This window comes from Nomascus leucogenys, chromosome 12 (genome assembly GCF_006542625.1).
Source record: "Nomascus leucogenys isolate Asia chromosome 12, Asia_NLE_v1, whole genome shotgun sequence".
NCBI classification, from domain to species: domain Eukaryota; kingdom Metazoa; phylum Chordata; class Mammalia; order Primates; family Hylobatidae; genus Nomascus; species Nomascus leucogenys.
Window position 1 is genome coordinate 87,710,022 of NC_044392.1, and position 72,089 is coordinate 87,782,110.

The 72,089-nt window shown below is 38.4% G+C and overlaps 1 protein-coding gene and 2 pseudogenes across 3 annotated transcripts; 1 reads left to right on the plus strand and 2 right to left on the minus strand.

Moving 5' to 3' along the window:
• Positions 1-10,042: 10,042 nt before the first annotated feature.
• On the minus strand, positions 10,043-44,664 carry CLCA4 (chloride channel accessory 4). 2 transcript variants are annotated; one of them, XM_003260016.2, is made up of 14 exons: positions 44,464-44,664; positions 30,879-31,019; positions 30,593-30,740; positions 27,158-27,266; positions 25,476-25,653; positions 24,905-25,123; positions 23,269-23,496; positions 19,563-19,740; positions 18,097-18,203; positions 16,041-16,256; positions 15,195-15,462; positions 12,734-12,904; positions 11,209-11,442; positions 10,043-10,850 (listed from the first exon to the last, which is right to left on the minus strand). In XM_003260016.2, the coding sequence occupies exons 1-14, from the start codon at positions 44,620-44,622 to the stop codon at positions 10,447-10,449; spliced, it is 2,760 nt and encodes a 919-aa protein (XP_003260064.2). In that variant the 5' UTR covers positions 44,623-44,664; the 3' UTR covers positions 10,043-10,446. The 2 variants fall into 2 exon arrangements, with proteins under 2 accessions (XP_003260064.2, XP_004090059.2); XM_004090011.2 differs by lacking the exons at positions 27,158-27,266; positions 30,593-30,740 and having other exon boundaries at positions 44,464-44,527.
• LOC105738410 lies at positions 36,981-37,678 on the minus strand (annotated as a pseudogene). Its single transcript, XR_001114220.2, has one exon. The product of XR_001114220.2 is annotated as a 60S ribosomal protein L10a pseudogene (transcript).
• Positions 38,316-39,039, plus strand: LOC100605404 (annotated as a pseudogene).
• Positions 44,665-72,089: the final 27,425 nt, after the last annotated feature.

Here is a 72,089-nt window from a genome sequence, read left to right on the forward strand (position 1 = left end):
ATGTTCTAGGAAAACATTCTAATAATTCCACAGTCTCATTTCCTGGTCTCAAGCTCCAAAGCCTTCCTCATTTTTTATTTGTCCCACCAGTCTGTCTCCTTCACTGATGTTTCCTGACACCTCCTTCCTTTTCCTACTTCTATTAGAGGTCTTTTTTTTCACAGTTCTCTGTTAGAAGGTCTTCCTTTTCACGGTATTAGAAAATATGGGGACAAAAATGCTTGCATCGTCCTTTGGATGAGCTAAATCAAAAGGGCAAAGTGACACATTTGAGTCAGATTGCTCTCTAATCCGTACTTTATTTTCTAAGTTAAAGAAAATGAATAATAAAGTTTTTGATCACAGAATGTATTCTGTATATATGTAAACACTTGAAGCTTTTCTAATAATTATGTATACAAGATCTAATTTAATCTCAAGAATTAACGTCAGATTCAGAACAGAATTTTAAAACATTGCTAATCCATTTTAAAGTCTGAATGGATTAGTCATTAGCAGAATGCAAATTAGAATCACAAGATGCCGCTACACATTCATTAAGAAACTTCAGTAAAATGGACAATTCTCTAGGCAAACACAAATTATCAAAATGGAACCAGTCATTGGAAACCTGAATAGATCAAGGATTAACTTTTGCTCAACCAATCAATAAAAAAGATGAATACTCCACTTAAAAGATGAATCAGACATAAATGGTTATTCATAAAATAAACAAAGACAGCCAATAAACATATGGAAGACCACACATTCATTAGTAAGTAAAGAAGTTAAAATAAAAAGATCAATAAAATATCATATTTTAAATTATCAAGTGACACAAATTTTAAAAGGACAGTAATATCCACATTTGCTGAAGAAATTTAGGGGGCAAATACTGGCACATACAGTTGATAATGAATTGTTAATACTTTCATGTTAATAAGCTGTCAATATGAATTTAAAAACTTGAAAAAAGTTTTTTGCTGTAAGAATGTTCATCATAGAGAACATTATTTTAAAAGAGTAAAGAATTGAAGTGAATCTAAATTTCCTTATATAAATTTTGTTATATATGTGAGTATTAAAAATGAATTTGTTTTAATATGTTAATGAGTGTTGAACTTTAAAAGTTGTAAACTACTGTAATGAGAATCAACAAAATGCCACTACACACAGCAATGTGGATGAATCTCACATACATATTTGAGTAAACAAAGCCAATCACCAATGAATATGCACTATATGATTCCACCTCTCTAAAGTGTGTACACAGGCAAAAACAATCTCTGCCGTTAGAAGCCAAGATAACTTGACTTTAACTTGCGATTATCTCTTATGGGAGGTGATAACTGGAAGACAGCAGAAAGGGAGCATCTGGGATACTGGTAATGTTCTTTTCTTGAGATCAACTTTGGTTACATGGTTGTGTTTGGTTTGTGGAAATTCATCTAGCAAATGACAGAAGCCAAGGTTTGCATGTATGAAGCTCTAGAGAAAAGGTAGAAAATGATATAAACAAGCTAATATATAACAAATAATTTAAATAACTCTCCTTGGCCTGATTGTATGTCTCCATATAAGACAGCATGGATAAAATCTTCAGTTCATTCTTCCATTGTCTTTTCATTCATTCAACAGTTGTTAACTGCAAATTTATTCTAGCCTGGTCTAGTTCTAGTTCATGAAGTGAGCAAAACTAACAGGTCACTGCTCTTATGGAACCCATATTCCAGTGGGAAAGATAAACAGTAAACATTCTAACATTCCATTAAAACTTAAAATATCAGCTAGCGTTAAATGCTGTACAGAGAATTTGATTTTTAAAAATATGGTGGTGACTGAGTTGTTGCTTAAGATTAGGTTGACAGAGAAGGTCTCTCTGAAGAGATAAATGAATATCTGAAAAAAAAGAGTCAGCAATTAATAATTAAGTGGAGGGAGCATCGATTTCAAAGAAAAGATGACTTCTGGGTTTGAATGCAGGCACCTGGTAGATCAGTGCTGATGTTTAGGTAGGAGTATAGGAAGGGTGACTGGCTGATATAGTCGGATAGGAAAAGGCTGCATTTCTCAAGTATGAACTAAGTTTTTAGGTGCATTTGGATGAGTCTGACCTTGATATCTTTGAAACTGATTTGAAAGACTAATGTCCTTGACAGATATAATCAGGGTCATTGGAGGAATTGGTACTGAAGGAACCTATTAGGCAGAAGAAAATTCATGTAAAATTTGAATTGACCTAAATAGAGGCTAAAGGCTGATTGGGAGATTAAGAGGAAATGTGAAACCAAAGTTAGTTATTGCAGTAACCATGAGGATATAGTTCAAGATACTTTTGCCTTAATTTAAGTGGAATGACCCAGCATTCCTGTCTATAGGTATAATGTTTTCTGCTTAAGCTCATACAGTAAAGTTGTTAGTGGTTCCTTTTTGTGGTCCTTTTGTCAGGTCTGTGATTGATTCATTAAAACTGATGCTTGGGAAAACAAGATTCCATTTTTTAATTTAATAAGCATTTGTTGAGCTTGGTAATGGGCATTGGGGAGATAATGATGAGTAAGAGCTTGTCTCCCGCCCTCAAGCATCTCACCCTGTGGAGGGAAAAAAGATCAAGTAAATAGGCAGTTACGTGACACAGAGTTAATGTGAAACTCAAGGGTGAGAATTAGGGAAGGTAAGACGAGCTTAACCCTCTGGGGCAAGAGGTTGGAGGAATTAGGGGATGCTTCCCAGAAGGAGTGACTCCAAAGACCTGAGAATGAGCATGAGTTATTCAGTGACTGCAGGATGTGGAAGTGGAGGGATAGTGGAGAAGAGGGCATTTTTAGAGAATGAAAAGCACCTCACAGCCTTGGAATGACAGATCCTGTAATGTATTCGAAGAACTAGAAGTGGTCCATGGTGGATGGAGCCCAGTATGTAATGTGAGAAGTTGTGAGACATGAAACTGGAGAAGTAAGCTGAATGTGGAAGATGAAAAGCATCATTAATCATACCACAGGGTTTGGACCTCACTGGAATCAAGCAATGGTTTTGTTGCCTGATGCTCATAGAAGCTAATACTGTGGCACTGGCTTTTGAGAAAAGTAAAAAAAAAGTCTTATTGAGAATCAACTGGTAAGGAGACAGGAGGCAAGTTCAAATCCATCTCCCTAAGTGGGGGTCTGGGGGCAGGTTTTATAGCCTGAGACTAACAATGGGAAGGGCAGGAAAATGGTACTTAGGTTCCACCTGTGGTTGGCTTTTTTATTCTGCTGGCTCTGGGATCTCGAATCAGACATACTTGGTTCATCTGGACCTGTTCATGTTACATGATATGCAACCTGGGGGTCCACTGCACTGCAAAGCAAATCGTCCTTTTGTTACTAAAAAAGTTAAACCACACTGAATTGAGTCTGTGATTACATCACCTTGAGTGCGAAGGAAAGTCATTAGAAGGTTTTAAATAGGAGTGTGACAGGATCATATTTGCACTTTAGAAAGACTTCGGCTGCAAAGTGAATAGTGGTTGGAAACAGGCTTGCATTACTAGCATATATGTCTTGTGTGAATTAGAAAAACAACTTGTGAATTAGGAAAACAACTTTAAATTAGAAAAACGTCCCACCTCTGGGCAGACTAATGATCAGGTAGTGCCCCTGCAGCCCTGATTCTGGGAGCTGAGTTTGGACTATATTTCAGGCCTCACTCGCTCCTGCCCTCCATGGCTGAGTGTCTTCAGGCAGGGCTCAACCTTCTCAATGGTTCATAATGGCTGTTTGGAAAAGGGTTTTGTAGGAAATATAAGTAAGAGATGCTGGGGGCATGAACTAGGGATAGAGACAGGTGGAAGGTTTTTTGAGATATTAAGAAATGACAAGACTTGGTGACTAGATATAGAGAGTAAAGAAGCAAGAATAGGGATGTCTCTGTATTTGTATGTGTATGTGTGTATTAGAATATTCAGCACTCCATCCTTCCTCTTCTCTCTTTTTTACTCTGTCTCCCCAGAATGTAGTCCCATTTTCCAAAGTGTTCACTGTATAATTGAGAGGGATTAGGAGTTAGGGCTCGTGTCAGATAGTAAACAAATAACTGCATTTGGGTGTCAGAATTCTGTATGAAGAATGGGACACAAATGGGGGAGTGTTCTATTCTGTCTGAGTGTGAGGGAGGAAACCAGAAGAGGCAGTGGAAATGGGATTTTGAAAAAGGGGAATGTGGTTAGGGGGCAGAAAGGGAGGCTGAAGAAGGTGTAAAGAAGTAAAGAAGGAATGGTAAAGTATGGCATTTCTGACAAAGGCCCAGAAATATAAAACTGTGTGCACTTCTGGGGAAACTGAAAGTCTTTGACTGATTACATCTGGGAGATCAGTGGGGATGGTGTACTAAGAGATGTGGAAGTGGAAGCTAGTGCCAAATGATGATGAGCCTTGCAGTCATTCATTTGACAAATATTTGCCATCATGCAAGGTGCCTGGCAAGAAGTGATGAATAAAGCAGGCAAAGTATCTGTCTTTGTGGCATTTATACCTTATTTTGAAAGCAGTGTGGGAACTATTGTGTTTTTGTTCAAATTAATCTGTGGGGAACATGGGTTGGGAAGGATTGACGGAAAAGAGAGACCTATTAGGGACCACCTTTTTCAGAAGAAGATGATAGAGACTGACTGAGGCAGTCACTGAACAGGAGTGGGGAAGAGTTAAGGGTTATGCAGATTTCACAAACAAGACTCATTCACTGATTTGACATAAACGGTGAAGAAATTGGAGAGCAAGAGATGGCCTCCTGATCTCTGGTTTGAATAACTGGATGGCAAGATACTTTTCTTTCACTGAGATAGGACATTTTGGAAGAAAGTATAGGTGAAGAGAATGAATTTAGTTTTATAGAATTATACTGTTTCCCGACCCAAATTGACAAACCTATACCCAAACAGTACTCTGAACCACCTACATTTCCCTGCTTGGCTCAAACTGTGTGTATGTGTGTGTGTGTGTGTGTGTGTGTGTGTGAGAGAGAGAGACAGAGAGAGAGACAGAGAGAGAGAGACAGAGAGAGAGACACAGAGAGAGAGACACACAGAGAGAGAGACAGAGAGAGAAAGAGACAGAGAGAGAGAGAGACAGAGAGAGAGAGAGAGAAAGACAGAGACAGAGAGAGAGAGAAGTTTCATGCTGGTGGAGCAGAAGTTGAAGGAGCAATAGATAGTCAACAGTGGGCTTTCTTCCTCTCCTCAGATAGCATTATCTCCTGACACTGAGCTCTCTGGGATCTGGAGAGTTCTGGTTTGCTCTATGAAGGAAGCCTGATTAAGGTTCTAAATACATCTGAGAGGCTGTGCATAGATGCATGTTTGCAGAAAAGCAAAAGGTTTTGATTATTTTTAGTTCCAAGCCCAGATAGAACTTCAAATGATAAAGTAAGTGATGGTTCTACTTTCACGTCATCAAACTCCTACTGTTCAGTCTTTTCCATATGCCTCTAAAACAACTTCCTATTTCCTAAACACCATATGATGACAGACAGCAGGACATAAAATATGTAGCACTTTGCTTACATTCCTCATGGGATCAAATGCATCAGGAACTAATTTGCTGACCATCACATAGATTATTAAAGAAAACAGGGCATTGGGATGATAAATCAATTAATTAGCAACAAATATGATCTGAACAGGTATATTTACTAAAATGCTATTACAGATGCTAAGGCTTTAAAATAACTTCCTGTTTCATGGAACAATATAGAATCATTTACGAAGAATACTTATTTTTTCATGTGTCAGCTCTAAGAGTAGGACTATGATATGAGAATGCAGAGACTGTGCTTTGTGAAACTCCAGGGACACCATTCATAGAAGGTATGATTTTCACGGATCCCTTTTAGAGTTCTGTAATATGGTAGCCCTAGATAATATTCATGGTCATGTGAAGGGAAAAGACAGAACTATAGGGAAATCAGGCTTATCTAAGGCACCAGTGGTCAAGCAATGCTGGGCACCAGAAAAGTAGAGGGTGATGGTAAGAGGAACAGGATTGGAGAGGAAGATAAGGACTTGCCAAGAAGTTCAGCATAGGAAATGACTAGACATTTGCTGGAAGGAGGGAGAATGAATGAAGGTAAGGTGAACAAAAGTGTTCACTACAAGAGGGAAGGAAGTGGAAAGACAAATTAGGAATTTGGTGCCTAGAGAGTAGGTCTGTATAGCAGTGGGTTTGTCACTGTTTGTTGTTTTTCAAAAACTTATGAAGTTTTTGCAGTGATGATATTGAGTATAATTGCTGTGAAAGCAGTTTATTGAACAGTCTCAATTCACTAGGATATAAACATGAAAAAACAATTTTTTGAGCCACTGCAACAAACTGTGTTCTATTGAGTTCCTCTATTTCACTGGGTAGCAATTACTAATATCAGAGCCCAATTCCATTAGTATTGTCATTGTCAATTTGTAAAAATCACAGTATCTGTGAAGCACAATAAAGTGAAATCCAATAAAACATGGTATGTCTGTATATGTATACATTGTGGAATGGATAAATCAAGCTATTTAATTAATGCATTAGCTCATAAAATTTTTTTTGGGTTAGATCAGTTAAAATCTATTCTTTTTGTGAGTTTCAATTATAGAGCATATTGTTATTAACTATAATCACCATGACGTACAGTAGATCTCTCAAACTTATTTTTTCCTCCCACCCCAGCCTCTGGTAACCACCATTCTACTCTCTTCTTCTATGTGTACAATGTTTTTAGATTTCACATATAAATGAGAACATATGGTATTTGTCTTTTTGTGTCTGGCTTATTTCACTTAATATAATAGTGGCTTTGCTGAGGCAAGTTGGATAAATTGGAACTACATCTCCCAGAAACCACATGATTCTGGGTTAGAGTTGGTCAAAAATAATTTGCACAAAATGTGGAAGGCAGAAGTGAAACAGCAGCCATAACTGCCTGCAGGAGAAGTGATAAGAGGCAGTGGGAAACAGGTGCAGATGGGCCGGCATCCTTGCTCCTCTCTACTCCATTTCTGACTCTTCTTTCTGAATGCTGACATTGCTGACTGACAGTGATCCTAGGTCCATCACGAGACTCTTGGCAACAAACCCACAGAGGTTTTTTTATGCACAGGTAACAGTCTTCCACAGACTTCTACAGTGGCCCCCTTCATGATCCCATTCCAGTTCCTGGACATGCCTGGATACTGTCATTAAACACCCAACACAAACTTCAGCACTGCAGATAGGCTTGTTAGATTTTTTTCTGATCTCCTATTTCCTTTCTTCAGTGCTTTACTTCCTCATCCTAATTCTTATAATAAATAAATTCCCTACTCTGTAATACTCATGGTGGTCTGTTTGCCTGATGGAACACTGACCAGTACAGTTATTGGTTATTTTGGTAATCTAGCACTGTGGACCAAACCATCCCAAAATGTAGTGGCTCAAAACATGAATCATTTTCTTTTTTCTATGATTCTATTGGTTGTCTGGGCTTAAATGGGAGGTTCTTTTGCTGGTTAGGTTTAGAGTCTGGTCACTGCAAATGGAATCATCTAGAGGCTGGGAAACAGGGAGAGTTAATTAGTCCTCTGTTTATTCTGCATGTATTCTTGGAACCTCTCCAGTGGTCTCTCAATTAGCATAGCTGTATTTTAACATGGTAGGTCAGGGTTCCCAAGAACACTAAAATGGAAACATTTATTATTTTTCTATATTATGTTAATTAAGGCACACCATTCACCCAGCTGAGATTCAATGTGAGAAAGAACTACATAAGGCTACGAATACTTGGAATTGTGGATCTTTGGAAACATTTTTGGGGATTAGCTACCATACTTTTCTGTTTGGCTGCAATAGGCCTGGATCACTTCAGTGTTGCTTTGAGTTGAACTCCTCTTAGTCCTATTTTATGCTGGTGTGAATGTTCATCAGGCACTGTGGTCTGGGTCCCCACACTTACACATGCTGTACTGGGGCACTCTGGCCTGTGACAGCAGCCATCTCAGTGGCATGAACAGAAGCATGGAAAGGTAGTTCTCTCAGTCCTAGCTGAGCAGCTGTGACTGTGAATGCATACCATCTCTCTGTGCTAGAGCTTGGGCAGACCTAGCTTGTGACACTGTAGACTTCCCACCCCAAGGATTAACACTGACTTGGATAGCTAGTGATACAGGTTTTTTTTCTATTCAGGAACCCTGTAGACATTCGAGTCTCTGAGGTCCATAGAGGGTTTGTCCTCTCCCATACAGGGCTGCCTCTCTTCCTTAATGGAATATCTTAGATGTATTTTCTGTTGCCAGATTCCCTGCAAGGGGCGATGAGCCCTGCAAGGGGCGATTACCTTCCCAAATGTGGTAGTTTTTTCATGATTAACTAAATCAACTACTAGACCATGAATGCTGCTAGGTGGTTGCAACGGACAGCCCACACAGAGACTTCATACTGTAGGTACAATCGCTAGTTTATCCTGGACTACAGCCAGGGCTGGTTTTGTGGACATACCATCTGTGCAGTTGCTTGGAGCTCTGCTTAGAAGGGCCCTGAACTTGGTTTAATGTTTAGCTGTTGGTGTCTTGAAATTCTTACTAATTTTAAAGCAAAGGCCTCTTATTTTCATTTTGCAGTGAGCAGCATAAATTATGTAGCCTGTATTGACTACAACGGTGGTAACGATTTAGTTATCTTTCTGATTCTTAAGAATTCACAAATAACTACTTGATGCAGACCTGGGAATAGAATGAAATCAGAGCTTGACCTGGGAGGGGAGAGCCCACTACTGGGACCCACTAAGCCTAGCTATTGCACTAGAACCTCAGAGAGGGAAGTAACCAGGCTGGGAGGCTTTGCCTTCAGAGTAATGGGGTGAATGGGAGGAAAGGACATAAAGAAAATCTGACTGTTATATGATATTTCTGGTGTCAACATAGAATTTCAGGCCTTCATTCCCCTCTTGGTAAAGGCCAGGTGCTCTACAATTAATGCTTTTCCTGCATTTTCTCCTGTACATCCCTAGCCATTAGCACTGGCCAAACAGGTGCCAGTCTGCTAGAGGAGCTAACAGTGCCAAGAGACCTTTTGCCTCAACAGCTTAGTCTCCAAATGCCCTAGTGTGCAGCTCATTTTCCTCTGCACATTTTCTTCTGCATGCTTTGAGAGGAAGTCAAACCCTTCTAGAGTCAGGAGTCTCCCACTTACTTCCTCTTCCTTTGCTCCTTTACTACTTCCAACTTAAACTACAAGGCCTTTTTTGTCAGCCCTTCTAATCACACCAAATTCTTTATGCCAGGTCAAGATCTATGTTTGAAGATTGTTAAAAGTAACCCCTGGACTCAGCTTATATGGCTTTCATTTTCATTTACTTCCAAAGAGCAAAGAATTCCTGACAATGCTATCTGAGATAAGAATGCAAATGAGTGGATGCTGTTCTTCAGGTCTTCTCTAGTTCCTCAGGATGCTGAGTTATAGTAATAAAACTTCTTGTGCAAAATGAGAAAACCACCCGTTGGAAGAACAAGGAAACCGTGTGCTTGTAAACTTGGACTCAAAGTCTACCTACTCCTATGAGGGGAAGTTCTTTCTGCACCATCTTACACCATTGTTACATGCTCTGTGTTCCATTTTGTTTACATCATTAGGGCCTCTGGCTGACCGGCTATGGTCTGCCATATAAAACTGCTCCTTTCAAAGCACATTTTCTCCTTAAGTGATCTCATTAGTCAATACGGTTGTGACCCTGAGAGATGAATGAAAATATTATGTTTTAAAAGTATTTAGCTTTCTTTATCTGAAAACAAGGGCAATAGATAGTAGTTTCAGTAATTCTTTCCTATGATAAAACAAAAAGTATGCAGATAGGTATGGCTTTTTAAATGAAAAGAGATAGATATATGTTTATATCGAATTAAAATCAGGAAAAATTATAGTTTGACAGGTGGTAATTGATTTTGATTTTTTTTCTAGTATGCTCCATATCCATGAACTGTAGTAAACATAACCTTGGCAATTGTAGGGTACATTTGGAGGCTTTGGATGAATATGAGATCATCAATTTATACTTAATAATACCAACATCAAATTCATTTTTTCCAAATGTTGTTTATTTGCTCTCCTTTACTTGTATTTTGACTACTCAAATAGATGATTTTAATTTCTTGATGAAATTTGAAGTATCATTTCAGAAAACTGTTGCATCAAATAATATACAACCAAGTATCAATATGAAAAAGGATCTTTGTTCGTCACAATTTCTTACAAATAAAATAACAAATAAATAAAACCATTAAATTTTAATCTTGACAGTTTTTTACATATCCATGAGTGTTTTTATTTAATCAAAGTATCCTTTTCAGACATCTTAAAATTATTTTTATGAGTTTATGATCACACATGGGATGAATTTTAAGATTCAGAAATATCCTTTACTTGTTTTGTTTTTTAAAACTCTCTTCTAGGTCTACTTGAAGATTTTTTTCTTCATTAAGGTTCAAATGGTGGTACTTAAAATAAAGTTAACAATTACAACAGACCCAATCACAGACAATACCAGGGTAGAAATATTAACTCCAGAACTATGACTTTTATCAGGAGTAGGAGTAGGAGTAGGAGTAGGAGTAGGATCAATGTCATCAGGATTTGCTTGAGGGATAAACAAAGTTACTTGTGCAATGTTGGATACTTTTGATGTCAAATTGCTTTTATCTATACTTTTAATGGCAATAAATATGTGGGTTGCATTTTCTTCTGAGATATTTTCTGGTTTAAATGCAAAGATTTCCTTGGAGTTGGCCTCCTTTGGTGACAGATCAGTAGTATTTACTTGAAGAGCATCATTAAAACTGTCTCTTAGATCAAGAATACTTCCACTCATTCTTATGATATAATGTTGAACTGAGAAAAAAAAGTTACATGTAGTTTAGAGACTGGAGCATAGCATATTCATTCCTTTTTATTTATCCTCAAAAATGTCTAGTTATGCAAAGCAGATACTCAGATCAAAAGCCTTACTCATTTTTTAATAAAAGCTGAATTCTGATCTTAAGCTCTGCAAATTGCTACCTTCTTTGTATGAAAAGTACAACCATGTTAAAATGTGTCATTTGATTGATTAAAAAATATCAGATTATAAAATTAACACTTTGCTAGGCTGTCAATATAAAACCATTCTCCCCTCACCCACCCTTACACACCTGTTTTTGCAATTAGCACCTTTCACGTAAGTCAAAATCACATGACACTTCGTCCTTACCTTTTCCAGCATCAAAATTATCTCCTGGTGCTGTCCATGTAAGAATAATCTCATCCTCAAGAACTGTGGCATCAAGGTCTGTGATTTGACTTGGTGGGTATAGGTCAGGCAAGGGAAGGCTTGGGACTTGTGATACCACAAATGCACCTCCGGATGCTGTTCGGCTGAAATCCTCCAAGGGGGTCTGAGTATCCTCATCAATTTCAGGTCTTGGTGGGTTTGCTTCAATTTCCCCTGCATTAAACATTTCCTGGTTTATAATGGGCAAAACTACTGGTATTTTTTATAATTCAGTGAATCACCTTCTTCACTCCACTTGTCTTTTCCTTTTAAAAAAATATGTACAGTCACATTTTTACTAAGTTTTGTGACAATTGTAAGCACCCAACTGGTGAGAGAATTCTTTCTTTGGTAGGATATTGTAGGACAGAATCAGAAAACAAATTGCTTTAGAATTAAGCCTACGCTGGATGAGAGAAATATTATATAATTCAATATGTGCCTTTTTAAAAAAGGAATTGCTTTACCTCTTGAATTATCTGCACTCTGGGAATATACCTGGGGAAATCATTGCCAGTTCTCCTCCACCCACTTGTGCTAGGTCCCTCACTCCATGCTGCAAGCGCTAAGGAATAATTCTTCTGATTGTATTCCAATTGCTAGTAGAAAGCCCCTAAAAGTCACGAGGGACCAGATGAAAGAAAGCTAGCAAAGAATGCATTCTTAATTCTTACATCACTTTACTGCACACACTGTTTGTTTTTCTTTTTGACTTATTAAAATTCCAAATAAATGTTTACTCTTACAGCATATGTAATCTGAAAGATAAATTCTGCACTGGCTTGTGCTTAGGTTCATAAATTGGCCTGTTTCCTTCATCTTGATCTGAAAGTTGGGCATATTATTGCGATATACATAAGATGTTCAAACTAACATAATAATAACCGATGTTTTTGAGTGAGATCATGTCTTTTGCAGGAACATGGATGGAGCTGGAGGCCATTATCCTCAGCAAACTAATGCAGGAACAGAAAACCAAAACACTGCGTGTTCTCACTTATAAGTGGGAGCTAAATGATGAGAATTCGTGGACACAAAGAGGGTAACAACAGGCACTAGGGCCTACTTGAGGGTGGAGGTTGGGAGGAGGAAGAGGAGCAGAAAAAGTAACTATTGGATACTAGGTTTAGTACCTGCGTAACGAAATAATCTGTACAACAAACCGCCATGACACGAGTTTACTTATATAACAAACCTGCACATGTACCCTCAAACCTAAACTGAAAGTTTTAAAAAAAAGTAGTAATTGACCTTTTTTGAGTGCTTGAATGCTTACTCGGTGCCAGACATTGTACCAAAGCTTGGATTAATTTAGAGGCAAATCCTAGTATAACTGAGAACTTTATTCCATAAATGGGAAAAGCTATATTTTGAGTTTTGATCAACCTGTTTGAAGCCTTAATTATATCAAATCACCAGTGTTATTCAAACTAACACTGGATTATCAATATCATGAATTACTCACCGTTCACTACCCAGCCTGGTATGTACGCGGCTCTATTCAGTGGAGGCTGTAATCTTAGGCTGGCAGTGTTTGCTCCTCCATGAGCCCGTACTTTTAAGCTGTATCTGCCGTTTTCTGTATATGCTGTAAAATACCTGGAGTAGACTCCATCATTCTTGAAAGAATCAGCGCCTTGTTATAGAAATGAAGGAATAAAGTATTGTAAAGAGAAAATTTGCATTTTCTAAGACAGACAATTGGCCTCTACAAGCATATCCTCTAGATTAGGCTTAATATTTTTAGATTGATCCTTTGGAGAATATTTCCATTATATTCTGCCAAAGCAATATATTGTAGAATTGACACCCTTGAGCTATTTTGACATCTATTATTTCTATATAACATACATACATACACATTGATATTTATGTATGCATAATGAATGCCTAAATACTTCACCTTTCTGTCCTTATCAATTCATATACAGAATATTACACATAGTACTCTTACAATTTCTCCACCACTTGGTTGCTTTCAGCTTGCTTTCTCTAAACACACTAATTATATCATCTCTCTGTTTAAATCAAAAGGGTCCCTACTAAGGAAAAATCCTTTCTTTGTGTAGGATTTAATTCTCACAACAGTCAACTAAAATTACTAAATTTGGAGATTTTTAGAGATATACATTTCCCAGACTTCCTAGGGAAAGGTCCCAACATTCTGTGTTCTTACAAGCCCTCGAGATGATTCCTTTGTACACTAAAGTTTGTCTGCAGACTAAAGACATTTGCAGACAAAAGAATGTCTGCTCTATGTCATTGTTAATCACCAATACCATCTCAGGTAAAGGCATTCCAAATTGGCAAATTTCCCCAATTACCTAAATGGTCATCTAGCAGGGTGTTGAGAAGGGAAACATGGTGCATATACGTTTTAATGTAGTATAGATTTGCAGAAAGGGGAAAAAGAGGCAAGGGGTAGTTGTGGAAATATTGATATATCTGAAGAAGACATTGAGGTACACAAAAGAACAATTTCACCTTCTCAGTTTTTCTCAGGGGCAACTCTAGTTGAAGATATGATTATAAAATGATTGAATAAGTTACATTGCAAAATATACTGATAGAAAATTTTGTTAATTTGGATGCCTATAAATGTAGTTATTTCCTTGCTCATTAACCTCTTAACAGAAGCTTCTGTTCCTAGAACAATCCAGAATCTAGGGAAACGGTCTTTAGGCATCACCCATCTGTGCAGACCAGGGAGACAGAGAATGGCCAACATTACATCTTGATTCCTACCAGCCAGACCTGGTATCCAATGCCTCAGTGGTGAATCTTCCTCTCTTGTGGCAGTGCTAGCTGCCCCTGGGCCCCAGTTCTCAGGACTATATTTATACTTTGTTCCAGCTGTTGAGGATTACTCCTGCTTTCTTTTCCTGCCAGAGATCCAAGTTCTATCACTTAATCACGTTTAGTTTGCTTGTGCTTCACCCTCTCTCTAGCCAGACTTTCTTGATGCTGTCCTCAGCCTCCTGAATGAGACCTTTCTAATTGGTGACAGACATTGGTTGCCTGGATGATAAACAATAATGATGACAAAAAATTACATGTATGGCCAGTCATGGTGGCTCACTCCTGTAATCCCAGCACTTTGGGAGGCTGGGGTGGGAGGGTGGCTTAAGCCTAGGAGTTTGAGACCAGCTGGGGCAATATAGTGAGACCTTTTCTCTTTTGTTGACCTTTTCTCTACAAATTTTAAAGATTAGCTGAGCATGGTGGCACACACCTGTATCCCAGCTACTTGGGATGCTGAGATAGGAGGACTGCTTGAGCCTGGGAGGCAGAGGCTTCAGTGAGCTGAAATGGTGCTACTGAACTCCACCCAGCCTGTGCGACAGAGTGAGACCTCATCTCAAAAAAGCAAAAAACAAACAAAAAAATTCAACAACCAAAAAAGTTTTTATTTTTATTTATTTATTGGGTATTTTTGTTGTTGTTGAGATGGAGTCTTTCTCTGTTGCCCAGGCTGGAATGTGGTGTTATGGTCTTGGCTCACTGCAACCTCCACCTCCCAGGTTCAAGCTATCCTCTGGCCTCATCCTCCCAAGTAGCTGGGATTACAAGTGTGTGACACCACACCTGGCTAATTTTTTGTACTTTTAGTAGAAAAGGGGTTTCACCATGTTTGACAGGCTGGTCTTGAACTCCTGACCTCAAGTGATCTGCCCACCTTGGCCTCCCAAAGTGCAGGATTACATAAGTGAGCCACAGCGCCCAGCCCAAAAACATTGATTGAGTGCTTACCACATGCAAGACATTTGCTAAGCACTCTGTAGGTTTTACCTGGATAAAATTTCCTGCTGTTCCTCCTTAATCTGCATCAATTCTGTTGCCTATCTTACTGCCACACAATGTCACAGGGACTCACAACATGCTGAATTAGGAAAATATTGGCTTATTCATAAAAACCTATGAATTACCTGCACCATTATCCAAAAGTTCCAAAACTTCTGTATGTCCATTCTGTGATTCAATGAAAGCAGTCACATTGGCTCCAAGAACAGGTACATATCCTTGTAGAATTTCTGCGTAAACAATCATTGGGCTGGGGAAACTGTTTACATCCTTATTCATTTTAGCATTCACTGTGATTGGAGGCACAGAAGAATTTGCTGCTCGAGAAGTTACTGTAATAGTTAATGTTTCTGGGTTTGCTTTGGCTTGAAGATTGTATGCCCAAGTGCCCACCTAAAAGTTTCAACAGAAATATAGTTAAGTATCCAAAGTCAAGCTACTTTCTATATTTCCATTATGTAATTCTAAAATAAATTATATAATGGGGAGAGAATAAAGAGGTTTTTAAGGATGTTGAGGGTAAATGGGTAAGGGCTGAGGCAGTTCAGACAGGGCATGCCAAGTGGTACCATTCGTGATGTGTACAGTTTGCTACAACTCAATTGGAAAAAATAAGTTTTAGAAGGTTTGCCTTGGTTTTGGCCTTAGAGTCCACAGATTCATCAATCCTGGTAGGGTGAATAAGGAAGGACCCTGTAGCTTTCTACCCACCAATTTGCATAGACTCTTCCTACATTTCCTTCCTAAAGTTCTTCTCAGACAGTCTTGACTACCTTTTCTTCCTTCTTCTTAATACATAAGTTCTTTTTTCCTACCACCATAATTTTAAGGACACAGGCATAGAAAGTACATACTATTTTATCTTAATTTTAAAGTTGATACAGCCTTTGGTACTGACATTTATGACATTAAACAGTTTATGTTCAGTTTTTTAAAAATGTTGACAGGAAGTCTAAAAGCTGATTGCTTACCTTTGCAGTTCCTGGAATACTGAGATAGGCCATTTTGGAAGTTGCATCCACTGTGAAATTTTCCATTATTGTTCCACTGGGATCCCAGAGAGAAATACTGGGAGGCAGACTGTTCCATGTGATGAGAAAGAACGTGTCCTTTCCCACTGTACTATCAATTATGACAGTGTCGTTCATCCAGGGATTACTATTCAGTGTTAATCCCTTACTTTCGAGCTGTTTAAATAGATTTCAAAATTAATAACTGCAGAAGACAGTAATTTTATTCTTTTTTCAAGATGGTTTTTAGTTTCCAGCCTGAGAACAAGCTTGTAAATGGCAAACCACCTTAGACTTGTGATCTCTCTGCAAGCTGGTGATGATATGACAGTTATCAATTAAAAAGTGAGGAAGTAAGAGACTTAGAGCAGAAGCATGTAGAGCAGAAGCATGGGTTTTACAGTCATGAGTATGACCTTACTGTTTCTTTCCCAGTTGTCTTGGCAAGCATTCATGGATGTTTTCCTGATATGGAATTTTGAAATAATTTTTTCACACAGATAGAGGGAGTAGCACTGGACAGTAAATATATTCAACAAGAGGGCAAACTGATACATAAAGGTTGGAATTCTGAGAAGAGAGGAAATTGAAGATAGAACCTTTCTTTGAGAAGAGCTTTAAAGAAAGTATTTCAACTTTTTGTTGATAGCTGTTAGTCCAGAAGAGCCAACCATTTTTGTTTAGTTACTCATTTTTTAAAGTGACAAAGAAATATGCACATATTGTGGAATGGCTAAATCAAGTGGATTAACATAGGCATTGCCTCACATACATATTTTTGTGGTGAGAATGCATAAAATCCACTTAGTGATTTTCAAATATACAATACATTGTTGTTAACTACAGTTGCTATATTGTATAGCGGGTTTCTTGGCATTCCTACCATCCATTTAAAATAAACAGAACACAAAATAGTATCTTCAGAATCAGTTCTCTCTCCTTACTTCTCAATTTCAGTCACTATAATCATCATTTTCTCAGTCAACGATGATGGCAACCTCAGAAATAACCTTTATTATCCTTCAGCTTATTCTCCAAACACTAGCAGGCTATATCTCACACTAATTTTTAACTTGTTTGCGGGGTATATCTGCAGACCAGATGTGCAAACCAATCTGCACGTACTCTAAGCTCACATCCTATAACTTCTGTTGTTTTCATTGTTGAGAAGTAGAGGAAAATAGGTTTGTTTAGGGATCAGAGCAAATTTTAATATAGGCAGTGAGCTGATGAGCTGGAAAACACAAGACAGAAATCTTGGCATAAAGTGACATGACATAGACATGTAGGAACGAAAAGAAGAGAAATATTTTTGTAAAATATATTTTGAGAGAAACTGGCTATGTTCACATGGGACATGAAGAAAGAAGAATCAAAGTTTACTCAAAGCTTTTGAATCTAAGTAACAGAAAATGGTGGTGCTATCAAGACCCAGATGAGCAAAAGTGTTAAGTTCAGAAGACAGGTGAATAAAACAAAAAGCCACTGAAAAAAGTGGTTGAAGAGGTGATAGAAGCCCTATGTTTGTAGATAGACAATGATTATTCACCCCTTCTTTCTCCTGCTTAATTTATTTCCAAGATACACTCCTTCCATTTCCCAACCAGGTTCTTGAGTTCATGTGTCTAAATCTATTTTATAGAAGTTAAGCATGGGGAAAGCTTGGAAGCATGAGCTTTTAAAATGCATTCATTGAAAAATGAGTGCTTTATTTTGGAAAAGGTCCATTTTTGGTGAAAAATTTGACATTATAACATTGTAATATCATTTCTTAACCAAACCTGTGGCAATAGGAAAAGAAACAGTATGTCTGCTGTTTCACCATTTATTTTACTCTTATTTCACCAATTAATTTGGCTATAGCTAAAGGGTAATTTCTATTTAAGATTAAAGTTTAGATTTTAATTAAAAATTTACTTTGAGAAAAATATGGAACTCAAAACTTATAACCACCAAATTGTTTTTTCTTTGTTACGGCAAAAGTGAACATGAAAACCCAAGGAATGAGAAATCTGACCTGAAGGGACTTCTGGGAGAGATCAGTATTTCCCGATGTAAGAGCCCCAAAAGCATCAATGAGGCCATTGTTCTGGGCTTCATCTGAAGCATAAAAATGACTTCCTCCTAAAATGTAAATGCATTAATTAGACTGCTTTCTAGAAAATAAGTACCTATATTTTAGTGATTATTAAGGTAATAGTTAAAACAAAATCATAGTTTCAGTATGTGTTATTAAAATAGACCAAAAGCACGTAGTTGTACAGGTTAATTCTGAAATGCTCATTTTAAAATGTCATAACTAGGGAATGAAGGCTACCATAATAACTCATTATCAAAATCTTAGCTAGCTAAAATGCATGATAATTATAGAATATGAAAGATGTTACAATTCCATGTATTAAAGCTCACAAACTTTACACAGCCCTTTTAGAGAATCTTTTATTTCTAACAAAATAGACTTTCAGATATTTCAGCCAGTGTAGATTTGTGAAATCTTTTGTTAAAAGATTGTTAATCTTTTATTTTAGTTCTAACAAAGTTGATTTTCAGATATTTCAGCCAGCGTAGACCAAAATCAGAAAATTAGAAAGATGAAAGAGCTGCTATATTTAGGTATCCTCTCAATAACTGGCAATGAGCAGATAGAAAATTGGAAAGCAAGAGAGATAAATCCAAAAAAGTACAACTTTTAAGGAGCTACTTGGAATAGAAATAAATTTTACAATGGCCATGAAAGGACTTTGAAATGATGCGATTTTGTATAACTAAACATTAAAAAGCAAGCATATATTTAGTACCATTAGAAGCCAATTCAACATAATTTATACTCATGTCATAAATTATATATTCTCTACTATGTTTAAGAAGGTATTGGAAACACATAATCCATTTTCATCACATCTGTGTGTCTGAAATAACAGCTACCATAGTTAATGTTTATATAAAAACTTCATTGTTATTTAGATCTTTTCAGTTGGAGCTTCTGTTAATCACATACACCCACCCCACAGCTTATGCTCTGGTGTCACGGAGTTTTCACCATTCCCTCCATGTGCCTTGCACTGTCACCCCAACATGATGTTTTTTGCTCACGACTTGATCATCTTTTCTTACCCCCTTTTCCTTCCCAGAGAAATTCACCACCTGTTCAAAGCCCAGCTCAGAATTCAGCTAGTTTCGAATGCCTCCTTTCCCTGGCTCTATACAACTCTAGCAAAACTAATGGCTTCCTCTGCTCACATAGAACTTTATTTTTCTATATTCCTCCTGTTATGAAGGAATGCTATCTGATTATGTTATTTCATTAACAGTTTTATTTGTCTCTCCAGCCAAATGGACTCCAAGTGCCATGAGAACAGAGATTGGGTCTGGTCCCCAGCTTCAGTGCCTCCAGGGCAAAAACTCAAGAGACGTTGTTGAACTGGCAGACTATACATTTATGCATTGCTATTGAAGGCCTGGAATAAATGGATCACGTTTTACCTGTTATATTGCTCATCTCTATTACTGCTTCATCAGCAGCACTTCCCAAAGCAATAAAATGAACAATGGCCCCACTTTGTTTCACTTCATCAATACAAGAACTTGCAGTGTTATCCTCCCCATCAGTCAGCAGCACTACTTCAGATCCATCGAGTTGGGAATGTAGCTCTCCAATCACCTGCAAACACAATTCAGAGCACAGTTACCAACAGGCATTCCTAGATCAAATAGACAAATGGGAATGTAGCTCTCCAATCACCTGCAAACACAATTCAGAGCACAGTTACCAACAGGCATTCCTAGATCAAATAGACAAATGGGAAATGAGAAAAAATTTACAGAGAAAATAAACACAAGTTATGCAGAATAGAAGAGATAGCCTCTATTTTAAAATAAAGAATTTTCAATCAACAATCCTTGGGGGAAGTTAAACATGAATTTTTTTTAACTCCCAGCTGCAGGGAATATTTATTTAAAGGAATTCGGTGGGACCAGGCTTTGGAAAATCCTGTCTAGACTAAATGACAATAACATCTCAACCTGGGAAACTCAGGTCAACCAGATACCAAAAGTATAATCACAGTATGTGACATTAAATAGTGTTCTGTTTTCTTTGACTGGACTACCTTCTGACAGACAAGCCTTCAGTTTATAAAGTCTCTTGCATTTAAAGCTAGATGCATTAAGAATCCACTTCAACATTTTAAAAAGTCAGTGATTACAAATTAGTAAACCCTCAGTATGCTTATAAAGAAAAAATATGGAAAGTTCTAAGCATGTGGTTAGGGACCTTGTTATGCAACTTTCATTTACTTCTAATAATAACTGGCACAGAAGTAAGCATATTGGGGATGCTCAAAGAATACATTAAAATTATATTTATTAAGTTCAATTTGTAGCTTGAATCCTTTTCCTAAATGCCAAACAGTTTGAAACTCAAAGTTTTGAATCTAGGTGCCTGTAAAAGAGGATAAAGAGAACTTAGCCCAGGATGACAACTATATTTCGTTTTCTTTGACAGTTTTAATTGGCGGTGGCATCTTGGAGCACCATTTTGAGACCTTGATTCCAGGCCAAGAGGTGAAAAATGACGGATTGTCAGTGGCTTTCTTTGGCTTGGAGTGAAGGTGTGTGTGTAGATTTGCAGAAGAGGGTTTGGAATGTAGAAATCCCTAAGAAAGCTGGTATCAGGGAACAAATTGACCACCCTTATTACAATTTTTGCATGTTTTGAAGCAAAGAGTGACTAATATATGTATTGCAATATATGGGAAATATTCTCCGACATGCCTTGAAACCAAACGGAAAGATAGGAAAATGCTTTTATACATTTATGGCATTTGTAGCATCTCCATCACACTTCTCCCACACATTTAAGTACAAAATGAAGATCCGAAGATGAAGCAGAGTTCTCTCTTTTACCTATCCTTTTGTTGCATGAGTTTATTTACAAAGCATTTACAATGTGCCAGTCACTGTGCTGGGGATTCAGTAGGAACTACATTCCTACATTCATATATTAATAAAGAATTGGGTTCAATTTAACAACATTTACGGAGCTTTGTGTCAGAGACTGTGGAGATCTAGAGATAAACAACGAAGACAAAACTAATATGTATTTACTACAGAATATTCTATAGTTAAGAGAAATAACAGTGTAGTGTTACAGTTTACTGAACATTCGCTATGTATTAACTGTCTTTTATACATTGTATAATTTAATCCAACTCCAAGCTCCCCAAATGTCTTCCTATTACCACTTTTACTGCCTACAATTTATTTTATTCAGGGCAATTGGAATCAACTTCCTGGAACATAAATTGATTATCAAACTCCGATACTTTAAACCCTTCAAGAGCTTTTTGTTGTGCTTGAAACAAAATACAAGCCTCATATTTTTTGAAGTTTTTAAAGATCTAGTCATTGTCTACCTCTCCAACCACATTTCATACCCCCTCATTTGCCAAACTCCACTGCCACTAGCTTCTATAATTTCTTAGAATAATCTAGTTTTTTCTCACCTTTTTCCTTAGGGAACTTTTGCATTTCTTTTCTGTCTGAACCACTGGCTTCTTCTCATCCTTCAAATCAGAGCTTAAATGTTACTTTTTAGAGAAGGCTCATTGGCCTCTCTACCCAAAGTAATTCTCCTTTCCCTGTTACTCTGTCACATAGCCCTGTTTCGTTTATTCACAACACTACCTACATAATCTGCAATTCTCGTATTTATCTGTCTATTTATTATCTGTTCCCCACTTATATACATGTACCATAAGAGTGAAAAAGCTTTGCTTGGTGAATAAATTAAAACGTGTTCATATTTTGAATAAATTAAAACATGAGCAACCCTATGTGCTAAGCTTTAATCATCCTATTTTACTGATGAGGTAATTGAGGACTAGAGAGGATAAGAATCATGTTTAGGGTCACAAAGCTGATAAGTGACAATCGTGATTTGAATGCAGGACTTCATGTTACAAACCTAAACTAAAATGTCATGCAGTCCATGGAAGAGACAGGTTCGATTGGGTTGGGAGTAAAAGGGAAGCTACATGAAGGAGAAAGGATTTTGAAGGATTGGTAGAATTTTAACATGCAGAGATGGGAGAAAAGGAAGCATTTTAAGTAGAGGAACTTGCACGTGCAAAGGTTTGGAGGCTGTTAGTACACAGTGGACTTGGAGAACAATGTGTGTAGTAAGTTGGTTGGAGGATAGAGCATCAAGAGGGGAGAATGGAGTAAATAAGGCAGGAAAGATAAGTGAGGGCAATTTTACTGGGTGGGGGAGACTTTTTAGTCATATCAGACAGAGAAATTGAGACAATTTTGTAGGCTGTGAAGAGACAGTGAAGATTTCTAAACAGTAAAATGACATAATTTATATAAATTGTGGGCTCAAGATGAGCATTTGGCTAAAAATAATGTTCATAATAATTATACATATATTTACTAATTATTATAAATATATACTTATAATAAATTATTATATACTTTATATATAGTATATGAAGTAGATTTTTACTATGTAATATAGTAAATATTGTTCTAAGTATGTAAATGTATCATTTCATGTAGTCCTCATAATTACTCTATGAGGTAGGCATTCCTATTTCCTATATTGTATAGGTAAGGCACTGAGAGTCCAAAGAGACTGAAAGGTTAGCCTAAGATTACATGGTTAGTAAGTAGCACATACAGTACTCTAATGTCAAAGTTCAGGCTCTAACTCATATGGCTTACCCTAAATATGACTCACAGTCTTGCTACATCTGCTTTAAGAGGTATAATAAATAGTTTGCCCTAGCTGAATGTTACAGAAACTCAAATGAGAACTAGCTTAAAGTAGAATCATACTATATCACCTGTGTCATTGCCCCACAAGTTGATGGCTTTAGCATCCAAGCACACTTATTTAACTAACATTTATCGAGGACTGACTACTGCACGCTAACAAGACAGCAAAGTCCATGACTTCCTTGGGCTTGTAAGTGAGTGGCAAATTGATAGTCATTTATTCACCCATGGGTTGTTCATTGATTCACTGATCCATTAGAACATCAAGAGGACTTTTTTCTATATGCTTAGTCCTGTGCTTCTTAGGATTAATTATGTTAAAATTAGGCAGCAAGTATGTGCAGTAGCACTTAACATGAAAATGTCCTGAAAAGAGACAAAACCCAAAATATATTTGCAGTACGATTTTCACCTGAAATGCATATTTAATTCCAGAGCAGATGGAAGTTCCTCCCAGAGCGTATGTAGGTAATCCTGCCATGAGTGTGTTTCTTTCATCACTGCCTTTTATTTGGATTAGCTTATTTACAATAGTGGCAGTAGTATCAAAGTGAACCATCCCCACCCAGGATCCATTTTCAACAGTCTGCAGCAGGAAATGTTTTGCTGCTTGATTCATTCGATTTAGGCGGTCATAACCCTAGATCAAAAAGACAAGAAAAACAAGTAAGTGATTTTGACTGGAAAATAATAGAAGATAACATAAAATGAATGGACAGAATTTATCGGTAACATTTTCTATGAACGGTAGTTGATGTTGTTAAAGGAAGCAATTATCAAATTTTTAATTGATAAAATTTAAAAAATGGTGGTGTGTATTATGGGACACATATTGTATAGTAAGGAGCACAGGTTTTTATTTACAATTGATTCTTGACTGCTAAGTATCCAAGTAAGAGGTGGAAGTTAGGGTGGGGATTGCATTGAAATTGGGGTGAGGATACACATCTTAGAGACTGTCTAATTACTCTTGGGAGCTCCTGTGCTTGTTGTCTTCAGATAAAACCATACCCCCAAGCCTATAAATCAAATCAGACTATTGCAGACTCCAACCAGAGACTGGAATCACTCCATCCACTGGAAACTAGACTGCCCAAAAGGTAATACTTACCCAAGCTTCATTTTAAGTTTGGAGAGGCCAAGGCCCTATCTTCCCACTTTCTCCTTCTGTTCCTAACCTCTCCCTGCCCCCTTTCCACCAATGGGTTAATTGAATTGGCTCTTTGGTAACCCTGAGGACCCAGCCCTCTTTCAGAGGGGATTGTCTAAGGTGTAAGCTTCTTCATGCATTTGTCTTCTCCAGTCCTTATCACCATAGTGATCTGTTTTACTCCCCGCCAATTTATGCCCAAATTTCCTTCTGAACTCCCTGAACCAAATCACAATGAGAAACTTCTACATCTTCATTTTACATAGTGTCTCCACTACCTGCATTGTTGTGGCTCAATTCCTTCAGCTCTATCATTCTCTGCCCTTTTTAATACCTCCCTCATTTGCTGAAGACCTTCTTCCTGTTCTTCAGCATGCTTTGCTATGCGTTAAATGTGCCATCCTTCTGGTTTCTTATCACATTGCACCCACTTGTTTGCTGTCCATTCATTTCAACAATTATTTATTGATTACCCCATGTGATTAACTTTATTCTAGGAAATGGGGATAAAGATGAATAAGACATGGTTCCAAGTCCTAGATGATCTCCTAGGCTAGTGGAAGAGAAATGTGTAACATAAATATAATATACAGTTAACAGAGGTATGCGCAGGACATTGTTGGGAAACAGTAGAAGGGCTTTAACCAGCCTAGAAGCCCAGTCCATTTTCTGGAGGAATCCAAGGAGGAAGTGACCCTTGGATTAGGTACTTTTAATTATATTGGCATCTTTCTTTTACTATGGTATTTTGCTCCAGTATCTTGAAGTCATGATCATGGGCAGTGATGGTACTTTATGCTACCGTGCAATTTAGAACAGTCTAGGTGCAGACAGAGTTCAGTGTGTTCTCGGATCTTCAAATATCCCACATCCCTATATCCAGAAAAACTGAACCTACCCCCATGCTTCCAGACTTATCAAGAACTAAGCACACAATTCTTTGACTGATCTTCAGCAATGAGAAGACAGGTGGAGGAGGTGGTGTCACCATGGGTATGGTGTTTTTAAAATCCTCAGAATTGCTAATCACCTCCCATGTACTTCTAAAATTGCACTTTATGTTTTGTAGGCTTGGAGCTTCTTGATTATGGGTTTTTTCATTACAAAATTCAACAACCTAAAAGGTTAATAAAATAAAAAATAATTTTAATATACCATGCATTTAAAAATCAAAGTACAAACCTGAAAAATTTAAAATGTCTTCTGCAGATATGTTGTTTGTTGAATGAAATATCATTTACTGAGCATCAATATTACAATAAGGTAGATTTACCATAATAAGAATAATGGTAACAGTAATAATAGATAACACTAGATAGCACTAGTTCAGCACATACTATGTGTTAGCCAGTGTTCAAAGAACTCTATATCAATATATGTAATCCTCAGGTCACCTGAACAGACACTTTAAAAACATGACAATATGTCATTTGATTATAAATTCTGGAAGCAATTATCAGCATACTTACAGAATCAATACTTTGCATAAACATTATGGATGCTTTTTCTGTTTGCACTTTATCAGGAAAGAATTGACAATCTTTTTCATACAGTTTTGTTGTAGAATCAATTCTGCATGCTCTACTAAGACAGCTGCCTCCTTGACACTTATAAACTCTATTTCTACCGGAGATACCTGCGGAACACCTGAAAATATATGACAGTTAATCTTTGAGGCAACTGAATCATTAACACTTAACAGAAATCTTAAGTGGTTCTATTCATGATGACCTTTATATCAAGATGTTTATTCTTCTATGGTACCATGTACTTCCTATCCTGGCTGTAGAGTTTAAGGGTTCCAGTCAAAGTAATTATCTATTTTTTAAGAAATTCTAGAGGGAAATTTTAAGTGGGGCCTCCAGATAAACACAATGGTTGAGTTCTCTCCTCTGATGAGTTCTCTCCTTGTATTAAAGCTTAGACATCTCTCCCGCTGGACTTTTGGTGGTAAATATGCTACAGGGACCTGGATAAGAGAACTTTTGAGACAATTTACTCTGAGTACCACTTTAGCTTGAAGTTCTTTGTAGATTTCCTCCCAAAGAAGATATTCCCAAAAAACAGTACATGGGATAGACACAAATGTTCTTATTACTCAAAGAGCATTTTTATCCAAAGGGAAATGTGATTGGAAGCAAAGATGAGGTGCTGCCAAGAATCCCATGGTAGAATAAAAAATGATGGAGACAGTTCAGACATGTGTTTTATGGCATGTTATTGACCACAGGTGGCAGTGATTACAACAAATATGCTGAGATGTGAACATATTTTGTCTTTTCAATAGGCTTTCAGTTCAAATTCAGGAAATGATGAATAGCTTTTATTCAGCTATTTAGAGAGTCTCATAAATATGTCGATGCTTCTATTGCTCCCAAACTAGGTGGACATGATGAAACTATCTATGTGGAAAATCATGATGAATATTCTGCAGCAGCAGTTATACATCTAAGGGGAATACGACATAAACAAATGCAATAAATGTAATACTCTCTAAAAGATGTGCCTGAAAATTGGTGCAATGGGGCAGAGGAAGGACCGTGATTGAAATCATATACCTTTCAGTTCTCACATTAGTGTCAAGTCCCAAGCCCCAGCAGGACATCTACATTGATGAGGTGATAGCACCAATTTTAATTTTAAACTGATTCTTCCCAACTATTTTGCTCTTTTGATCACAGAATCAAAAGGAGAGTCTATTATTAACTGTGATGCTAGATGGCATTATAAAATAACCTTTATAAATCTCCAAGAAGTTCCTGCTTTGCTCCTTGAAGCTGCTTGATTTCTTACTCAGTCCACATTTAGCACTACTTAACCATGTTTGTGCATTCTCGTGTAATGTAAATAACTTTGATCTTATCCCAGCATATTGTATATCCATTTACACGCCCAACTTCAACGCAAGTGAGTTCTGGAAGCTATGGTAGAGAGGTATAAAATATGTTAAATTGTCAACTGAATGCTTGCCATTGAAATTATGTATGTTTTAAATAGCAATTAACCACTTAAAGATACACTTTCTAAAAAAAAAAAAGCATTGTTTTGTGACATATTGTCTGCATTAAGAATGATTTTGGAAGAAATCAAAGTAGGAAAATAAGAACGGACAAAAGCCTGAAGTCAGTTTAGAAAATTTAAATAGCCATGCCTTGTTGCTTCGATTTTTTTTGACTTAGCACGGTAGAAAGGCTGATCTTCATTGTACTCATCAAACACTCCCCACCGGAGATGAGCCCACTCATGGACAAACAGTTTGCCTGTGGGAAAGCATTTCAAATACATGATCATAATCCAAGTGACACATTTTGTATCATAATATTTTAAGAAGCTTCTCTTTCAATTATAAAATACATTTAGATTTCGGTTTTCAACAACTACCAACATTTATATTTCGGTGTATAAAAAAGCCTATTGTATTAAATTACATTATATTATACTATATTATGTAATATATTATCTTCTTATTCCACAACATGTTAAATCAATGAAACAATAAGGGAAGATATGCTATGGGCCGAGTGGACTGGGATTTGTGTTTTGGTTCTTGGTGGTAAAAAGTCTTAGTACAATGGTTTATGGTTCTCCAAATTATAGCCATGAGGATGTTAAAATGAAGGAATTCATTTATGGTACGTAGACACATAAGCATTAATTATATGAAACAATTATTAATTATATGTATATTCAATGCAATACTAGGTATTAAAAAACATAAAGATGTGTGAGATTTAGTCCTTCCCTTGGGGAAATTTTGAGAGCGGGAGTTCAAATAAAAAATTTTTTTAATAAGAATTTCACAATAAATGGAGGAATAAAAGTAAATCCACAGCTTGAGATGCTGAAAGAAGGAAAGTAGAACTTTCATTTTAGCAATGTTGGGAAAAACTTCAGAGGAAACAGAGATGGAGAAGGAAAGATTGGAAATAAAGTCTCTTCTGCTGCAAGGCGTGTTTCTGTAGCTCAAACGACCTCATATGAATCTGAAAATGGGAGGAAAATACACCACAGTAGGAAGAAGTCATGTTTCTTTTCTTTTTCTTTTTCTTTTTTTTCTTTTAAGATGGAGTCTTGCACTGTCGCCTGGGCTGGAGTGTGCAATGGCACGATCTCAGCTCACTGTAACCTCCGCCTCCTGGGTTCAAGTGATTCTCTTGCCTCAGCCTCCTGAGTGGCTGAGATTACAGGCACCTGCCACCACGCTCGGCTATTTTTTTGTATTTTTAGTAGACATGGGGTTTCACCACGTTGGCCAGGCTGGTGTCGAACTCCCGACCTCGTGATCCGCCCACCTCAATGTCCTAAAGTGCTGAGATTACAGACGTCAGCCACCGTGCCCAGCTGTCTTGTTTCTTTTTAAAGTCTTTGCTATTCAAACTGTGGTTCTGGACCATATCTATCAGCATCACCTGGGAGCTAGTTACAAATGCAGAATCTTCAGGCCACCCTTTGCTTACAGAATCAGAAGCTGCATATTAACAAGGTCCCTAAGTTACTCTTCTACATAATGCACTTTAAAAACACTGGTTTCAGGTTTCCTAGGCAAATGGAACCAGGTTTGTGGGAGCAGAATTAGAACCTTCAGTAGGAAAGGAAAAAGCCCTCATATCAGCTATTGCAGTAGGAATTTGGTGCGTGTTAAGAAAAATTTAAAACTCCCTGTACCTGGCTGCCTTCTCAGAGTCCACTCAGACTTGATTCCTTCTCATGTTTCCCTGCCTCCCATGCCCACCTTAAAAGCAGCCCTTTTGACTTAGAATTCCATTCCTGTCTACATCATTGTCTTATTTCCAGCTATCTCTGTTTCTATTTCTAGTAACATTTCTCTCTCCCCCTCCTTGCACCATGTGTATATGTGTTGTGTGTGTGTGTACTTTTAATATGTGCTATGGCAGCCTCTAGCCATACTGCATTGCTTGCCTGGGTGATCTAAATGATCTATTGTTTGTTGGTGCTGTTATCATGATTATTACAAAATTGCATAGATTTTGAGAGCTCTCTTACTAATCTTATTTATCCAAAAACCTTATTGTTTTTTAGGATATTGAGGAATGTGAGTTTTTTACACAAATGCGTATATCACATTATGCATTTGTGAAAAGGAAGAAAGTTCTGTCTAAGAAGAAGGGGTGACCTGTCAGTAATAGAGTAGCGTTGAGGTGTGGGATATGGGAAAAATCAATAACAGATAATGGGGACATTGAGCTTAGAAATTGGAGATGCCTTTCTGTTCTAAGAAAGGTGCAGGTAGAGAAGGTGTAGGTGGTAATAAGTTTGGAAATAGAGAGGAAGAATGTAGAGACCTCTGTTTTATCAATCAGGACATTAATTGATGGGATTGAGAAGAGTGCCTGGAGATCTTGAGAAAAATGGTAGAAGTTTTAGAACAGCTGCTATAGGAATTGAGAAAGAGAGTTGGGAAGAGCTGAGTAAAAATATTGTTGAGTAGGTTTGAGTGCTTCACTGAGCTTGGAAAGTGTGTTTTTATAATCATGTCACTTAGTTTTATAATTTTCTTCAACATTCTTCAAAACATAACAGGAGCTAAGAACAAAGAAGATGGAAAATTCAGAAGATTTAGTAAATTGAATGAAACATAAGGATAAGAGTGTTGAGAGAATTGAGCTATTTATACTTGTAGTTGAAATGACTGACTTTGCTGGACATGCCAGGTGAAAAGAAAGTATAACTAAAAGGGCACAAAGGATTAGAGGTGCCAAGGAAAACAAACGTGGTCAGGATAATGACGGGGAAGAGGTAAGATTGGGACATGAGATGATGGAACTTTCAAGACTGGAGAGGGGAACTGGTCCAGATAATGAATAGGACCAGATCTAGCTGAATGTTTGGCAGACAAAAGACTTAACGGGTGTTCAATGAACAGGAATAGAAGGGGGTGATTCTGGGGCATGGGGATTCAGGAAGGTTCCCATTTAATAGTGACACATGTGTAGAGCCCTCCTTTAACAATGATTTGCATTTTTCTCTGTAAAGTGCACTTTTGTTGTTTTGACAAATTATTTTAACATTTAGATTGAACTAGATGACATTGCCATTTTTATAGGTCAAAATGATCAATTACTGACAATGTCATCTGTTTCAATGAAATAGATTGATATTATCAGCAACCGATAGCCTAGGAGTGTTTTCTCTTGACCAGTAACTGGCAACATGACTCTTTCCAGCTTACTATACATCTGGCTTTCATGTAGCTTACCGGTTATTTGTTAATATCCAGCTATGGAGAAGTGGAAAAATTAAAATCTAAAAAGCATGCCTTAAGAAAAACATTTATTATTGTTTTTCTGTTTATATTTTTGTAGACACTGTACTGAGTACATTTATCTGGATTCTCTAGTTTAATGTAGAACAAATATTTTACAAGGTAGAAACTCCTCTTTTTGCCATTTTGTAAGGAATAACCACAGAGACAGTAGGTCACTTGTTTAAGGTCACATACAGCTAGTAAGTAGGGGAGCCAGGATTTGATTCTAGGGACTTTGGCCCCATGACCTGCACACTTAACCTGCATAAAAAGTTGTATGCTGCAATCACTGCAAAATTATTTTTTAACCAAAATTTCTACCTGGTGGTCCATATTCATTTTGTTTTTTTCCAAGTAGAAGGTCAGGGGTGAAGTGAATGTATTCGCCTTTCTCTCCACATTCTGTGAACTGCTTGGTGTATGGTTCATCTCTACCTGGGAGCATAGGTGGTGCAACTATAACATCAGCCTGAGAATGTTGAAAAAGATTGTTAAACATCAAAAATAAAAAAGATAATATTCAGTTAGAAAGACTCTTAAATAATTTGTGGCAAAAATGGGTAATATCAGAAAATATAATTTTTTAAGAGAATATTTTGACACTTACATGTTTATAGTTTTCATGTTTTGGCCTTTTGTACTGAGGATTTTCCTTCCAATTCTCAGGAATTAATATAGATACATTTTTGAAAAAAAATCTTTTTTCTGTGGCTTCAAAGAGGTACGTAGAAGCTGTAGTCACCATATCCTGTCATTGAAGGAAAAACTATGTGAGGATGGTGAAGTTAGAGTGAACTAAATTAGCAGGGTTTTGTGACAGGCATTTCCCAACTTGAGAGTGGACAGAAAAGCAACAGACTGATGAGCAGGGTCTCTGCCTCATTATTCTAACTCTGCCACCTGTCAACCCCAAACCATCACTTAATCCTGCACGTTGAAAGCCTCCTCAGTCTTCTATAGTCCTGCCTTAAAAGGCAAATGCTTGTATTTGGCATTAAGAGGAACTGATTAGTAGGAATATGTACACGGACTTTGGAGTCATTTACGTGATTCTAATACTAATGTTAGTATCTTCTGGGTGACAGATCTTGGTTGATTTATGCAATGCTCCAAATCTCAGTTTCCTCATCCTTCAGTGGACTATTACTATCTATCAGTATGGTTGGCATAGAGATGGAATCAGATATAAAGTCCTCTACAAACAGGCAATCTTAAAACTGTTTGATATCATTACTATTTATAAGAAATCTTAGTAGAAAACAGGCTTAGTTCATGCAAACTGAGGAGGACACTCTATAGAAATGGGTCATTGAAGAGGTTTCTCATCCCAACCTTAGCAGAAGCAGCTAGGTTGGGAGCCTGTGTGGGTGGGAGGTGTGATGAAAAAAAATCCATAATAGAGGCAAAACTTTAATTACACAACTGTTGCTCTACCACCTATATGAAAATAATATCACCTTATATTCAGAACTATAAACTCACATACAAGGACAAATAAGAAAAATAGTTCCTCCCAGGAGAAAGCAAACTACTTGGAAAGCATATTTCAGCATATCATCTATGAAAACTTCCCCAACCTTGCTAGGAGGGCAACAGTCAAATTTAGGAAATATAGAGAATTCCTGCAAGACTTTACACAGGAAGATCATCCCCAAGACACAATCATCAGATTTTCCAAGGTTGAAATGAAAAAGAAAAAAGAGTGCTAAAGGCAGCTAGAGAGAAAAGGGCAGATCACCTACAAAGGGAACCCCATCAGGCTAACAGTGGACCTCTGAGCTGAAACCCTACAAGCCAGAAGAGATTGGAAGCTGATATGGTTTGGCTGTGTCCCCATCCAAATCTCATCTTGAATTGTAGTTCCCATAATCCCCAGGTGTTGTGGAAGGGACAAGGTGGAGATAATTGAATCATGGGGGTGGTTTTCCCCATCCTGTTCTCATGATGTAAGTTCTCACACGATCTGATGGTTTCATAAGGGGCTTCCCCCTTAGCTCAGCTCTCATACTTCTCCTTCCTGCTGCCATGTGAAGAAGGACATGTTTGCTTCCTCTTCTGCCATGATTGTAAGTTTCCTGAGGCCTCCCTGCCATGCTGAATTGTGAGTTAATTAAACCTTTTCCTTTATAAATTACCCAGTCTCAGGCATGTCTTTATTAGCAGCATAAGAATGGACTAATACTGGGGCCTTTATTCAGCATTCTTAAATAAAATAATCTTCAACCAAGAATTTCATATCCAGCCAAACTAAGTTTCCTTGTCAAAGGAAATTCATTACCACCAGACCTGCCTTACAAGAGATCTTGAAAGAAGCACTAACTATAGAAGGGAAAGACTGCTACCAGCTAATACAAAAACAGACTTAGACGCACAGACCAGTGTCACTATAAAGCCAGACACACAGACCAGTGTCACTCAAACAAGTCAACATAATATCTAGCCAACAAAACAATGACAAGATCAAATCCACACATATCTATATTAACTTTCAATATAAATGGGCTAAATGCCCCACTTAAAAGGCACAGAGTGGCAAGCTGAATAAAAAAGCAAGACCCAATGGTATGTTATCTTTAAGAGAATCATCTCATAAAGGCATAATGACACCCATAGGCTCAAAATAAAAAGATGGAGAAAACCTACCAAGCAAATGCAAAATAGAAAAAAGCAGGGGTTGTAATCCTAGTTTCAGACAAAACAGACTTCAAACCAACAAAGATAAAAAAAAAGACAAAGAAAGGCATTACATAATGGTAAAGGGTTCATTTTAACAAGAAGCTCTAACTATTGTAAATATATATATGCCCAACAAAGGAGCACCCAAATTCATAAAGCAAGTTCTTAGAGATGTAAAAAGAGACATAGACTCCCACTCAATAATAGTGGGAAACTTCATTGAGGCAGAAAATTAACAAAGATATTCAGGACCTGAACTCAACATTGGACCAAATGGATCCAATAGACCTATACAGAACTCTCCACCCCATAACAACAGAATACACATTCTTCTCATCACCACATGGCACATACTCTAAACTCAACCACATAATTGGACACAAAATAATTCTCAGCAAATGCAAAAGAACCGAAATCATACTGAACACATTCACAAACCACAGCACAATAAAAATAGAATTCAAGAATAAGAACATCACTAAAAACCATGCAATTACATGGAAATTAAACAACATGCTCCTGAATGACTTTTGTTTTGGTAGATAATAAAATTGAAGCAGAAATCAAGATGTTCTTCGAAACTAATGAGAACAAATATACAACATATCAGAATCCCTGGGACACAGCTAAGACAGTTTTAAGAGGGAAATTTATAGCATTAAATACCCACATCAAAAAGTTAGAAAGATCTGAAATTAACAACCTAACATTACAACTGAAGGACTTAGAGGAGCAACAACAAATCAACCCCAAAGCTAGCAGAAGACAAGAAATAATCAAAATCAGACCTGAACTGAAGGAAATTGAGACACAAAAAACCATTCAAAAGATCAACAAATCCAGGATCTGATTTTTTGAAAAACTTTATAAGCTATATATGCCACCAGCTACCAGCTAGACTAATAAGAAAAGAGAGAAGGTCCAAATAAACAGAATTGGAAATAATGAAGGGAATGTTAATGCTGACCCCTCAGAAATAAAAATAACTGCTATGAACACCTCTAAGCACACAAACTAGAAAACCTAGAAGAGATGGATAAATTCCTGGACCCATACATCTCCCAAGACTGAACCAGGAAGAAATTGATTCCCTGAACAGACCAATAACAAGTTCCTAAATTGAATTAGTAATAAACAGCCTACAAACAAAAAACAAACAAAGCCCAGGATCTTATGGATTCACAGCCAAATTCTACCAGATGTACAAAGAAGAACTCATACCATTCCTACTGAAACTATTCCAAAAATTTGAGGAGGAGGGATCCTCTCCAACTCATTCTGTGAGGCCAGTATCAACCTGATATGAAAACCTGACACAGACCCAACAAAAAAAGAAAACTTCAGGCCAATATCCTTTATGAACATTGATGCAAAAATTCTCAACAAAATACTGGCAAACCGAATCCAGCAGCTCATCAAAAAGCAAATCCACCGTGATCAAGTAAGCATCATCCCCAGGACGCAAGATTGGTTCAACATACACAAATCAATAAAGTGATTCATCACATAAACAGGACTAAAGACAAAAACCACATGATTATCTCAGGAGGTAGAGAAAAGGTTTTCAATATAATTCAACACCACAATAAAATAGGTTTTGAAGAAAAATACCTCAAAATAATGACAGCCATCTATAACAAACCCACAGCCAACATTATACTGAATGGGCAAAAGCTGGAAGCATTCTCTTTGAAAACTGGCACAAGACAAGGATGCTGTCTCTCACCACTCCTATTCAACTTAATATTGGAAGTCCTGGCCAGAACAATCAGGAAAGAGAAATAAATAAAGGGCATCCAAATAGGAAGAGAGGGAGTCAAACTATCCCTGTTTGATTATGACATAATTCTGTATCTAGAAAACCCCATACTCTCAGCCCAAAAGCTCCCTCAGCTGATAAATAGCTTCAGCAAAGTTTCAGGGTACAAAATCAATGTACAAAAATCACTAGCCTTCCTATACACCAATGACAGCCAAGTCCAGAGCTGAATCAAATAGGCAATACCATTCACAATTGCCACTAAAAGAATAAAATACCTAGGAATACAGCTAACCAGGGAGGTGAAACATTCCTATAATGAGAATTACAAAACACTGCTCAAAGAAATTGTGTCAGAGAAGACACAAACTAATGGAAAACATCCCATGCTCATCGATAGGAAGAATCAATATCACTAAAATGGTCATATTGCCCAAAGCAATTTATAGATTCATTGCTATTCCTATCAAACTACCAACAACATTTTTCACAGCACTAGAAAAAAACTATTTTAAAATTCATATGGAACAAAAAAGAGCCTGAACAGACAAGGCAGTCTTAAGCAAAAAGAACAAAACTGGAGGCATCATGTTACCTGACTTCAAACTATACTACAGGGATGCAGTAACCCAAAGAGCATGGTACTAGTATAAAAACAGGCCTAGACCAACAGAACACAATAGAGAGCCCAGAAATAAGGCTGCACATCCACCACCATCTAATCTTCAACAAAGCTGACAAAAAAAAGCAATGGGGAAAAGATTCCCTATTAAATCAATGGTGCTGGGATAACTGGCTAGCCATATGCAGAAGATTGAAGCTAGATCCCTTCCTTACACCATATATAAAAATCAACTCAAGATTAAGATTAAAGACTTAAATGTAAAACTGAAAACTATAAAAACTCTAGAAGACAGCCTAGGCAATACATCCTGGACATAGGCAAAGATTTTATAACAAAGATGCCTAAAACAATTGCAACAAAAGCAAAAATTGACAAGTGGAATCTAATTAAACTTAAGAGCTTGTGCACAGCAAAAGAAACTATCAACAGAGTAAACAGACAACCTACAGAATAGAAGAAAATATTTGCAAATGATGAGTCTGACACAGGTCTAATATCTAGCATTTATAAGGAATGTAAACAAATTTACAAGAGAAAAACAAACAACTGCATTAAAAAGTGGGCAAAGGACATGAACAGATGCATTTCAAAAGAAGATAGACATGTGGCCAACAAGCATGTGAAAAAAAGCTCAGTATCACTGATCATTAAAGAAACACAAAAAAAGTCCACCATGAGACATCATCTCATACCAGTTAGAATGGCTATTACTAAAAAGTAAAAAAAAAAAAAAAAAACAGATGCTTGAGAGGTTGAGGAGAAAAGGGAACACTTATACATTGTTGATGGGACTGTAAATTAGTTCAACCACTGTGGAAAGCAGTATGGTGATTCCTCAAAGAGCTAAAAGCAGAACTACCATTCAACCCAGCAATCCCATTACTGGATATACACTCAGAGGAATATAAATCATTCTACCAGAAAGACACACATGCACTTGAATGTTTGTTGCAGCACTATTCACAATAGCAAAGACATGGAATCAACCTAAATGCTCATCAATAACAGATTGGATTAAAAAGTGTGGTACAGGGCCAGGCATGGTGGCTCACACCTGTAATCCCAGCACCTTGGAAGGCCAAGGTGGGCAGATCACTTTGGGTCAGGAGTTCGAGACCAGCCTGTGCAACATGGTGAAACCCCATCTCTACTAAAAATACAAAAATTAGCTGGGCATGGTGACAGACAGAGACTCTGTCTCAAAACAAACAAACAAACGAACAAAAACTGTGGTACATATACACCATGGAATACTACACAGCCATAAAAAAGAATGAGATCATGTCTTTTGCGGGAACATGGGTGGAGCTGTAGGCTATTATCCTTAGCAAACTAACATGGGAATAGAAACCCAAATACTACATGTTCTCACTTATAATGGGAGGTAAATGATGAGAACTCATGAACACAAAGAAGAGAACAACAGACACTGGGGTCTACTTGAGAGTGGGGGTGGAGGTTGGGAGGAAGGAGAGGAACAGAAAGATAATATTGGGTACTAGGCTTAATACCTGGGTGATGAAGTAATCTGTACAACAAACCCCCATGGCATGAGTTTACCTATGCAACAAACCTTCACATGTACCCCTGAACCCAAAATAAAAGTTAAAAAGAAAAGAAGACACTATGGGTCATACATAGACACAAACTTTTTTTTTTTTAACTGTTAATAGAATTTATTCAAATGTGCCTTAATATAGGCGCTGGGGCTTGCCCATGGCGCTCTTGATATATAAGGCCCGGACACTCTGCCAGTTTTTCTTGAGCAATGACACCAAGAAGTTGACAGCCAGGTGAATGTTATACACAAGCTCATCGTCTGTCATCTTCATGTGAACAACAGCTACAGCCAGACATAACACCTTCTTCATTTGGAACTTGATTGTGGACTTCACCTCATCCACTTTGGCCACCATGTTTTCGTTGTGTGTGAGCAGGGAAGGGAACTTTCCTGCCTTATTTAGACCTGGGCCGAGGATTCGTGGAATCTGCTTGATCAGAGACTCTGAGGCCAAAAAGGCATCATACTTCTTGGCCATCTTCTTGACCAGTTTTTTATTCTTGTTGAGTTTTTTCAGCACTTCGATGTCCATGTGGGGGATATCCACGGCCTTAGCCTCGTCACAGTGCTGCTGGTCCCCCAGGACACACACAGAGAACTTGGGGCGGGGAGTGGACTTATGCCTGACGGTGCCCGAGAAGCGCTTGTCCTTCTGGGGGTCGTAGTTCTTCAAGCTGATCTGCAACTCCACCGTCTCCAGGAACTTGCGGCGCTTGCGCTGGTTCCCGTGCAGGCCTTCCGGCACCGCCTCGTACAGGGTGTCGCGAGAGACTTTGCTGCTCATGGCTTCTCCCTCCACACTAACCGGAAAAGAGCAACTTTTTTTTTTTTTTTGACAGTCTTGCTCTGTCTCTCACAGGCTGGAGTTCAATGGTTCAATCTTGGCCTACTGCAACCTCCGCCTCCCTGGTTCAAGCGATTCTCCTGCCTCGACCTCTCGAGTAGCTGGAATTACAGGCGCCTGCCACTGGGCCCAGCTAATTTTTGCATTTTTTAGTAGAGGCAGGGTTTCGCCATGTTGGCCAGGCTGGTCTCGAACTCCTGACCTCAAGTGATCCACCCGCCTCAGCCTCCCAAAGTGCTGGGATTACAGACGTCAGTCACCACGCCCGGCCGACACACAAACTTTTTATGGGAAGTGAAACTATGACTAGTTTCCTAAGCAGAGTTGATTGTTTTAAAAGGGTAAAGGCCCCGCGCTGGCGGGCGCTCCTCCTCAGCGGCGGGAAGCGGGCGGCAGCGGCAGTGGCGTCGGCTGAGCAGAGGACCCGGCGGGCGGCCTCGCGGGTCAGACAGGATCGTCGTGACAAAGGCTTCGACAGCTTGCTGGAATAGAGGATCTCTACTGCCTCTCTTCTTCTGTGGCCTTCGTGTGGGATGCACGAGACGGCAGGACCCAGATAACAGTTCTCTCAAAGACACAATGTTTGCACGAGGACTGAAGGGGAAATGTCTTGGCCACCAGGAAGATGTGGAGGGAGCCCTGGCAGGCTTGAAGACCGGTGTCCTCGTACAGCCTGCAGCGGCAGTCCCTCCTGGACATGTCCCTGGCGAAGCTGCAGCTTTGCCACATGCTTGTGGAGCCCAACCTGTGCCGCTCAATCCTCATTGCCAACATGGTCTGGCAGATCCAAGAGGAGATGACGCAGGATGGGACATGGCGCACACCCCAGGCTGCAGGGTGGGCGCCGCTGGACCGCTTGGTCTTCATGGAGATTCTGTGCCGCGCGGCGTGGGAGCAGGAGGGGGCACGTCCTGCCTCTGGCTTGGGAGACGGCCACGCACAGGGCCCAGTTTCTGAACTTTGCCCAGTCACCTCAGCACAGATGCCGAGGCACCCGCAGAGGGAGGAGCGTCTGGGAGATGGATGGCGCTCAAGAAAACAGAGGAAGCTTTAGCAAATCACTCGATCAGATATATGAAACGCTGGAGACTAAAATCCCCCGCTACATGGAAGAGCCGTTTTCAGGCGTGGACAGCCCCTACTACAACCTGGACACAGTACTGACAGGCATGATGGGGGTGCCGGGCCGGGCCCCTGTGAAGGGCTCGAGGGCTTGGCTCCGGTCACCCCAGGCCCCAGCTCCAGCTGCAAGTCCGATCTGGGCGAGCTGGACCACGTTGTGGAGATCCTGGTGGAGACCTGAGCCGGAGCCCTGAGCGCTCGCAGCTGTGTCTGACGCGTGGCAGCTGTGTCTGACGCGTGGCAGCTGTGTCTAACGCGTGAGCACTGGCTCCCGTAGAGGGCGCGCCTGCCGCCAGCAGCCCAGCCTTGCTGCTCTGTCTGCTGATTCTGAGAAATCCCAGAACAGACCATCACCAGCGGGGTCTGCAACCCCAGGCCCGTCCCACTCACTTTCCCCGCTGTGGGGGGCCAGGCAGAGATGGCTGTTCTCATGGAAGACTTCTCCTCTCTGGGCCGGTCCTGACGTCCTTACAGCCCTGGGCCCCTCATCTCTCTTTGTGTCCCCCACTGTAGAGGACGGCGAGCCACAGCTGCATCAACCTCCTTTACATTTAGACAGGTAATTTTTTTACAATTCAGTTTTAAGTGTTTTGGGCAATATTTTTTCTTAAGATATATATTTTTAAACTTTTTATACCTTATGTCTTTAGATTTTTTCAGCTATTTTTTTTTTTTTTTTTTTTTTTTTTTTTTTTTTTTTTTAGCTATTTTCTTAAAAGTATATTTTTTCTATAAATATCCTTTGCTGCGACATTAGAACTTTTATAGCCTAAACAATTGTAGTTGGTGTGTTTCATTTTTTTCAGGTTTAAATAAGAGGTTGTTTTTTGCAGTGAGCATCACTACGGTCCTTGTCAACAGTGTGAATGTGTCATGTTTTACTTTAAATGTGCGTGCGATACTTCTGCATTATGTTCTGTGCTACCGTGAGACCTGGGTGAAAATCAAGAACCGCACACAGCTACTACACTTTTTTTTGTCATTAGAAAATCTACTGTGGGAGCCACATCTTCCTAGCCTTGATAAATTATGGAGGATTTTATTTATGTATATTTATATGTAAATGTCATTGAGGGCAAAGGTCAAATATTTGTCTGTTTGGAAATCACGGGCACCAGTTGGTCTTCAGGGACCTCAGAGACCCTCCGTGGTGCCTTCTGACAGGCGGTGTTCCTGAAGGTCTCCCATCAGCCCAGGCACGTGCCCTGGGTGAGGAAATAGCGCTGCTACTGGATTAGAAATGCCTGTGCTGCTCTGTTAGATTGGTGCTGGAACAAAAGGTTAAGGTTAGGCTGAAGTCTAGAACGAAAGAAATCTGAATCCCTGTCATTCATGGCCCCCAATCTGTAGGGTCATAGGTGCTGCCGCAGGGAGTGAGCTGGGGTGCCTGCAACCTTCCTCTCCTGCCCCGCCTCACCCCACTTGTGTTTCCTGTTTCGCATGCTTTTTCTAACTTCCTCACCCCTTAGCCAAAAAGGTTTGTTTTCTTTTGTGGATATAGCCATTCTTAAATATCAGTGATGTAAACCTCACTTTATTAAAAAATTATCCAGCAAAACAAAACAAAACAAAAAAAGGTAAAGAGACAAGGCATAAGGATTTTTAAAGTTTTGGGTTTTTTAAAAGCAAGAATTGAAATAAAAATAACATAATGAACGAATATAACAATGATTAGCTAAACTATTAATATTTGGTACACAAACTCATTTTGGATAAAAACTGCATTTTCTTAAACATTAAAAAAAAAGGCCGGGTGCGGTGGCTCATGACTGTAATCCCAGCACTTTGGGAGGCTGAGGCGGGCGGATCACGAGGTCAGGAGATTGAGACCATCCTGGCTAACACGGTGAAACCCCGTCTTTACTAAAAATACAAAAAAATTAGCCGGGTGTGGTGGTAGGCGCCTGTAATCCCAGCTACTCGGGAGGCTGAGGCAGGAGAATGACGTGAACCCGGGAGGCTGAGCTTGCAGTGAGCCAAGATCGCACCACTGCACTCCAGCCTGGGGGACAGAGCGAGACTCTGTCTCAAAAAAAAAAAAAAGAAATAAATAGTCCCTCCCTAGACCTTATTATCTCATGAGGAAATATAAGGATGAAAGGCACTTTATTTTATTTTAATTTTTTTGAGACAGAGTCTTGCTCTGTCACCCAGGCTGGAATGCAGTGGCATGATCTTGGCTCACTGCAACCTCTGCCTCCTCGGTTGAAACGATTCTTACCTCTGACTGTGATACTTAATATGGTCTTAGAAAAATCATTTATTTTTTCAGACCCCTAGTTTTTTCTTCTGTAAAATGTGGATTGTAGTATTTCACAGGGTTTCTTGAAGATATTAAATGTGAAGATTTTGTGAAGGGCTGGGAGAAATGTCAGGAAACATTGTAAAATCTGGGCATGTCTGTAAACAATTGAATTTCTGCTTGTACTTATAGAGGACCATGTTTACAAAATTTTTGCCCATCCAAGTAATTCTTTCAAATAGTGATTTCTGAGTAAAGAATAGTTTGATACTGATTTACTGTCCTCTGGACACTAAAAACCTATCATTCAGAATTAGCTGCATTAACTGCTCTTTAAACATCTTTAGTAAAATGAATTTTTATCTTCTCATGAAATTTAAAACGTACCTTTAAGCAAATATCTCTGTGATGTAACAGAGTTTATAGAGAGTGAATGACAAATGGCAGCCACAAAATCACTTGATTACAACTTAGTTCATGCCTATCACCTTCTGCTGGGTAATTAAAACATGCAGAAGGGTCCAACCATGAGCAGCAGAACACAGTAGTGGAGAAATTAAATATAAGGAATTAGTATATGTTGGTATCAGGGAGAGGGAAAATAATTTACGTGGCTACACCACCAAACTCTATATTACATAGAATGTTATATTTGAAAGAAACAGAAATCAGGGTCCTTGGTTTAGTCCTGGAGCCTTTCTCTCCTCCATCTGTATTTGCCTAGTTATCTACACCCAAATTTTCATTCTTCATCATGAATTCAAATTCCTGCCTCCATCTACATGGATGTTTTCAGAAGTAACATAAATTCCAAAAGCCCCAACCAACTAACTCTTGATTTTCCAAATGCCAAATTTTCTCCACTTACAGTCTTCCCCTTCTCAGTTGATGATAGTTTCATCCAAGTGTTCAAGCAAAACTCTTGAATTCTTCCTTCACTCTTATTATATTTCCTTCCTACCCTCACCTATCCCCTATACATCTTAACCATCATGTGACTTTAACAATCTTTACCACAACCTCCCTGTTCCTAGTCACCATCACTGCCCACCTGCAAGAGTTTCCTACCTGGGGTCCTTCTACACCAGTAAGCTGCCACAGAGTTTATAGAGGATAGGTGACAAGTGGAAATTCTTTACAGTCCTCAATATTGCAGTCAGAGTGATTCTTGAACATGCATGAGAACACACCCATCTCTGCTCAGAATCCTCCTATGGATTTTCATCACAGAGCCAAAGTCAAAGTCTTTCCAGTGGTCTAGGCCCTGCTCCCTCTCTAACTTCAGCTCACCCTATGCTTCCTCCTGCTCGTTCATAGCTGTTGCCTTGGTTACATCAAACGAATTCTCATCTCCATGCTGTTTTTCTCCCCTAGTTTTCAATGGGCTCTTTTCTCGCTCATCTCAGGTCTCTGCTGACACATCATCAGTGAGGCCTTCTCTGAGTTCCCTACATGAAATAGCAACCCACATTCTCCCCCAGTCCAGTCCCACCTAACACTCCATTTCCCCCTTCCTGATTTGTTTTACTCCACAGCAACCTACTACCATCTGACCTGTGATCCATTTACTTATTAACTGTATCTCTGAAAAGAAGATAAACTGCATGGTGCCAGAGGCTTTAAAAAATTTTTACTGCTCTTCAGCATGTCATAAACATTCAATAAAGAATTCTTTAAAGAACAAATGAGTCCAACTGCTAACTTACAGATCAAGGAACTCAGTGTCAGGGAGCCCTGTGCCTTGTCTTCTGTCTTGTGGTGAGACAGTGTAGAACCCTGTCTAAAACCTTCATCTCCCTCTGCCCATTACCGTATTGTCCTCACTGCACCACACTGCTTTTAACTTCCTGAAGGACTCAGAAGCTTCCATAATAATTATTAACTATTAACTTTGTTTTCTTCTCCATAATTCAAACAGAAGACATCCCAATTCTTTTTTTTTTTTTTTTTTTTTTTTCAGAGAGGGAGTCTTGCTCTGTTGCCCAGGCTGGAGTGCAATGGCATGATCTCGGCTCACTGCAACCTCTGCCTCCCGGGTTCAAGCAATTCTCCTGCCTCAGCCTCCTGAGCAGCTGGGATTACAGGCATGTGCCACTACACCCAGCTAATTTTTTGTATTTTTAGTAAAGACGGAGTTTCAACATGTTGGCCAGCCTGGTCTCGAAATCCTGACCTCATAATCTGCCCTCCTCAGCCTCCCAAAGTGTTGGGATTAAAGGCATGAGAGCCACCGTGCCTAGCCGACATCCCAATTCTTGGGAAAAATATTTGCAAACTATTCATCCAACAATGGATTATTATCCAGAATATACAAGAAACTCAAAAACCTCAAAGACAAAGTAATAATAATAATAATATTTTAAAATGGGCATATGATCTGAATAGACATTTCTCAAAAGAAGACAAACAAATGTCCAACAAGTATATGAAAAAGTGGTCAACATCACTAATCATCAGGGAAATGCAAATCAAAACCAGAATGAGACACCATCTCAGCCCAGTGGGAATGGTTATTATCAAAAAGACAAAACAAAGTGCTGACAAGGATGTGCAGAAAGAGACCTATTACATACCATTGGTGGAAATGTAAATTAATACAGCCATTATGGAACACAGTATGGAGGTTCTTTAAAAATCTAAAAATAGAATGACCACATGATTCAGCAATTCCACTAGTGGGTATATACCCAAGGGAAAAGACATCAGTCTGCACTTCCATGTTTACTGTAGCACTATTCATGATGGCCAAGACGTGAAGTCAACCCAAGTGTCCATCAACAGACGAATGGATAAAGCGTGGTATATAAACACAAATGAATACTATTTAGTCACTGAAAAAAATGAAATTGCTTCATTTGTGGCGGCATGGATGAGCATGGAGGACATTATGTTAAGTGAAATAAGCCAGGCACAGAGAGATAAATACCACATGTTCTTATGCATATGTAGGAACTAAACCAGGGTATCTTATGGAGATAGAGAGTAGAATGATACTTATCAGAGGCTGCAAAGGATAGGGGAGAGAAGGGAAATGAAGCGAAGTTTGTTAATGTGTACAAAAGCACAGTTATGTAGACAGAATAAGTCCTAGTATTTGATAGTACAATAGGAAAATTAAAGTTACTGATAATCTTTTGTGTATTTCAAAATAGCTAGAAAAGAATAATTATAATGTTCCCAACACAATGCAAAGATAAATGTTTGAGTTGCTGAATATGCTAATTACCCTGATTTGATCTTTACAAATTGTATACATGTATAGAAATATTACTTTGTATGCCATAAATATGTACAATTATATGTAAATTAAAAATAATAGTAAAAAAATAAAAATTAATGAAAGATATTCCATTTTGTTCTTACCTCTATTTGTTCAATTATTTTTTCATCTTCTGGCACACTAGGATCTATAACAATGATAATATCTTCAAAGCCATTATTATTCAGCCTAATGAAGGAAGTATTTGACTGGTGCAGCAGGCACAGAACTAAGAGGAAAACAAAACCTCTGAAAAACCCCATTGTTCCTCTCTAGTTATTCCTGTCCCAAATGTTGGCTTGTTCAAGAGGCTTTTCTTTTCTTTCTCTTTATATACGTATCAGTAGTGGCTGATTATGGGATGTTGACTGTAAAGGTACATTACGTGGGGGAAATACATGACTAATTCATCTGATTGTTTAATTATATGTTATGTAAAAGTGACTAAGAGTCAAAATCAGATCAGTTTATAAAATGCATTGCACATTTTCCTGTTGGAACACGTTTTCTTTATTGTTGTCATTGTTGATAATCTAAGGGCTCCTTGACAACAGGGATTTTTTTTTTTTCCAATAGGTTTTTGGGTAACAGGTGGGGTTCGGTTACATGAATAAATTCTTTAATTATAATTTCTGAGATTTTGGTGCACCTAACCACCCGAGCAATGTACACTGTACCCAATGTGTACTCTTTTTATCCCTCACCTCCCTGCCCTTTCCCCTGAGTCCCCAGAGTCCATTGTGTCATTCTTATGCCTTTCCATCCTCATAGCTTAGCTCCCACTCATGAGTGAGAACATATGATGTTTGGTTTTCCATTTCTGAGATTGGCTGCTGCAAATGCCATTATTTCATTTTTTTTATGGCTAAGTAGTATTCCATGGTGTGTATGTAGGTATATGTGTATATATATATATCACATTTTCTTTAACCACTGGTTGATTGATGGCCATTTGGGCTAGTTTCATATTTTGCAATTGCAAATTGTGCTGCTATAAACGTGTGTGCAAGTATCTTTTTATATATGACTTCTTTTCCTCTGGATAGATACCCAGGAGTGGTATTGCTGGGATTTCTGGATCAAATGGTAGCTCCACTTTTAGTTCTTTTTTTTTTTTTTTTTTTTTTTGAGATGGAGTCTTACTCTGTTGTCCAGGCTGGAGTGCAGTGGTGCGATCTCGGCTCACTGCAACCTCCGCCTCCAGTGTTCAAGGGATTCTTCTGCCTCAGCCTCCTCAGTAGCTGGGATTACAGGCACATGCCACCATGCCTGGCTAATTTTTGTATGTTTTTTTGTTTGTTTGTTTGTATTTTAGTAGAGATAGGGTTTCACCATGTTGGTCAGGCTGGTCTTGAACTCCTGACCTTGTGATCCACCAACCTTGGCCTCCCAAAGTGCTGGGATTACAGGTGTGAGCCACCACACCCAGCCCACTTTTAGTTCTTTAAGGAATCTCCACACTGCTTTCCATAGTGGTTGTACTAGTTTACATTCCCAGCAGCAGTGTAAAAGTGTTCCCTTTTCACCACATCCATGCCAACATCTATTATTTTGTGATTTTTTGATTTTTTGATTATGGCCATTCTTGAAAGAGTAGGGAGGTATTGCATTGTAGTTTTGATTTGCATTTTTCTGATCATTAGTGATGTTGAGCATTTTTTCATATGTTTGTTGGCCATTTGTATATCTTCTTTTGAGAATTGTCTATTTATTTCCTTAGTCCACTTTTTGATGGGACTGTTTGTTTTTTTCTTGCTGATTTGTTTGAGTTTTTTGTCGATTCTGGATATTAGTCCTTTGTCAGCTGTATAGATTGCAAAGATTTTCTCCCATTCTGTGGGTTGTCTGTTTACTCTGCTGATTATTTCTTTTGCTGCGCAGAAGCTTTTTAGTTTAATTAAGTCCCAACAATCGATCTTTGTATTTGTCGCATTTGCTTTTGGGATTTTGGTGATGAAATCTTTGCCTAAGCCAATGTCTCGAAGGGTTCTTCTGAAGTTATCGTCTAGAATTTCTATGGTTTCAGTTTTAGATTTAAGTCTTTGATCTATCTTGAATTGATTTTTGTATAAGGTAAAAGATGAGAACCCAGTTTCATTCTTCACCACGTGGCTTGCCAATTATGCCAGCACCATTTGTTGAATAGGGTGTCCTTTCTCCACTTTATGTTTTTGTTTGCTTTGTTGATGATCAGTTGACTTTAAGTATTTTGGCTTATTTCTAGGTTCTATATTCTGTTCCATTGTCTGCTTTTATACTGGTACCATGCTGTGGTAGTAATTATGGCCTTATAGTAGAGTCTGAAGTCAGGTAATGTAATGCCTCCAGGATTTTTGTTTTTGCCTAGTCTTGCTTTGGCTATGCAGGCTTCTTTTGGGTTCCATATGAATTTTAGGATTGTTTTCCTAGTTCTGTGAAGAATGATGGTGGTTTTTGATAGGAATTGCATTGGATTTGTAGGTTGTGTTTGGCAGTATGATCATTTTCATAATATTGATTCTATCCATCCATGAGCATGGGATGTGTTTTCATTTGTTTGTGTCGTGTATGATTTATTCAGCAGTGTTTTGTAGTTTTCCTTACAGAAGTCTGTCACCTCCTTGGTTAAGTATATTCCTAAGTATTTTAATTTTTTTGCACTATTGTAAAATGGGTTGACTTCTTGATTTGACTCTCAGCTTGATCCCTGTTGGTATATAGGAGAGCTACTGATTTGTGTACATCAATTTCATATCCCGAAACTCTGATGAATTCATTGACAAGTTCTAGGAGCTTTTTAGATGAGTCTTTAGGGTTTTCTAGATATATGATCACGTCATCAGCAAACAGTGACAGTTTAACTTCCTCTTTACCAATTTGGATGCCCTTTATTTTTCTTGTCTTGTTGCTCTGGCTAGGACTTCCAGTATTATGTTGAATAGAAGTGGTGAAAGTGGGCATCCTTGTCTTGTTCTAGTTCTCAAGGGGAATGCTTTCAACTTTTCCCTGTTCAGTATAATGTTGGCTGTGGGTTTGTCATAGATGGCTTTTATTACCTTAAGTATGTTGGGGACACATTTTCTATACTTTCTAATTTTGATGAATTTCCTAAACATAGACATATACTTTATATTTTCTGTAGAGCAGAATGTGAAAATTAATAAAAATCCATAATAAAATGAACAGATACAGTAATACTAATGTCTTTTATTTTTACAAAGCAATTTATCAGCATTACAATGGTATAAATAATGGAAGAGATGATAAGATATTTAAATGTAAATAATAGCAAATTAGTTAAGACGGATTTGAGGTCCAAATTAAAGATTTTAAAGACTTTGATAAATTTAGAAATCAAATTATTTACCTAAAAAATACTGTCCAGTAAAGAAATAATAAAATTTGTTTCCATACAAGCACATCAAAAACTTTATCTGGTAGTTTGCTTGTTACAATTGAGGCAGAGTGAATCACATTAATAGTTTACATTTATTCAGTTCTTACCAGAGCACAGATTGTCTCACTTAACCCTCACTGCAACTCTGTAAGGCAAGTATGCATATTACCTTCATTTTATGTATGGAGGAACTGAGGCACACAGATTTAAGTAACTTGCCAATATCACATGGCTAGTAACTGGTAAAGTCAGGATCTGAACCCAGCATTCTTATCCCAGAGCCCATGGATTTAATCTCTCCATCACAAGGCAATGCTGTTTTGCTAGGCAAGTAATGTAATAAGTTTTTATAAAAAGGAGCAGCTCTGGGAAACTGATTATCCGGAGTGAATAGACTGGGTATTAACAAATACATCCTATGCAGTCTTGCCCTCACTGACCCTCCCTTCCTCTTGCTCCCTGCTTCTTCCTGAACTCCAGCTTTGGTGGCTCCAAGAAAACCAAACATGCTCCCATCCCATAGAACTTGTGTTCAGGAAATTGTTTCTGACTGGTTGACTAAATGAATAATGAATGATTATAATTTCAACCAAAATAACAGCTTATCACAATGCCTAAACAGAAGCTTGTCCAAGGCCTTCGAAATGTTGAAGAAGACTGATGGACTTAGATCCCCTCTATTGTTTGGGGGAGTATTTATTTTGAGGAGGTGCTATTATAACCTTAAAAAACTCAGGAAACTCTCAGTTATACATCTGGAAGGGAGAGAATTCCTCTTTGCTAAAGCAGTTAGAAAAAGCTCCCTGAGCACATGCAGCCTGGTGAAAAAAGGTGAATATTTATAACAGTCTCTCCCTACTTTTTCCTGGTGTCACAGGAACCTGGAAATTGGAGACAAATGTATATCCTTGTCTTGTTTTCCATCTATCCCCCTGGTTGAGTTTCTAATACTCTTCTAAAAGAGGAAAGTGGGAAGCTGCTCTGGTGGCCTCAGAGACACCCCCTTCCATTATTAGTCTACATATTACAGTTTCCAGGTCAGTTGGTCCAGCTACAAGGGCCACTGCCTCCATCAACCCAACCTCAGGTAGACATTCCAGCAGAAGCTGGCTTGTCATAAATCAGAAAAGACTGTGCTAAGTGAGTCAAACCTAGATTCAATTCAACTCAGGCAAACAGGCTCACTTGTGTCACTCAAAAAGTATGAGTTTCCTTGTCTGTCACTGGGTCAAAAAAGAGCTATAAAAAAATCAGTTGTTATGTATTTGTTTAGTGTGTAATAGAAAAATGTATCCAACATAGCAAACTTGTGTTTTCACAGATACTACTATCAGAATAACACCATATTTGTTTTTCTCTCTTTTTTATTAAGAAATAGTAGTTGTACATATTCATGAGCTTCATGTGATATTCTGGTACATGCATAACGATGATCAAATCGGGGTAATTAGAATATCCATCACCTCAAATATTTATCTTTTTTTGTGTGTGTTGGAAACATTTTAAAGCTTTTTTTTTTTTCTAGCCTCAGCCTCCCAAGTAGCTGGGATTACAGGTGTGCACCATGCCGGCTAATTTTGTATATTTAGTAAAGACAGGGTTTCACCATGTTGGCCATGCTGGTCTCGAACTCCTGACCTCAGATGATCCATCCGCCTCTGCCTCCTAAAGTGCTGGGATTACAGGCGTGCACCACCATGCCCAGCTAATTTTTGTATTTTTAGTAGAGATGGGTTTCACCATGTTGGCCAGGCTGGTCTCAAACTCCTGACCTCAGGTGATCCATCTGCCTTGGCCTCCCAAAGTGCTGGGATTACAAGTGTGAGCCACTGCACCAGGCCTCTAGCTCTTTTGAAATATACAATAAGTTATCGTTAACTGTAGTAACCCTACTATGCTGCTATTGAACATTAGAACTTATTCCTTCTACCTAACTGTATGTTTGTACCCATTAACCAACCTCTCATCCTCCTCCCATGTTCCCACCCTCTGGTAATCATCATTCTACTCTCTAGCTCCATTTACACTGAATTCTCCAGAGAGAGTCAGGACTTCTGATTTCCATGGCAACAGAGAGGTCTCCTGTCACTGGACCTATAAATCATGAGTCAATTACATGCTAAGAGAGTAATAGTCATTTTCTTTGTGAGAAAATTTGGATTCTTACTGAGGTAGATGTGTGGTCTATGATTTCATTTTTTATTTCCGGAAGAAATAATATTTGTAAACTTTTTATTTAAAAAAATGAAAGGAGCCTCTTTTTGAACTGAAAAACTGAGTTACTTATCCTTATACAATTTTCTGAAGGCAACATTGGATTTTAATTATTATAAGCTATACACTATCAACACAGAAACTGAAATATAAATAAATTGGAATTTATTATGTGAGGCTTAGTTTCTTCCTCTTTTCTTTTGGATCTCTCTGTCTGTAGTGTGTGTATTCCTTGTGCTCTGGATTCCTTGTGCTAAGCACATGTGGTTCAGGGTCATGTCTTGCCTTCTAGAGGCAGATCCAGAAACCAGTCTCTCTTTCCTATTCCCAGTGCCAACTTACGTGAGGTTGGGATTCCCTTTGTACCTAGTCAGATGCAGGTATCTGTGAAAGAGGGAGTGTCTCTATGAGCTCTACACTTGGAGAGAAGCATTAGAAATCCCAATTGTGACTTGAGGTGAAGCCATACTTATTAATTTAGCTTTAGCATATATGGGGCTAATATTTTTATAATCTGTCTGACTCCTATGTCAATTTCCAAATCAGTTCCAAACTCTGAAAAGGAAAATGGCAGGGTTTGCTGTGTTTCATTTTTGTTTTTGCCATTTTATTTATTCATTTATTTATTTATTTTGAGACAGAGTCTTGCTCCATTGCCCAGGCTAGAGTGCAGTGGCACGATCTCGGCTCATAGCAACCTCTGCTTCCTGGGTTCAAGTGATCCTCCTACCTCAGCCTCCCAAGTAGCTGGGATTACAAGCGTGTGCCACCACACCTAGCTAGTTTTTGTACTTTTAGTAGAGCTATGGTTTCACCATGTTGGCCAGGCTGGTCTCGAACTCCTGATCTCAAGTGATCCAACTGCCTCGGCCTTCCAAAGTGCTGGAATTACAGGGATGTGCCACCATGCGGGGCCCTGTTTTTGCCATTTTAATATACTAAATACACTAAACAGGAAACAATGTGAAGTCACCTATTTTTGTACATTTTTGGGAATCCCACCATTAAGGATTTTTCATTGGCCTGCATTTCTTCCTACTTAGTGTCCAGTTTTCCTCTCGCCTTCCCTCATTCTCTGCTTTTTACCCCTTCCTTCTAGGATTGTTAAATTTCTGGAACTCCAAATAGTTTCTCTCTGTTCTACAAAGTAGTGCTTCAGCTCTTTCCTCTCCTACTCCCAAACTTGCACATTCAAACCCGTCAAGGGGAGGTGATGATATGTATAAAGAGCAATATAGTCTTACACGAACAAAGGGAAATTTATAGGTTCTCTATAGATAAACTGTTGGAGATTATTCCATTCCACAGTTAGAGGACTGTGCTCTGTTTAACCTCTCTACAGATTAACAAAATGGTATAAAACCCTCATTTCATCATACTGGACAATCTGGCAGCCTTCTTAAAGATTTCTTAGCAGTATCTTCCAGTCCAATCTTGCACAACATCAAATTATCTAATGTATAATACGAACTTTTCTTTCTCAAGTTCTTCAGGAGTTCATCATTACCTTTAGGTTGGCACAATCCTTTACTTGCTATTCAGAATTCATCACAATGTAGTTCCAAATTATAATTTCCAGTTTTATCTCCCAATATTACCTACGATAAATCTTTTTCTCTAGTCAAAATTTGTGGAAAATTATTTTTACTTTCCACTGTTATCCCCTTGACCATACTCATTTTTCTAATTCTATCCAGCTTAAATTGTACTTTTTTATGAAGACTCCCCTGAGCAATCCAGCCTGTTGTTTCCCTTCTCTGCACTTTTGTACCCTTTTCACCATAACAGGAAATCTTCCAGATCCAGGATTTAGGAGTTGAGATTTTGAATATCCATATGAGAGAATTTTCATGCTGGAAAATATCTTAGAGACCATCTAATTCAACCACTGATGTTACAGATGAGAACACGGATGTCCAAGGAAGGTAACTGACTTAATGGCAAAACTTAAACTGGAGACATTTGACTTTTAGCCCCATGTGATCTCTTCTTTTTTTTTTTCACAGTTCTTTTTTTTTATTATTATTATACTTTAGGTTTTAGGGTACATGTGCACAATGTGCAGGTTTGTTACATATGTATCCATGTGCCATGTTGTTTTGCTGCACCCATTAACTCGTCATTTAGCATTAGGTATATCTCCTAATGCTGTCCCTCCCCCCTCCCCCCTCCCCCCACCCCCCACCCCCCACCCCCACCCCACAGCAGTCCCTGGAGTGTGATGTTCCCCTTCCTGTGTCCCTGAGTTCTCATTGTTCAATTCCCACCTGTGAGTGAGAACATGCGGTGTTTGGTTTTTTGTCCTTGCGATAGTTTACTGAGAATGATGTTTTCCAGTTTCATCCATGTCCATTATGGCTTCCTGCTCACCAGTGCTGCACCAACCTCTCCTTACTTTCTCTAGCTGCTGCTGCTGCTGCTGCTATTTGTACACCAGCCGTACCCTGAGCTTAAGGCATCCCTTTCTTCTTAGAAGCTGTAAGCTTAGCGGATGCTACAGAAATATTCTAACATATGGCTCTTACATTTAAATATTTCTCTTTGTATAATCAGAAGAATTGAAAAAGCCAAAAGGAGAAATAGCCTTTGAACAAAATTGCTTTGAAGAGAGTTTGTCCAAAGAATGTTATGCCAGGAGAAAGTACTTATAGATTTATCAATTCATAGTCTACAATCCATTCTTTTTTATATATAAGAAATCCTACAAAGATTGGGGAGAATTAATATTTATGGAGCATATCTGAGTATGTCTGGTATTCTGATAACTATATAACTATGTCTGATATTCTGTTACCTATATTCTGAGAGTTACCTGATAACCCTCAGATATTTTGATAGTTACTTTACATGAACTTATTTCATTTTCATAATCACTCTGAGATAGGTAATATCATCCCCTTTCTACAAATGGTGAAATAGATACCCAGAGATATTAAGTAAATTGTCGAACTTTGTATAGCCAGGAAAAGGGAGGAGATGGGATTTGAACCTGTGTGTATTTGTCTTTATGCCATGCAATGGGTAGTTATGTTTTGCCTGGTTGGTTATACCTTGGAGTATGGTGCACTGCCCAAATCCCCTCATATCTCTTTGAGTGTTCCTGTGTGCTCCTTCTTTCTGCACAACATGCATTTGCTTGCAAAGGCCCATACCTGCAACTTTTCTTTGGAGGACAGCCTTCAGACTACAAGAGCTATTTTACCCACTTACACAGAGAGCCAGATGGTACTTTACATCCTCTGAAGTGGTACATAGCCAATGACTGACAGTTCAGCGATATGAAATCTGAATGCCTTCACTTTGGGTTGGGACCAGTTCTGAGGTGTAACGTACACACTAGAGATCCCTGTGGACCAGCCTGATGCTGCCCCTATGGGACTTTGCCTATACTCATATCCCTGCTTGGATTCTTCTCTTGTCCACTTCCTCCCGTATCCCCTTTTTTTTTCTTTCTTGAGAACTTATTTGGTGAATTACTCGTACATAAATCCTTGTCTCAGGACCTGCTTCAGGAAAACCCGCCTAAGATAGGGTGTCATGTCTTAACAAATAATATTTATTAAGCACTTATTGTATGTATGCTAAGCACTATGTTACATTGTTTATATGTATTAACTTATTTAATCCTCACAACAACCTCAAGAGCAGACACTATTTCTCATTTTACAAATGAGAAAACTCAGCTTTAATAGCTTGCTGAAAGTCACACAGCCATTGGGTGTTAGAACTAAACCGAAACACTGGTCCGTCTCCAAGTCACACTTATAATCCTTATGCTGTATTCCTTGAAGATTACCATTTTCCTTACCATTTTCCCTGGTAAGGAGACCAACTTACGGTCAGTCAACCCCTCTATTTGAGGAAGAATATTAAAAGAAATGATTAAAATGCCAGTGCAAAAACCAGATTCTGACAAATTTTACAATTTTCTTTTTTCTAATGCAGAAGCTTTTAACTTTTGTTACTGGGGAGCAATAGAAATCTTGTCTGGGAGAAACAAATTTAGCAGGTCATATAGTGATTATACTAATTCCTTAGATGTTTATGGTGTATTTCCTTTGTGATAAGCTAAGAAAATAAAAAGTTGTTGCCCTTAAGGAATCCATAATCTCGTGAAGGCAATGTCCCAGTGAAGACCTATGATATAATATCATAAGTGCCATAATAAAATTATATGATAGCAAGAAGGAAAGAACAAGGAATCATGACCCTAGGGATTCCCTGGGTGAGTCAGTGCTAGTGATGGAGTTAGAAAATGATGATATTTCAGCTAGGTCTTAAAGAATTGGCAGAATTTTAATATTTTATTTTACTCTGTTATTTTTATTTTATTTTACTATTCTATTCTATATTTTATGAAGGAAGAACACATACCAGAATTGTGTTTAAAAGAGAGGTCAAAATCACAGAGGTAGAAAATGGCCTGTATTTCTACTTCTAATTAAACTTCCAACACGAAGAATTAAAAAAAAAAAAAAATATATATATATATATATGACACTTAGACACTGCCTGACACATAGTAAGTGCCCAACAAATAGAGGCTGTTATTATTATGTATGTGAATTGGGGAAGTAGATTCCTGACATTCTTTTGACATTAAAAAAATACTACATTATTTATGAAAAAGCTGGGGATCAACTTCTCATTTCCCATTTCACAGGTAAGGAGCTTTGAAGTTTCTACTCCATTCTAACAAGTAAAATGTTGAACACACTGAAAAATCAACAACTCTTCTTGGATATCTAAGAGAGGTGAGGACACAGGGCAAACTGCTGCCCCCAAAATAGGAGCAGACAGGTGAATACAGGGTCTTAGCTTACTGGTGTATAGACTTAGGAGTGAAAGCCACCATGAGAACCAGTGCCAAGGTAGGAAATCTGAACTGTAATCGACTACTTGCTGGAAGCTCGGTGTGGACAAGTCTGAGAGTTAAAAACTCCAGGGTGAGCCAGCCATGGGCACGGGGCAGGGCAGGTGCAACATTTATGTAAGTTTTGCCTCCAGAAGCCTGACCAGCTTCTCACAGTAAATACTAGAAACAAACAAACAAACAAAAACTTTATGCTTCCAGTAGCAGGAGGGGGAAAAACTATTTAAAAATATGTGAGAGCACTCTGTTCTTAACAAGGCCTGCTCTCAGGAAAAGCTATTTAACCAGAGCCTAACCTGCTGGAGTTTCTTCAGAGCTTAACTGACTTGAAGGAAGGGAAATACCCAGCTCCAGCCAACTGTAGCCATCCTGTTCCATCTAAGGAGGGAGAAAAACCTGAGACACCTTTGTAACATTTTCCAGTCCAGAGGCATAGGCTCACTGAAAGACTAATCATAGGATGATAGGACATTTTCCCTCTGCCCTCACCCCCAACCTTACCACCACATTTTTACAGGTCTACTTGTGGCAGTTCCTTTTACTCAGTACGTCATGTTTAGCTATCAAGAAAAAATTACGAGGCATACTAAAAAGCAAAACAACAACAATTTGAAGAGAGAGAGGAAGGATCAGAACCACACATGGCAGGGATATTGGAATCATCAGACATGGCAAGGATATTGGAATCAGACCAGAAATTTTAAACAAAAATGATTAATATACTAATGGACAAAGGAAATAGCATGCAAAACCAGATGGGCAATGTAAGCAGTGAGGTGGAAATCCTAAGAAAGAATGAAAAAAATGCTAGAGTTAAAAAAACATTGTAATAGAAATGAAGAATACTTTGGTGTGCCTACTAGTAGATTGTACACAACTTATGAAACAATCACCAAGGTTGTGGCTATATCAATACAAACCTCCAAAACTGAAAAGCAAAGAGAACAAACAATGAAAAAAAAATAGAAAAGAATGTCCAAGGATTGCAGGACAACTACAATAGGTGTAACATAGGCATGATGGGAATACCAGAAGGAGAAGAGAGAAAGGAATAGAAATCATATTTGACCCAATAAAGACCGAGAATTTTCCCAAATTAATGTACGGATCCAGGAAGCTCAGAGAACACCAAGTGGATAAATGTTTAAAAAATTACACCTTGGCATATCATTTTTAAACTACAAAAAATTAAAAATTAAAAAAATTCTCAACAAGGATTTTACCTGTAGAGAAACAAAGAATTACATTTGACTTTCCTCAGAAGCCACGTAATCAAGAAGAGAGTGAAATAAAATATTTAAAGTGCGAAGACAAAAAGAAACCCCATCAACCCAGAGTTCTGTACCCTGTGAAATTATTCTTCAAAAATGAGGGAGTAATAAAGAGTTTCTCAAACAAAAATTAAGAAAATTTATTGCCAGCAGTCCTGCCTTGCAAAAAATGTTTTAAAAAGTTCTTTAGAGAAGAGGAAATAATATAAGTCAGAAATTCAGATCTTTATAAAGAAAAGAAGAGCACTGAAGGAGGAATAAGTGAAGATAAAAACTTTTATTTATCTTATTTTCAATTGTTCAAAAGTAATAGTAACAATATATTAGATTATGTATGCTTATGGGTATATATTATATATCATATATATAGATAGATGTATGCTATATCTGTCTACATATGTAGATATAACATATATCTTTTTACATCTCATATGTATAATATATGTACTTATATGTGCTTATATTTTGGTGAAATGAATGACAGCAATGATACAAAAAATGGGGCAGAGGAATTATAATTATTTTGTATTATAAGGTACTCGCACTACCTGTGAAGTGACGTAGTGTTATTTGAAAATGGAGTTGGGTTAGTTGTAAGTGTATATTGCAAATTCTAGGGCAACCACTAATAAAAGTAAAAGAATGACAATGAACAATGCTAAGAAAGAAGAGAAAATAGATCATATAAAATCATCAGTTAAAACCACAAAAGGCAGGAAACAAGAGGAAGACAAAAATAGCAACAAAAGAAAACAAATAGGAAAATAGCAAGGAAAACAAATAGAAAAATAGTAACAAATATGGTAGACAATAATCCAACTACATCAATAATCACTTTGAACATCAATGGTCTAAATGTACCAATTAAAACACAGAGATTGTCAGAGCAAATCAAAAAACGAGGTCAGGAGATCGAGACCACGGTGAAACCCCGTCTCTATTAAAAGTACAAAAAAATTAGCCGGGCGTGGTGGCGGGCGCCTGTAGTCCCAGCTACTCTGAGAGGCTGAGGCAGGAGAATGATGTGAACCCGGGAGGCGGAGCTTGCAGCAAGCCGAGATCACGCCACTGCACTCCAGCCTGGGTGAGAGAGCAAGACTCCGTCTCAAAAAAAAAAAAAACAGGATCCATCTAGGTATTGTTTACAAGAAACTCACTTTAAATATAAAGACACATAAGATTAAAAGTAAAAGGACAGAAAAAACTTAGGAAACTAGAAAAAAAGGGAAAATTTAAACTGTGCAGAAGAAAAGAAATAAGTAGAACAAAAAACAATAACATTTAAAACAGGACATTAATAGAGAAAATCAATGAAACCAAAATCCGGTTCTTTGAAAAGAACAATAAAACTGATAAGTCTCTAGCCAGGCTAAGAAAAAAGAGAGAGGACATAAATTGCTGATATCAGAAATGAAGTAAAGGATATTACTACAGATCCCATGGACATTAGAAGGACAATAAGGAAATACTATGAACAGCTTTATGCCCACAATTTAATAACTAGATGAAATGGACCAATTCCTTGAAAGTCACAATTGGCCAAGACTCACACAGGCACAAATAGACCATTGGAATAGGCCTGTATCTGTTAAGGAAATTGAATCAATAATTAATAACTTCCTATAGAAAGCAACAAGTCCAGATGGGTTCACTGGTGATTTATACCCAACATTTAAAAAAGAAATTAAACCAATTCTTGACAATCTCTTTCAGAGGATAGAAGCAGAGGGGTTACTTTCCAACTCTTTCTATGAGGCAAATGTTATTCTAAAACCAATACCAGAAAAAGACATTATAAGAAAAAGATAACTACAGACCAATGTCTCTCATGCAAAAGTCCTCAACAAATTATTAGTAAAGTGGATCAAAAAATGTATAAAAAGAATTACATACCATGACCAAATAGGATTTACCCTAGGTTTTTATCCCTTTATACAAGGTTGATTCAACATTGGAAAATGAATTAATCTAATTCATCACATCAATAGGATAAAATGGGAAAATTACATGATCATATCAATAGATGCAAAAAAAGCATTTGACAAACCAAATATTCATGATAAAAATTCTCAGTAAACCAGGGATAGAGGAGCATTTCCTGAACTTGACAATATCTACAAAAAAAACACACAGCTAACATTTTCCTTAATAGTGAGAAATCAGAGTTTTTCCTCCAAGATCAGAAACAAGGCAAAAGTGTCCCTCTCACCACTCCTCAACAACATACTGGTAATTCTAGTTAATGCAGTAAGAAAAAAAAGTGGGTGAGGGGAGGGTGCGGGAGGGAGAAATAAAAGATATACAGATTGGGAAGGAAGAAATAAAATTGTCATTGTTCACAGATGACTTGAGTGTCTATGTAGAAAATTTGAAAAAGTTGACAAAAAATTGCTAGAACTAATAAATAATTGTAGTAAAGTTGCAGGATCCAAAGTTAATATACAAAGGTTAATCACTTCCCTATACATACACCAGCAATGACCAAAAGGAATTTGAAATTAAAAACACAATATCATTTACATTAGAACTGAAAAAAATAGATATAGTCTAACAAAATATGTATATGATCTATATATGGAAAGCTACAAAACTGATGAAAGAAATTGAAGAACTATAATGGAAAGATATTTCATGTTCATGGATGAGAAGATTCAATATTGTCAAGATGTCAGTTCTTCCCAACTTTATCTATAGATTCAGTGCAACCCTAATCTAAATCCAAGCAAGTTATTCTGTAGATAGCAACAAACTCATTTTAATGTTTATACGGAGAGCCAATACCCAGAATAGTCAATATAATATTGAAGGAGAAGAACAAAATTGGATTATTGACGCTACCTGACTTCAGGACTTACCACAAAGCTATAGTAATTCAGACAGTGTGGTACTGGCAAAAGAATAGGTAAATAGATCAAGGACACAGAATAGATAGCCCAGAAATAGACCAACAAATATGCTTAACTGATCATAACTGATGACAAGGGAGCAAAGGAAATACAATTAAGTAAAGATAGTTTGGTGCTAGAACAACCGGACATCCACATGCAAAACAAAAAAGAATTCAGTCACAAACCTTACACCCTTCACAAAAAAGTTAACCCAAAATGGATCATAGACCTAAATGTGAAATTCAAAACTGTAAAACTCCTTGAAGATAATATAGGAGAAAACTTAAATGACCTGTATATGGTGATGACTTATTAAATACAGTACAAAGGCACAATTCACGAAATAAATCATTGATAGGCTGGATTTCATCAACAGTTAAAACCTCTGCTCTGCAAAAGACAATATCAAGTGAGTAAGAAGATAAGCCAGAGATTGGGAAAAAATATTTGCAAAAGACACATCTGAGAAAGGATAGTTATTCAAAATATACGAAGGATTCTGAAATTAAACAATAAGAAAACCAACCTAATTAAAAAATGGGCCAAGGACCTTAACAGACAACTCACCAAAGAAGATATGCAGATGGAAAATAAACATATGAAAAGATGCTCCACATCATAGGACATCAGGGAAATGCAAATTAAAACCACAATGAAATACCACTGCACACCTATTTGGCCAAAATCCAGAATACTGACAAGATCAAATGACAGCAATACTGGAGCAACAAGAAATCTCATTGGCAGGAATACAAAATGGCATAGCCACTTTGGGAGACAGTTTCTTACAAAGCTAAACCTACTTTTTTTTTTTGAGACGGAGTCTCGCTCTGTCGCCCAGGCTGGAGTGCAGTGGCGCAATCTCGGCTCACTGCAAGCTCCGCCTCCCGGGTTCACGCCATTCTCCTGCCTCAGCCTCTCCGAGTAGCTGGGACTACAGGCGCCCGCCACCACGCCCGGCTAATTTTTTGTATTTTTAGTAGAGACGGGGTTTCACCGTGATCTCGATCTCCTGACCTCGTGATCCGTCTGCCTCGGCCTCCCAAAGTGCTGGGATTACAAGCGTGAGCCACCGCGCCCGGCCTGCTAAACCTACTCTTACTATATGATTCAGCGATTATATTCCTTGGTATCTATTCAAAAGAGTTGAAGACAAGTCTACACAAAAACCTACACATGGATGATCATAGCAGCTTTATTCCTAATTGCCAAAACTTGGAAGCAGTCAAGATATCCTTCAGTAGATGAGTGGATAATTAAACTGTGGTACATCCAGACAATGTAATATTATTTACCACTAAAAGAAATGTTACCAAGCCATGAAAAGACATGGAGGAATCTTAAATGAATATTACTAAATGAAGGAAGCCAATTTGAAAAGGCTGCAAACTGTAGAATTCCAACCATTTGACATTTTGGCATTCTGGAAAAGACAAAACTTTGGAGACAGTAAAAAGGTGAGTGATTGCTAGAGATTGAGTAGGGGAGGGTGAGGATAAAAAGTCAAAGCACAGATTTTTACTTTGTATGATACTATAATGGTGGACACGTCATTATATATTTGTCAAAACACATAGAATGTACAACACCAAGAGTGAACCCTAATGTAAACTATATGTAGTGTCAATGTAGGTTTATCAATTATAACAAATGTATCACTATATTTGGTAGGGATGTTGATAACGGGGAAGGCTATGCATGTGTAGGAAACTGGGATATATGGGAAATCTCTGTACCTTTTTCTCAATTTTGCTGTGAACCTAAAATTGCTTCAAAAAAATGAAATCTATAAAAAGCTGGGGGTTTCTAGTCCACAGTGGATTCTTGCTTATTCACAGAAGCTTATCTCCATTTGGATTACCCAGGTCTTTTTTTTTTTTTTGAGACGGAGTCTTGCTCTGTTACCCAGGTTGGAGTGCAGTGGCACGATCTCAGCTCCTGGCTTCAAGCGATTCCCCTGCCTCAGCCTCATGAGTAGCTGGGACTACAGGCATGTGCCACCACACCTGAATAATTTTTGTGTTTTTAGTAGAGACGGAGTTTCACCATGTTGGCCAGGATGGTCTTGATATCTTGACCTCATGATCCGCCTGCCTTGGCCTCCCAAAGTGCTGGGATTACAGGCATGAGCCACCGCGCCCGGCCAGATTACCCAGGTCTTTTACTCTTCCTCTCTCTCCCTGTCCTGCTAGCTTGTTTGTCCACATTTGACACATTGGTACTTATAGCCTATTTATAAGGAGTACTTACATCTATTTATTAGGAGTATTTCCAGTTGTAACACCTGATTAATAGTGGCTGAACCAAATATGGATTTATTTTCTTTATAAGGCAGCCTAGGGCTGGTATAGTAGCTTAATGATGGCAATAAGGACACAGGTTCTTTCTATATTTCTTCTTCACCAACCTTGGATTGGTGGCTTTTTACTCATCATAAGATGGCTGCTGCAGCTACAGAGGATTGTGGTGGCCCCAGCAATGTCTGCTCTTTTATCAGAATAGCAAATTTTTTTTTTTTTTTTGAGACGGAGTCTCGCTCTGTCACCCAGGCTGGAGGGCTGGAGTGTAGTGGCATGATCTCCACTCACTGCAACCTCCACCTCCCGGGTTCAAGCGATTCTCCTGCCTCAGCCTCCTGAGTAGCTGGGATTACAGGCACACGCCACCAAGAGCCTCAGAAAATTTCAATTTCCACTGATTTGCTATATCTTCTGATTCTGTACATCATGCTATTAAAAGTGTGGTCTACGGTCTGGGCACAGTGGCTCACACCTGTAATCCCAGCACTTTGGGAGGCAGAGGTGGGTGCATCACTTGAAGTCAGGAGTTCAAGACCAGCCTGGTCAACATGGTGAAACCCCATTTCTACTAAAATTACAGAAATTAGCCCATTGTGGTGGGCACATGCCTGTAATCCCAGCTACTTGGGAGGCTAAGGCAAGAGAATAGCTTGAGCCTGGGAGAAAGAGATTGCAGTGAACCAAGATATTGCACCACTGTACTTCAGCCTGGGAGACAGAGCAAGACTTTGTCTCAAAAAAAAAAAAAAAAAAAAGGTGTGGTCTATGGACCAGCTGCATTGCTGCATTGTCATCAGCGGGAGCTTGTCAGAAATGCAGAGTTTCAGGCATTATCCCAGACCTACTGAATCAGAATCTGCATTTTAACAGATTCTCAGATGATTCATATGCACATTAAATTTTGAGAAGCACTGATGTTCACCATATTGACTATAATGGCCAGACTATACCTTTATTTGTTTGACTTGAATGTAAATGCATTATTAGAAATCATTTCTCTGCTACGGTCAAATAGGCTTATGGTGGCAGCACTGCCACCCACATAATCCTTCATGCTTGATCTACTTTCTTCACTAGGCATTCACACCTTTGCATTTCTCTACCAGGCATGGCCTTCATTCTTGGTACAGAGTCAACTGTGCCATTCATATCTTATTTCAGCTTTTGAATTATTCTTGTAAAACCTGCTCAGACAATTCTCTTGACATCTGGGGGAGGGATGGTTGGAAGGAAAGGTCTCTCTTTCAATGAAATACTTGCCCAACTAATTATTGGTTGGGCTGCTTGTTTTTCTTCTTTCTACATATGTGTGCTTCAAAGTAAGCAAGTTGAAAGTTATTATTGAGCTCCTTATTTAGTGAAATACAGTGTTTATGTAATGGGTTTTCCCTCTAGATAGAAATTTAATGTTTCTGTATACTTTGAGATATTTTATTCAGAAGATTGTCACAGAGCAAGTCAATTTTAATTTTCTTTTAGACAAAGTAGCTGCCATACAAGTCAATAAAAAGTTTGCTCTGTTTTTTCTGTAAGTAAACTCTTTTGACGGTTATTTAAGACAATATGTTTTTAAGGGAGAAAACTTCATAAAGTAATAATATACTTCATAAAGTAATAATATAGAAAATATAAATAACATACAATGTTTAAATAAATAATTAATATATAATATAAACAGCATACAATGTTTTAAAATTTGCCCCTAGATTTTGGAAAATGCAGTTGATAAATAACGTGCTTCTTCATTCACTTGTTGATGACTCTTACCTGAAGAACTGGATACAAAGTTTGAATGACTGAAAAATTGGAAAGCTCATATAAACAGAATAAAGGTCAATTGGGTCTAAATGAACTGCTCAATTAAAGACAGGACAAAGACTAACATAGGGTTAACTAGGAAAAAAGTGTGAATTTTGTAATATTAAGCACAAAATGTAGAGTATTTCTGCACCTCCATACCAGTGTGCATAAAATAGAATGAATACTATCCTTTGGGAAGTGTTCTTTATTTCTATGATTTCAAAGAAGTTTTCTTTCAGTGTAGGATTCAAGAGTAGTATGAAATTTAGAATATTCAGAGTTGCCAGAAGGATAAACACTGGTCAAAAATGTTAGAAACTTCACAATGAGACACTGCTTCACACTTGCTAGGAAGCTATTATCATCAAACGAACAAAACAAAAAACATAAAATTACAAGTGTTGGCAAGGATGTGGAGAAATTGGGACACTCCTGCATTGCTGGTGGGAATGTAAAATGATGCAGCAATTTTGAAAAATAGTATGGTGATTCTTCAAAAATTTAAACACAGAATTACCATCTAATTCAGCGATTTCACTTCTGGGTATATACCCAAAAGAATTGAAAATAGGAACTTGAACATATATTTGTACACCCATGTTCATAGCAGCATTATTTACAGTTAACAACCAAAGTGTTCATTGATGGATGAATGAATAAAAAAAGGTGATATGTATGTGCAATTGAATATTATTCAGCCTTAAAAAGGAAGGAAGTTTTGACACATGCTACAACGTGGATGAACCTTGAAGACATTATACTATGTGGAACAAGCCAGTCACAAAAGGAAACAAATATTGTATGGGTCAATTTTTATGAGGTACCCATAGGAGTCAGATTCATAGAGACAGAAACTAGAATGGTGGTTGCCAGGAACTGGGGAGAGGTGAGAATGGGAAGTTATTTTTAATGGGTAGAGTTTCAGTTTGGGAAGATGACAATGTTCTAGAGATGGACGGGGGTGATGGTTGCACAAAAGTGTGAATGTATTTAGTGCCACTGAATTGTGTACTTAAAAATGGTTAAAAAGGTGAATTTTATTTTATATGTATTTTGCCATAAGGAAAAATTTAGAAACTTAAGAGGATGAAGGTTTAACATTTTTTATTATCTCACATGTTTAAGTTAATGAGTTAAACACTTACCACAGTGCTATTGCCTTTATTAGGTAGCTTTATTAGGTAGGTTGGTGTCAGGTACTGGTAACCTCAGTTTTCCAGGGTTACCAATAGTCCAACAAGCATTTGCTGAGTGCCTTACTGACTATTAACCAGGTGCTGTAGTAGGCCTTAAAGATACAAAAAGAAGTTAAATATAGCCTGTGACTTTAGTGAGGTCACAGATTGGCATGGAAGACAGACATGGAGATAAATGACTGCAACTTAGTGTAATGCAACGTATAACAGAAATATATATGACATTCTGGTTGAAAGAGCAGGTTCTGGAACACACTGCCTGAATTTGAATCCAGGCTTGATTACTTTTACCAGTAGTGTGATCTTAAGCAAGTTACTAAATCTGTGCTTTAGTTTCTATAAAATCGGGGTAGTAATGATTCTTACCTCATAGGATTGTTGTGAGGATTAAATGGGTTCTTGGGAAATGCTTAGATTAGTGCTTAACATGTGGTAAATACTTATTAGATCCCAATAAAGACTGAACAAAGAAGTGTGGGAAGGTCAAGGTACAGCTAATTTCAGGAGCAGTCGAAACCAGGAACTTACACATTCTCTCTCTCTCCTTTGTTTCTACTTCCTTTAGTCACTTCCTTGTCCATATGACAAGAAAAAGAGACAACAACAGAAACTGAGTTTTACGTTTTAAAGCTTCTCTCACCAGAAAGGAATGGATTCATTCAGTTTCTTAGGCGAATACTTTGATTGGCCTGGCTTGGATTAGGTACCCATCCCTTGGTCAATTACCAGAGTGGGAGGGGGATGAGATACTATAATTGGCCCATCATGGGTCATATGCCAATCTCTAAACCAATCACCTGTGGCCAGAATATGGGGGTCATATGGGAGAAAAGTTCTAAAGTCCTGGAGATCTGGATGCAGGAGGCAGTTCTCATCCAGAAAGACAATAACCTAAAATTACCTACTATCATCTTTATATAGTGTACTTGTCTTATTTCTCTAACAAAATTGTAAGCTTCTTTGAAGCATCAGTCATGCTTTATATTTTGCCTTCTATCATAATTAAGGATTTTTAGCAGGTATTTACTGATTGATTTATTGTCATGTAGAACACACTGGGTGTCATAAGAGACAGAGGAAGAACCACTGTATTAGAAATCTGGAGAAATGGTTTCTGGGTCTAACTTTCCCACCTCTCTGACCTTCTATAATATGATGTGGCAAATTAAGACATTAGAATAGATAATTCCTAAGATTCTTTTCAACTCTAAAATTCTATTTTATCAGGATTACATTCACTAAGTTTTAAAAATTAATTTTGACTTCTTTTAGATTCAGGGGTACATGTGCATGTTTGCTACATGGGTATATTGCATGATGCTGAGTTTTGGGGTAGGAATGATCCCATCACCCAGGTAGCGGGCATAGTACACAATAGGTATTTTTTAACTCAAGCACCCCTCTCTTCCTCCCTAGTGTCTATTGTTCCCATGTTTATATCCATGTGTGCTCAATGTTTAGCTCACACTTAAAAGTGAGTACATATAGTGTTTGGTTTTCTGTTCCTGCATTAATTTGCTTAAGGTTATGGCCTCCAGACCCATCCATATTTCTGCAAAGGGCATGATTTTGTACCTTTTTATGGCTTCATTGTATTCCATGGTGTATACATTCCACATTTTCTTTATTTGATTTACCATTGATGGTCACCTAGGTTGATTCCATGTCTTTGCTATTGTGAATAGTGTGGTGATGAACTTACGAGTGCATGTGTCCTTTTGGTAGAATCATTTCTTTCCTTTTGCTATATAACTACTAATGGGGTTGCTGGATTGAATGATAATTCTATTTTTAGTTCCTTGAGGAATCTCCAAATTGCTTTCTGCAGTGGCTGCACAAATTTACGTTTTACTGACAATATATAAGTGTTCCCTTTTCTCTGCAGCCTTGCCAACATCTATTGTTTTTTGACTTTTGACTGGTGTGAGATGGTATCTCATTATGGTTTTGATATGCATTTTTCTGACTACTGGTGATGCTGAGCATTTTTTTCATATGTTTGTTGGCCGCTTATATGTCTTCTTTTGAGAAGCATCTGTTCATGTCTTTTGCCCACTTTTTTTTTTGAGATGGAGTCTCACTCTGTTGACTCCAGGCTGGAGTGCAGTGGCATGATATCGGCTCACTGCAAACTCCACCTCCCAGGTTCAAGCGATTCTCCTGCCTCAGCTTCCTGAGTAGCTAGGATTACAGGTGCGCGTCACCACACCCTGCTAATTTTTGTATTTTTAGTAGAGACAGGTTTCACCATGTTGGTCAGGCTGGTCTCGAACTCCTGACTTTTTGATCCACTTGCCTCGTCCTCCCAAAGTGCCGGGATTACAGGCGTGATTGCTTGCTTTTTAATGGGGTTGTTTTGGGCTTGTTGAATTAAGTTCCTTATACATTCTGGATATTAGACCTTTGTCAGATGCATAGTTTGTGGCATTCACTAAATCTTAACTCTTTCCAATTATTGATTAGCTGCTATTTTTGACCCTCTTGTTTAAACAAAATTATTTTTAAAAATCCTGAATTTTTAAATGGCAGTTGGACTTCTCATGTAGAACAGAATTACACTCACATCTGTTTCTTTAGGCTGCCAGCACATTTCTCCTAGGTTGTTCACATACATGGCTTCCTCCTTTTCACCTTTGCTTTTCTTCTCATAAGCAGAAAAACTGGGGAAAAAAAAAAACTAAAACAAAGGTAATAATCATAGACTGAGAGTCTGAAACACCCTAGGTCACTTTCACCACCCGAAAAGCTTTGAAACAGACTGTTTGGAAAGGGTTTTTGGAAGTTTGGAAAAGGGCTATTATGGGTTGAATCTTGTTACCCCCAAAATTCATATGTTGAAGTTTGGACCCCTAGTACTTCAGAATATAACTTTATTTGAAAATAAGGCCATTAAAGATGTTAATTAAGAGATTATACTGGTAAAGCTCCTATTTCAATGTAACTAGTGTGCTTATAAAAGGTGAAATTTAGATATAGACCCTCAAATAGAGACAACACCACATAGACATGAAGGCAAGGGATCAGGTGATGTGTCTATAAACCAAAGAATGCCAAAGATTGTGAGCAAACTACCAAAAGCTCGGGGGGAAAAGGAATGGAACGAATGGTGTTTCACAGCCTTCAAAAACTCGGAAGGAATCAACCTGCCAACACCTTAATCTTGGACTCCTATTTTCCAGAACTATGACACAATAAAATTTTGCCACGTTTGTGGCATTTTGTTATAGCAACCCTAGGAAACTATACAGGGACCAAAATTTTGCTCCCTGATCAATCTTTAACTGTAAAATTCTGTTAACTGTGTCTTTGCCTTAATTATAGAGCTTAGAATTACAAAAATCTAGGTTGAAACCACAATTTTCCCCAAAGAACCAGAGACTCATCAAACAACTTCCATCTCATAACATTTAAAGGAAAATGTAATAGATTCTTAAACATGCAATTAAACCACTATGGTTCCTTTTCACAACTTTTCAAGGACATAGAAGCAACACTTTCTCTTAGGTTTATTTTGGTTTTTGATTCTGGGGAATCAATGGGGGAAATCTAATTATTTCCTCTAGGCAAATGTTTTTGTTCTTTGGTCTAATTAGAAGATGAGAGATGACAACATGTTAGCAGCCCTCCTTTGCTGTCAGTGCCTCCTCGGGCGGCGTCTGCTCTGGCTACACTTGAGGAGCCCTTCAGCCCGCAGCTGCACTGTGGGGGCCCCTCTCTGGGCTGGTCGAAGACGGAGCTCCCTTGGCTTGTGGGGAGGTGTGGAGGGAGAGGTCCGGGAACCGGGGCTGTGCCCGGCGTTCACAGGCCAGTGCCAGTTCTGGGTAGGTGTGGGCTTGGGGGTCCCACACTTGGAGCGGCCGGCCAGTGCCACCGGCCCCGGGCAGTGAGGGGCTTAGCACCTGGGTCAGCAGCTGCAGAGGGTGTGCCAGGTTGCCCAGCACTGCCTGCCCACCTGCCCTGCACTTGAATTCTCTCCGGGCCTGAGCTGCCTCCCCACGGGGCAGGGCTCAGGACCTGCAGTGTGCGATGCCTGAGCCCCCCGCAACCTGTGGGCTCCCACGCAGCCGGAGCCTCCCCGACAGGTGCCGTCCCCTGCTCCACAGCCCCTGGTCCCATCAACTGCCCAGGGGCTAAGCTGTGCGGGCGCAGCACAGGAGTGGAGAGCACCTCCACCCACAGCCCCACACTGGGATCCCCTAGGGAAGCCAGCTGGGTTTCTGAGTTGGATGGGGTCTTGGAGAACATTTATGTCTAGCTGGAGGATTGTAAATGCACCAATCAGCACCCTGTGTCTAGCTCAAGGTTTGTAAACACACCAATCAGCACCCTGTCAAAACAGACCAATCCGCTCTCTGGAAAACGGACCAATCAGCTCTCTGTAAAATGGACCATTCAGTAGGATGTGGGTGGGGTCAAATAAGGGAATAAAAGCAGGCTGCTGGAGCTAGCAGCTGCAGCGAGTTGGGGTACGTTTCTGTGAGGTAGAGGCTTTGTTCTTTTGCTCTTTGCACGGAATCTTGCTGGTGCTTGCTCCTTGGGTTCGCGCAGCTTTTATGAGCTGTAACACTTATCACGAAGGTCTGCAGCTTCACTCCTGAAGCCAGCGAGGAACCCAACGGGAGGGACGAACAACTGCAGTTGCGCTCCCTGTAAGTGCTGTAACACACACTGCGAAGGTCTGCAGCTTCACTCCTAAAGTCAGCAAGATCACGAACCCACCAGAAGGGAGAAACTCCGGACACGCCATCTTTTAAGAACTGTAACACTTACTGCGAGGGTCCGCGGCTTCATGCTTGAAGTCAGTGAGACCAAGAACCCACCAATTTCAGATACAAAGAGATAGCTCATACAACAAGTAGACCAGTACTACTGGTACTATTTGCTGGTATCATTAATAGTTCCAATACTAGTAGCACTACTCACTCACCTCACTCCTTATCACCAAAAGGCCTTGATTCCTACTTCACAAAGAATATAGAAGCTCCTAGACATGAACTCCCTCAAATGCTTGTCTTCATGACTATTTCTTTCCTTAATCATCAGAGAACACTGATCATTACCTGTGTAAAGGGTAATGTCTGTGCACTTGTGCTCTTTATCCTCCATTTTCTATAAGTACCTTGGTGTTCTATTTGTCTCCTCTCTTTTTTATGTCGTCTTCTCTACCGGTTTCCTACTCCTCTCCCCGGCCTCCACCACTCACCAACATAGAAAAATGATACAAACCTTTCTCATGTTAAAGAAAATGCAGTAACTTGGATATATTGTTACATCCGAAGAACAATTTGAAATACTTGTATTGCTAGATCTCTCTGTAATATTTTAGGTTGTTGCTGATCATCCCTCTTTGTTGAAACTGCCTCCTTTGTTGGTTTTCGTGATGCACTTCTGATTACATTTGCAAAACTCTGGCCATTCCTTTTCAGTCTAGCTCACAATGCTGCCTCTTGTATCCTCTCCTTAAATGTTGGCTTTTCTCAGGGTTCATTCTTGGCTGCCTTCTCTTCCCCCATCTGTGTTCCGGTTGGTGATCTTCCCTCCCATACATGGCTTCAGTTATCCTCTGTATGTTGACGATGACCAGCTACACAACCAGCTCAGGCTTCTGAACAGCAGCACTAGGTGCAAGAAGTGGTAGAATATATTTTTAAAGTGTTTAAAGAAAAAAACAGTGTTTTTAATTATCACTTACATATTTGCATGAAGTGGATACTAAGACTCAGACCACCTAACACACATGTTAAAAGCACTGTTGGAGAAATTATCGAGTTAGAAGCTAATCAGATATAGGAAATAAATATCAGTAAATAATTTAGTAAAATTTCTTGTCTAAACAAGTAATGAATAACAACAAAAGTCTAACAATGTTTAAACTTTAGAAAACACCAACATGAGTCAGGTTGGTGTTGGAGTCCAGAGAGACCAAAGAGCTTACTAAGGTATTTCTGTTGAAAGTAAAGGGGTTGAGGAAGATATAGCTACTGACAAGCTTTAGAATTCTATTACTGTAGGAAATAAATCAGTGAATACTAAAGATAAGAAGTTGAGAAAAATACAAGACTAAAAATAATAATGTGTAATTTTCAAAACAGCAGAGTAAAACTCAATCTATCCAATAGATGTTAGGAAAGGAGGGAAACAGAAGAAACAAAAAGGAAATACATAAAATGGAAGAGATAAATGCAAGAAATAAAAAAATAATAAACTTTTGTGAATTAAGCTCACTTTTAGTAAGAGAGAGACTCAGTATAGATTTTTAAATGGTGCAATAGTATAAGGTTCATAGAGAAATACTTAAAATGATAATGTAACAATTCCTAAATTACCTATGTGTAAAAGAAAATGTATGAAAGTTAGAATATTTGTAACAGGTAATGAAAAAGAAAAAAAACAGCTGACCCTAGAATATTTTATTCTGCCTCATTATAACTTTGCTCAATAGCTCACTAGCTCAAAGATTGCCAACTCTGTTCTACAGAACTCTTTGTCTCTATCTTGATTGCTCTCAATATGTCCTGCAACACAGTCTAAAACATGATTCACACCTGTTGCTGCTTTTCACAATCGTTATCCATTGCCTATAGGATAGAAGTCCAAGATCACTGTCATGTTTTCCAAAGCCTTTCTTGATTTGTGTTGGCTACTTCCCTATTGCCTCTGTACCCTTGACCCTCCTGTTATCTCCTCTTCATGCTTTGGGATGAAACATATGCACTTTTCTAAATAAAGCATTATAGTTCTCATTTATGTACCTTTGCCTATTTGGATCTTTCTGGCTGGAATTTCCTTCTTCCTTGTTTATCCATCAAGACTTTGAGGAGGTACCACCCTCTCCATGATACTGTCTCCTTTATACTCCTATATTTATATGACATTATATTACATTACTTTGTTGCTTTATCCGTATCCCCTACTAAATTGTAAACTACTGGAAACCACGTGGTCCCAGCCTCCAGCACAGTGCCTGCCATGTGATACAGATTGTTCTCCATGAATAGATGAATCCAAGACAACAAATACTATGTCTCAGGTGCTAGACAGTGTTAGACTCAGACCAAGAGGTAAGAAACAAAAATTTAGGAAATAGGTTCTGCGTACAAAGGTTACAATAAATGATTTAGTTAGCTCAAAAAGGAAATTAACATAAACAAGTTATTGTCTGAAATTTAATTGTACTGTATGAGTATTATACTTAGGCAGCACTCTAATGGTGGCATGTGAAAGAAAACCAACTCAAATAAGTTAGTTAAATGTACGGTATATGTAAAAACTATTGGGCTTCTCTCAAATAGCATCGTAAAGGTGAGGCTGCCCCTACAGCTCAGGTTCAAAGGGAACTGGGAAAACTGGGGACATGAATGTAGCCAGCGTTCTGACCGTCTCTTGGTCTACTGGCCTCATCTCTTATATCAGCTTCCCTCTTTCAGCAGGAAAAATGGACAGAGAGGAGCCCTGAGCCTTACAACACATAGTTTTTCTGTCAGAGACATTGATCTTCTTCACTGGTTCCTGTTGAATAAGTCTTGGAGAAGAGCTCTGATAAGTCTTCTGAGTCAGGTGCCCACCCAGGGTGAATCAGTGATAGCTAGGAGGGAAGGGGCCGATAGCCAAAGGTATGAGAAGTGGGGCAGTCTCAATTCGTGACATGCAAAATGAGGTCCTCCAGCATCATCTGGAGCTTATTAGACATAAAGAATCTTGGGCTCCTGAACTTACTGAACCAAAATCTGCATTTTAACTAGCTCCCAAGTGATTCATGTACACACTCAAGTTTAAGAGGCATAGAACACATTAACCAGGAACGACAGTTCT

Coding starts and splice junctions, on each gene's coding strand:
- CLCA4 (XM_003260016.2), bottom strand. CDS start 44,622: ATGGGGTTTTTCAGAGGTTTTGTTTTCCTCTTAGTTCTGTGCCTGCTG. Junction 23,497..24,904: donor ATAAGTCTGGAAGCATGGGG/GTAGGTTCAGTT, acceptor TTTTTGATCTAG/GGTTATGACCGCCTAAATCG. Junction 18,204..19,562: donor AGAGATGAGCAATATAACAG/GTAAAACGTGAT, acceptor TTTACATTTTAG/GAGGAAGTCATTTTTATGCT.